Source organism: Heteronotia binoei, chromosome 14 (assembly GCF_032191835.1).
Source record: "Heteronotia binoei isolate CCM8104 ecotype False Entrance Well chromosome 14, APGP_CSIRO_Hbin_v1, whole genome shotgun sequence".
NCBI lineage: Eukaryota > Metazoa > Chordata > Lepidosauria > Squamata > Gekkonidae > Heteronotia > Heteronotia binoei.
Genome location: NC_083236.1, coordinates 63,654,389 through 63,725,745, shown reverse-complemented (window position 1 = coordinate 63,725,745; position 71,357 = coordinate 63,654,389). Strand labels below are relative to the sequence as shown.

General features: G+C 47.3%; 1 protein-coding gene across 1 annotated transcript; it reads left to right on the top strand.

Moving 5' to 3' along the window:
* Window positions 1-20,843: 20,843 nt before the first annotated feature.
* On the top strand, window positions 20,844-54,178 carry MLYCD (malonyl-CoA decarboxylase). The gene is made up of 5 exons (XM_060254326.1): window positions 20,844-21,441; window positions 34,918-35,030; window positions 35,221-35,377; window positions 37,999-38,148; window positions 53,579-54,178. Exons 1-5 carry the CDS (start codon window positions 20,860-20,862, stop codon window positions 54,110-54,112), a joined length of 1,536 nt encoding a protein of 511 aa, XP_060110309.1. The 5' UTR covers window positions 20,844-20,859; the 3' UTR covers window positions 54,113-54,178.
* Window positions 54,179-71,357: the final 17,179 nt, after the last annotated feature.

Here is a 71,357-nt window from a genome sequence, read left to right as displayed (position 1 = left end):
TAAGACAAGTCTCCCCCATTCTATAACCATGCATTGGATTTTTCCTACCTAAATGCAGAACTTTACATTTATCCCTGTTAAAATTCATTTTATTGGTTTCAGCCCAGTTTTCCAGCCTGTCAAGGTCATCCTGTATCCTGTTTCTGTCTTCTTCTGTGTTTGCAACCCCTCCCAATTTAGTATCATCTGCAAATTTAATAAGCATACTCTCTATTCCTTCATCCAAATCATTGATAAAGATGTTGAACAAAACAGGTCCCAGGACAGATCCCTGAGGCACTCCACTTGTCACTCCTCTCCAAGAGGATGAGGAACCATTCACAAGCATTCTTTGGGTGCCATCTGTCAACCAGTTACAGATCCACCTAACGGTAACAGGATCCAAACCACATTTTACCAACTTGTTAACAAAGAAAATATGTGGAACCTTATCAAAAGCCTTACTGAAATCAAGATAAACGATGTCTACAGTATTCCCCCAATCCGGTAAAGTAGTCACTTTCTCAAAAAAAGAGATCAGGTTAGTCTGACATGACTTGTTCTTGAGAAATTCATGCTGGCTCTTAGTAATCACATCCATTCTTTATAAATGTTCCAGGACTGACTGTTTGATGATTTGTTCTAAAACTTTTCCAGGTATAGACGTCAAGCTGACTGGTCAGTAGTTATCCGGATTCTCTTTTTTCCCCTTCTTGAAAATGGGGACAACATTTGGCTGCCTCCAATCTTCTGGCACCTCTCCTGTTCTCCAAGAATTTTCAAAAATAATAGCCAGAGGCTCAGAAATTACATCCTCAAGCTCTTTTAGAACCCCTGGATGCAATTCATCTGGCCCTGAGGACTTAGTTTCATTTAAAGAAACTAGGTGTTTATGTACTACCCCTACGCTGATCCTAGGTTGGAACTTCATACCCTCCTTATATGTTCTGTTTTTGCCATGTTGAGCACCGTTCCCCTCAGAAGATAAGACTGAGGAAAAGTAGGAATTGAGCAGTTCCGCCCTCTCTTCATTACCTGTTACAATTTCACTTTCTTGACCTCGCAATGGGCCTACCATGTCCTTGCTCTTTTTCTTACTCTGAACATAAGAACCCTTTTTTGTTGTTTTTAGCATCTTTGGCCAGCCTAAGCTCATACTGAGCTTTAGGTTTCCTAACTTTTTCTCTACAAGCATTGGTGATTTGTTTATATTCATCCTTGGTTATAAGGCCCTCCTTCCAATTCCTAAAGGAGTCTTTTTTATTTCTCAAGTCTTTAGAGAGTTGTTTATGGAGCCACTTTAACTTCTTTAGGCTTTTTCCATTTTTTCTTCTCATAGGAATCGTCTGTGATTGCACTTTCAGAATTTCACTTTTAAGAAACTCCCACCCCTCCTGAACCCCCTTCCTCCTAAGTATTTCTCAACATGGGATTTTACCCAGCATAGTTCTAAGTTTATCAAAGTTTGCCTTTCTGAAGTCCAACCTATAAGTCTTATGTATAGCTTTCCCCTTTCCTGTGAATTCCAAAATCACATGGTCACTACTGCCCAGGGTGCCCACTATTTCCACTTCTTCAATCAATTCTTTCTTGTTGGTGAGAATCAAATCCAAGATAGCAGATCCCCTTGTTTCCTTCTTCACTTTCTGGAAAACGAAGTTGTCAGCAAGACAAGTCAGGAATCTATTTGACTTTTCATTTTTAGCAGAGTTGGACTTCCAACAGATGTCCGGGTAATTGAAATCTCCCATGATCACTGTATCCCTTCTCTTGGAGAACTTTGCAATCTGCTGTAGAAGTATCTCATCCAAGTCCTCTGCCTGACTTGGTGGTCTATAGCAGACCCCCACAATAATATCACTGTTGTTTCTTACTCCTTTTATTTTTACCCAGAGATTCTCAACTGAGCTGCCATGCTCCAATTCACATATTTCCTCACAAGTTTATAACTCCTTCACATATACTGCTACGACTCCGCCCTTTCTCATTTGCCTGTCCCTTTTAAATAAGTTGTACCCCTGAATCCTAATATTTCATCCCACCATGTTTCAGTAAGGCCTATTATGTCTCCTTAGGACTTCCAGTTCCTCCTGTTTGTTTCCCATACTCTGTGCTTTAGTGTAGAGACATTGGAATCCATGTTTTATGCATCCCGAGGGTTTGGTTTCCATACAAGCCTGCAAGTTAACATAACCTAGCGTATGCGCCACTCTCTGCAAATCTTTAATATTCTTATCCCCAGTTTCTGGCATCATACGAGGCTTTGAATTATTGTCTCGCTCCCCCATACAATTTAGTTTAAAGCCCTCCTTATTAGGTTAGCAAGGCGGTTACCAAACACCCTTTTCCCTACCGCCCTAAGGTGCAAACCATCTCCTGATAGAAGACCACCATCTCGAAAGCGTAAACCATGGTCCAGAAATCCGAATCTTTCCTGACAACACCATCAACGTAACCAGTCGTTTATTTGAAGTATTCTTCTTTCTCGTCCTAAGCCACGGCCTTCAACAGGAAGCACTGACAAGAACACAACCTGTACGCCCAGCTCCTTCACCTTCTGACCCAGAGCCACATAGTCTTTTCTAATGCGTTCAGGGCTATGATGGGCAGTATCATTTGTTCCCACGTAGATCAGCAAGAAAGGATAGTAATCTGTGGGCTTGATAAGTCTTCCAATCCTTTCTGTCACATGCTGGATGTGTGCACCTGGCAGACAGCAGACCTCTCAGGATGACAAGTCCGGTCGGCACACTTTGGGCTCCACCCCTCTGAGCAAGGAGTCTCCAATCACCACCACCTTCCTCTTCCTATATTGGGGAGCAGAGGCTCCAGGCTTCTTATCCACAGGATCCTGAGAAACTTTGTTCAAGCTTCATGGAGGCTGGGGAAGTAGGCCTTGTTCCAATGGTTCAAAATCAGTTACTGTGGGGAGATCCTGGAACCTATTGCTCAGCAGCAGGGCCTCAGAACATCTCCTGATTTTCTTTCTCCTTTGGGTTACATTTTTCCAGGAACCCTCCTCCTGTGTTGGGTTCTCTTCTAATTGCTGAGATACCATTTCCTCTCCCTCCTCTTGTCCTTTTAAGAGCTCCTCATGCGTTTTGTCAAGAAAATCCTCACCTTCCTTTATACACTGCAGTGTGGACAATTGTGCCTCCAGTCCCTGTATCTTCTCCTCCAGCAGGACCACGAACTTAGACTGTTTCACACACAGCTCACCTCGCAGTCACAATCCTGTTCCCTCCGCAGCGTCTGGTTGGATTTCCCACCATCTGTGCCGAAGTTACAGGAAGTGCCGCAGCTTTTGCATAGCAAACGTAAACCGCTAAAACCCAGTTTACGTTTGCTACACAAAAGCCGTGACACTTCCTGTAACTCTGGCGCAGATGGTGAGAAATCTGACAGACACTGCGGAGGGAACAAGATTGTGACTGCGAGGTAAGCTGTGTGTGAAAACGGACTTACACTTGCTGCAAGTGTAATTTGTGCTACTCTCAGGTAGAAATACAAACACCCCAGTCTTTACACGTCAATGCCTCTGCTCCCTCACCAGCCATAATGCTGAAATCCATTTCAAAATTTTCTTTATCTTCATTTATCTTCAAATTCCACTACCAACTGCCACTTGAAACTACTTGTGGGTGACTTCCCACCAATCTGCAGAACCCCCAAGCTAGACCCCCCAGGCCAAGAGCCCTTTGAAGGCTCGCGGCTCTGGCAAGGATGAGCCTTGTAAATTAAAGGCTCAAGCCCCCACCCACCTCTGACTCAACAGCCAGAGCAACAGCAGAAGGTGGGGCCAACAATTACCCCCAGGAAAACAAGCTCTCCTCACTCAGCAACAGCTACACAAAAGCAATCAGAAACCTCTCTCCAGCAGGCACCAAGCACACACACAGTTACCTCCCACAGCAACCCTAGGTAATGATCCCCAGCAGTTTTAGAAAAGCAAATCAAGTCTCACTCACCTTACCAGCAGCTCTGTTCTAGAACCAAGCACCTTCTCCTACTGCAGCTGAGACACTTCTGCCTCTGGCAAGGATGAGCCTTGCAAATTAAAGGCTCAAGCCCCCACCCACCTCTGACTCAACAGCCAGAGCAACAGCAGAGGGTGGGGCCAGCAATTACCCCCAGGCAAACAAGCTCTCCTCACTCAGCAACAGCTACGCAAAAGACACACAAAAGCAATCAGAAACCCCTCTCCAGCAGGCACCAAGCACATACACAGTTACCTCCCACAGCCACCCTAGGTAATGCTCTCCAGCAGTTTTAGAAAAGCAAATCAAGTCTCACTCACCTTACCAGCAGCTCTGTTCTAGATCCAAGCACCTTCTCCTTCTGCAGCTGAGACACTTCTGCCTCTGGCAAGGATGAGCCTTGCAAATTGTTACCTCCCACAGCAACCCTAGGTAATGCTCCCAGCAGTTTTATATAATGGAGAACTGATTTGTGGGTATCTGGAGCTCTGGGGAGGGGCTGTTTTTTTAGGTAGAGGCACCAAATTTTCAGCATCAGCGCTTCTCCTCAAAATAACCTCCAAGTTTCAAAAAGATTTGGCCAGGGGGTCCAAGTCTATGTTATTATTATTTATTTTATTATTTTTCATTTATAGCCCACCCTTTTCCAAATGGGCTCTGGGCGGGTAATAGTTAATAATACAAGGTTAAAATCAGATACATATAATAAAACAATATAAAATCTAAAAGCAATATAACTGTCTAAAAACAAACTCCAATTCTGCAGTTGGTGGTTTCAGTTGCCTCCAAAGCCCCCAAAGCAGTTGCCCCTATCCATTAGTTCCAATGGAGGGAAGATATTTAAATGTCCCTTTAAATGTGATGGCCAGAACTCCCTTTGGAGTTCAGTTATGCTTGTCACAACCCTGCTTCTGGCTCCACCCCCAGTGTCTTCTGGCTCCACCCCCAAAGTCTCCTGGCTCCACCCCCAAAGTCCCCAGACATTTTTTTGAATTGGACCTGGCAACCCTTCAGATGACTCTGGTAACCTACATTAACAAAATGGATGCAAGGTAGGTTCCCAAATGTGGCAATAGCAGGGGTGGAATTCTAGCAGGAGCTCCTTTGCATATTAGACCGCACCCCACAGATGTAGCCAATCCTCCAAGGCCTTACAAGGGTCTTTTTCGTTAGCTCTTGGAGGACTGCCTACATGAGGGGTGTGTGGCGAAATATGCAAAGGAGGTCCTGCTAGAATTCCACCCCTGGGCAGTAGGAACAGTGATTTTAACAGGGCAAAGTTCCAGAAGGTATTGACTGGTCTGATGAATGTGGACTTTTGGAGAGTGTGACTGTGAAACATGCTCTGCTTGCATCCTTTCCCCAGACGCCCAGCTAGCTACTGAAGACGGGATGCTGAATCAGAAGGCCTCCTGGCTCAGCACGACACTCCTTCTGTTCTTATCTTCAAGCCAACTCTTCTGTACTTTTTGAAGCAGACGTCATGTATTTCGGTATTTAGGCGTCCCTCCTAGAAGCGAACATATGCCATCTTGTATTTCCAACAAGGCCTTTAATTAAGTTGTCATCTTTCCCTCGAAGATGCCGTAAACAATGATTCTGTCGAAACTCCGTTAGATCTGGATTCCTTTTTCATTAGCCGACTCATGGAGTTGACTTGATTCTCTGACCCCATCGCAGCAGGACGAGGACAGCAATGTGACACCTCTCCGCGAGACGCCTGACACAACAAACGGTTGGCTCGTGACAGATGCCAAAACCGACTTGTCAAAAAAAGTTTGTGGGTTTGCAGGAGTAAAACACTGGGATTCATTTGCTTGGGTGATGAACGCGGTCACCTGGATGTGTATCTTAACAACAAAGGTGGCAGGCCATCAAGAACTTAGGTTGTGAGCCCTGACCTGCATAGCCCAGGCAAACCCAATTGTGTCAGATCTCGGAAGCTAAGAAGAAGAAGAGAAGAAGAAATTGGATTTATACTCCACCCTTCACTATCTGAAGGAGTCTCAGAGTGCCTTACAATCTCCTTTCCCTTCCCCTCCCCACAACAGACACCCTGTGTGAGGTAGGTGAAGCTGAGAGAGCTCTGACAGAAACTTCTCTTGAGAGGAACAGCTCTGCGGGAGCTTGTGACTGACTCAAGGTCACATCAGCAGGTGCATGTGGAGGAGTGGGGAATCAAACTAGTTTATCCCAGAAGAGCAGAGTTGACTCCGGCAAGTACTTGGATGGGAGACCCCCTTGGAATACCAGGAATCAGGAGGCAGGGGCAGCCTTATTCAGTCACCTCCCTGAATATCCTCCAGGCTCCCAGTAGGGGTCAACGCTTTAGCACATGGGGGGGGGCAGACTGCAGCTCTTTTATATTTATTGTGGGGCTCTTAAAGCCCACACAGCCTTGTTGGCTGGCTTGGCTAAGGCATTTCTCTAATTCATTTCTCCAAGCCAATCCAGCCAATGGCTTGGAGAATGCATTTAAAGTTAAAGTTGCTTTCTTTCAACATCTTCCTCCCTCCCCATCTGCCTTCCTTCCTTCCCTTGCAGTTCTCAAACATCTGTCATTCGTGTCTTGTGACTCTCAAACATCTGATGTTTACTCTATGTGGCTCTTACATTAAGCATGTTTGGCCACCCCTGCTCTAACATTTGCCTCCAGAGTCTGCGGTTGCTACAGAGTTTTGGGGTAAGTGTTAGTGTGTCACCCGGGTACAATACTTGTGCTTCAGGGATGCATTGGAAGTGACATCATCTGCCCACTCTTGTCAGGTCTTGGAAGCTAAGAAGGGTTGGCTCTGGTTGGGACTTAGATGGCAGACCATCAAGGAAGCCCAGGGTGACTACATGGAGTAGGGTTGCCAAGTCCAATTTAAGAAATATCTGGGGACTTTTGGGGGTGGAGACAGGAGACATTAGGGGTGGAGCCAAGATCAAGGCTGTGACAAGCATAATTGAACTCCAAAGGGAGTTCTGGCCATCACATTTCAAGGGACGGCACACTTTTTCAATTCCTTCCTTCCATAGGAAATAATGGATAGGGGCACCTTCTTTTGGGGCTCACAGAATTGGACCCCCTGGTCCAATATTTTTGAAACTTGGGGGGTATTTTGGGGAGAGATACTAGATGCTATACTGAAAATTTGGTGCCTCTACCCCAAAAAACAGCCCTCCCAGAGCCCCAGATACCCACAGATCAATTCTCCATGATTTTCTATGGGAATAAACCTCCATAGGGAATAACAGAGTTCCCAGCAGACGTTTTCCTCCCCTCCTCCCGCTTTCTGATGACCCTGAAGTGGGGGGAGGGCCTCCAAACCGGGGGATCCCCTGCCCCCACCTGGGGATTGGCAACCCTAACATGGAGGCAGGCAGTGGCAAAACCACCTCTGATTGACTCTTTGAAAACCCTCTCAGGGCTTCCGTAAGTCAGCTGTGACTTGACAATACATAACTAGATAAATAGTGTGATCTGATTAGAATTACAGAAATTAGAAGCACGCACACACACAAACCAGTCCTGATATTTTCAGAGAACGGAGAAACGATGCAAAAACGTAGCCCTTTGGTTTTCTGAGACCCTCTGCTGAAATCTGTTCACGGATGCCATGGATGAGTAAGTCGTCGTTCAGAGCTGGGTTTGGTAAAGAGTACAGCAGGTCTGCTGAAACAAGCTGAAAAGGTGAGATGAGACACTTTCCTCATCCCTGGAATGCAGAGGGAAATATCAAACCTGCAAATCCTGGCCTGCATCCAACCCAGTTTAGTGAGAGAGGTTCTACCTTCTCCACTCTGCAAGCATTATCAGCTGCCTGACAGTCATCGACCTAGAGCAGTGATTCCCCACCGTGACGCCGCGGCACCTGCCAGTGGGTTTCCTGTCACTTGCGTGCTTCTTTTCCAAAGCATTCTTCCCTCCCCCCGCCCCCCACAAACTCATGAATTGATCCTGGCTTTCCTCCGCTTAATTGGAGCAAAATGGGCACGGAGCAGCTGGTGCAAAATTGCTAGATGCGGAAGCCTGGCACAAAGCAAAGTTAGTGCAGAATCAGCCAAAGTTACAAAGAATAGCCATGCTGGTTGGGGTTGCCAGAGATTGTTTCCCGGGAGGAACGTTTTTAAAGGTTAAAAGCTCCCTTTGATGAAGCTTTGACTTGCAAGAGCTTATAACCTGGGCTTGCCAACCTCCAGGTGGTAAAAGGAAAGAGGGAACTTTTGGTGTGAAAGTAAGTATAAATGCAAAAAAAACCCCCCTACAATAAAAAACCACCAAAAGGATAAATAACCCTTTTGCGCTCTTGCATCAGTTTTCTTTACACGCTATTTTATAGGTGCATATATACACCTATTGCACATTAATGCATAATAATATCCAATATTAGAAATCTTTCCCAATAGACGTCCACGGTAACGAGCCCAAAACGTACGCAGTAGAGGCATACACACGCTCCAGCACTTCTAATTTAAAGAGACTACCGCAAATTTCCACCGTTCGCATTGTCAGACCAAGGATAACAATTGTAACCATTTGCATAGTCAGGCTCAATATAGAAGAATAATTAACAGAAGTGCTTCCTAAACTATAAAGAAAGTGGAGGGAAACTAAAATAAGCCCTCGCCTCAAAAATCACAAACTCTACATAGATATTTTCTGTCAGGAGGCTGGTCAGAAGAAAAGGCCCCTCAGAACACGGAGATAAACAAAATGGCAGTTGATAATAACAATGTTTCTCTAAGAGAGGCTCTGCTGACAAGGAACGAATTCGCAGCATCCCTCAGAACGCTGGAAATGGAAGTACTAGATAAAATCTCCATGATGTTAAAACCACTTTCCACACAGGTTGAGGAGATAAAAAAATTCTCTAAAACAGATCTCGCAGACGGCAGAGACAGCGATGGAACTTGGTCTAACGTTACAAACTCATGAAAACCAACTAAGCAAAAGAGCTATAATATCGGAAAATGCTGCTAAACAGCGCAACCTAAAATTCTGAAGGTATTACGGAATTAATCAGTTTTATGGCAAACCGGCTAGCGATGGGACTGAGATTAGAAAACAGAGGAGCGCCGGTTATTGTGCAGGCCTTTCGCTTAGGGATCTTTAAATAACCCTGAAAGGAAAGGTCCAAGAGATATAGTTGTGACATTTGCCAATATGAGAACACGGGGGAAAAATCCTAAATGAAGCAAAAATGAGAGGATCCGTCCAATACCAGAAGAATCTAGCATTAGTTCCTCCTGATTTATCCTCAGCAGCCTTCAAGAAGGGGGGGGGGGGGGAACCCATTCCAAGTTGTAACATCTAAATTATAAACAGCTACTATCAGACATAAGTGAATAAGGCAAAGGCGCAAGCACTGAGTCATTACCGACCCATGGGGTGATGGCACATCATGGCGTTTTCTTGGCAGACTTTTTATTGGGTGGTTTGCCATTGCCTTCCTCAGTCATCTACACTTCCCCCCCCCCAGCAAGCTGGGTTCTCATTTTACCAACTTCGGAAGGCTGAGTCAACCTTGAGCCAGCTACCTGAACCCAAAACATCAGTAAAAATTCATAGGACATACCGAGGAAAATTGTATATTGCTGCTGATAAAGACTCAGGGTGCTGTCTTTTATGCTCTATACATTTAGATCAAACCCCACCCTCTTCAGGAGGCAACCCCAATATCTCCAAGTATTTCCCAACCCAGAGCTGGCAACTGTTTGGGATCTGAAAAAATTCTTATTCTCTGTGCTATTGAACTTGAATCTAGCTATCTAGATCATCTCTTCACCCAAAGGGTGATTAACACATGGAATTCACTGCCATAAGAGGTGGTGGCAGCTACAGGCATAGACAGCTTCAAGAGAGGATCGGATAAATATATGGAGCAGAGGCCCATCAGTGGCTAAGCCACAAGGTAGAGATGGAACTCTCTGTCTGGGGCAAGTGATGCTCTGTATTTTTGGTGTTTGGGGGGGCACAGTGGGGGGGCTTCTAGTGTCCTGGCCCCAGTGTTGGACCTCCTGATGGCACCTGGTTTTTTGGCCACTGTGTGACACAGAGTATTGGACTGTATGGGCCCTTGGCCTGATCCAACATGGCTTTTCTTATGTTCTTATGTTCCACAAGCTGAAATTTCTGAGTCAGCCACATATTGCCTTCAGTAGCATTGACTCTACCAAGTGGGCCAGAGTCAGGGGAAATTACTGCTCATCGTCTCAAAGTCTTCTAAGTGAAGGAGGTCCCATTTCAGCCTCTCCCTCCCCCGGTATAGCTAGAACAAGCATCAACACTAATCAAATATTTAAAAATCTAAATTGACATCAGCAAGAGGGAACAGCAAAGCAAATGACTTGATTAAAATGTTTTTGCTTCCAACAGGAAAGGCCTGTTGGAAAAGTTTCTTCTAAGACCAGATTTGCATAATTAAATGGGTGCTCTCCAGACTTTCTGCCCATGGTGGTCCCTGAATGATGCTGCCAAGGAGGGAAAAATCTCCAAGATGTTTCCCTCTTTAAAAAAAAAAAGGAAAATTGTCAGTCTTTTTGCTATTTTTCTTATGTGTATGTGTGTGCATGAACATGCACACCTGGAAATCATGGTGACCTCTGGTGACTGACCCCTACTGGGGGCTTGGAGGATATTCAGAGAGGTGGCTGAATAAAGCCCGTCACTGCCTCCTGGCAGTAGTATTCCAAGGAGACCTGTGTAGTGTATTAGGAGCTTCAAACAAAGACCCTTTATTGGAGAGGTTCCTTGCAGTTGCATTCAGATTGGCTGTTCTTGCTGAGCCATCCAGTCAGGCAATACCCATTTGAATGAAGCCCATTGTTTGAGAAGTTCCTTGCAGCTACACTCAGAGTGGCTGCCCTTGCTGAGCCAGCCAATCAGTTAGTATCCATGTGAATAAAGCCCACTGTTGGAGGAGCTCCTTGCAGCTACGCTCAGAGTGGCTGCCCTTGCTGAGCCAGCCAGTCAGGTAATATCCATTTGAATGAAGCCCATCGTTGGAAAGGCTTCTTGCAGCTACACTCAGACTGGCCGCCCTTGCTGAGCCAGCCAATCAGGTAATATCCATTTGAATGAAGTCAATGCAAACGAGGGTTGCGAGCACCTGTTTTTCTATTGGATTGTTTATTGCCGAAGGTGTGTTTTGGGTGGAGTTTCTGTGTATATAGGTGTGGCTCGCTGTGTGTGTTTTCAGTTGGTTTTTGGTAATAAAAGAGCTATGCTGGAATCACTATAGTGTCTGACTCACTACTTTCCAGCCTCCCATCCAAATACTTGCCAGAGTCGACCTTCCAATAGCCGACAAGATTGGGCTTGCCTGGGCTATCCAGGTCAGGGCAAATCGCCTGTCTTTTTGAATCTGCTTTTGTCTAAAACAGAGCCATTTGGACATTCAGGTGACAGAGAGGAATGGGTGCCAGTTCTACTGGCTTTCTGTATTCCCCACTGCGGATCTCAGGAAGCTTAATTACAGGAATAATTGAAAGAGAGAGAGGAGGGAAAGAAGCGGAAACAAAACCCAGCTTAATTTGCGGCATAGAGACAGGCTCATTTAAAACATCGTAATTGGTAGAACAATTAAAAGGCAAACAGGATAAGCTTTATATAAAGAAGACAGGAGGGAAACACGGGCCCACAGGACTCGGGAAGCAGAAAGCTGGCACTGTGGAAACTGGAACAGAATCCTAAATGTTTTCAAGGGCTCTGCTACTCATGGGGGAAGGAACACGTGAAATATATAGGCTGAATGGCACATTGTGTTGGAGATCTGGGGTCAGAAATCCCAATGTAACCATGCTGTAGGGGTTACATATTGGGAAGGGGCTGTGGCTCACAGGCAGAGCATCTGCCTGGCATGCAGAAGGTCCCTGGTTCAATCCCCAGCATCTCCAGTGAAAAGCTCAGGTAGGAGGTGATGGGAAAGACCTCTGCCTGAGACCCTGGAGAGCCAGGAAGGGGGGCTTGGGCAATCTGGGTGACCTTGGGCTCAGTGGAAGAGCATCTGCTTGGCATGCAGGAGGTCCCCAGTCCAATCCCCAACATCTCCAGTTAAAAGACTCAGGTAGGAGGTGATGGGAAAGACCTCCGCCTGAGACCCTGGAGAGCCAGGAAGGGGGGGCTGTATTTCAATGGTAGAGCATCTGCTTGGCGTGCAGGAGGTCCCCGGTTCAATCCCTGGCATCTCCAGTTAAAAGGCTCAGGTTGAAGGTGATGGGAAAGGCCTCTGCCTGAGACCCTGGAGAGCGGCTGCCGGCCTGAGTAGACAAGACGGACTGATGGACCAAGAGTCTGATTCAGTATAAGTCAGCTTCATGAGACTAAGAATAGGGAGAACCAGGTTCAAACTCTGGCTTGGAAGCTGGGTGACCTTGGGGCAGCCACACACTCTCAGCCTAACCTACATCACAAGGTTGTCAGTTAGGATTGCCAACCCCCAGGTGTAGGGTTGCCAATCCCCAGGTGGGGGCAGGGGATCTCCCAGTTTGGAGGCCCTCCCCCCAATTCAGGGTTGTCAGAAAGCGAGGGGAGGGGAGGGAAATGTCTGCTGGGGACCCTGTTATTCCCTATGGAGATTTATTCCCATAGAAAATCATAGAGAATTGATCTGCAGGTATCTGGGGCTCGGGGGGGGGGGGCTGTTTTTTGGGGTAAAAGCACCAGATTTTCAGTATAGCATCTAGTGCCTCTCCCCAAAATACCCCCCAAATTTCAAAATGATTGGACCAGGGGGTCCAATTCTATGAGCCTCAAAAGAAGGTGCCCCTATCCTTCATTAATTCCTATGGAAGGAAGGCATTGAAAAGGTGTGCCGTCCCTTTCAATGTGAGGGCCAGAACTCCCTTTGGAGTTCAATTCTGCTTGTCACAGCCTTGATCTTGGCTCTACCCCCAAAGTCTCCTGGCTCCACCCCCAAAGTCTCCTGGCTCCACCCCCAAAGTCCCCAGATATTTCTTGAATTGGACTTGGCAGCCCTACCCAGGTGGCACCTGGAGACCTTCTGCTATTACAATTGATGTCCAGACAACCAAGACCAGTTCCCCTGGAGAAAACGGCCGCTTTGGAGGGTGGGCTCTATGGCAGAGGTGTCGAACTCATTTGTTATGAGGGTCGGATCTGACATAAATGAGACTTTGTCAGGACGGACTGGCCTACATCGGGCTGGGCCATGTGGGTACCTATTTAAGATTAGGTAGCAGCAAAGATAAAGTTTTTAAAGGACACAGACAAACACAACTTGTTGGTTGCAAAGGTGCTTTCTTTGTATTTCTCCCATGGGATCCAGAGAACTGGGCAAAGGAAGCTCTGGCTCTTTCCCTCCCTTCACAAGTCCCCAGGGGACCAGGAAGGGAAGGAGCCTCAACCAATGGAGAAAATCAAGGTTTTGCTCTGTTGCTCCTGTACGATTGAGCAAGCTTCGCAAACCAAGCTGAAATGCAGAAGGAAGCAAGAGAGAGGGAAAAGGAAGCAGACAAGAGCCAGTTGCTCGGGGGCCTTGATTCAGTCCCTGGGCCGCACGTTTGACACCCCTGCTCTATGGCATTATACTCCACTATGGGCCCTCCACTCCCCAAACCCAACCCTCCCCAGGCTCCCAGCATCTCCAGATATTTCCCAGCCATCTCTCACGCTAAGGTGCAGAAGAAAGCATCTGACCTCAAGCACTCAACATTTGTTATCTAGCCTGCAGGTCCCCAGCAGGTGCTAATGAAACAATACAACCTCCTGTTCCTTGCGATCCACCTGTAAAACAGGCCGTTGTCTGAAAAGGCACATCAAGCAGGCTATGAGTATTAATTACGTTGTTTACCTAGTTCACAAGCAATTTGGCATATTAAATCATCTTTATAGAATGCTCTGCAATCCACTATGAAAGGGAGGAACTCGAACATTGTGTCTCAGGAACAGTTTCATTTGTCTAAGTCATGGAGAGGAGGCTTCATTAACACACACATACACACACACACACACACACTCCCCAAAGAAGGAAGAGTGTCAGGGAATAAAAGCCCTTGATTTTGAAAATCAAGCAGCGAAGCTATTAGGTGTTGAAAAGATTCTTTCGTTGCATCAGCTTCTAATGGAGCAGCCGTTTACCTCTTTTTGTAATAATAAACTATTAGGACCAAAAAAAAAAAGACACTTGTTGAAGAGCATCTATGGTGTTTTATGCCATTCTTTAAAAGTATACGGTCCGGAGGAAGTGCGGGCCCTGCGGAACCTCGACCGGTTCCGCAGGGCCTGCAAGACCGCCCTTTTAGACAAGCTTATAACGATATCGACTGCTGAGTTGCTAGGAACAAAGAACCGCCATCTTTAATATTACCTTAACTGGCAGAACCAGCGCCAGAACAGTTTTATTGCTGCCAGATATATATATATATAATATAACTAAATTATGTATTTTAATTTAACTAACTGGTTTTTATATGTTTAATTTTAATTGTTAAATTTAATGTTTTATTATTTATGTTAATGTATGAATTGTTGTGAGCCGCCCTGAGCCGCCTAGGCGGTGAGGGCGGGGTAGAAATAAAATCTATTATTATTATTATTATTATTATTATTATTATTATTATTATTATTATTATTATCATCATCATCATCATCTGTGGGAGGAGTGATTTCCATTGCAAAAACTGTGAAATGTAATGTGAAGATTTTGTTTTGAAGGTTTATTATAAAAGACTTTATTAACGTAAGTGACTGTAGAGGTGTTTGTTGCAAGTCGCAGCTTGTGTTTTTACAGCCTCCAGGTGGGGCCTGGAGAGATCTCCCACTTTGACAACTGAGCTCCAGCCGGCAGAGTCAGCTCCCCCGGAGAAAATGGCCGCTTGGAAATGGCTGCTCTCAGAATCCACTCTTTCCCTAGGCACCAGTTATCTTTTTGTTGGGATTACAAATGGAAAAATTTCCGAAACAAGACAGAACGATGATTTGGTACATGCTTTCAGCTGCAAGGACATTATATGCGCAGATGTGGAAGCAGGATAAAATACCAGAAAAGTGGGACTGGACTTTGAAAGTTATGCATTGAAGTGAAATGGACAAGCTTACAAGAATCTTAAAAGAAAATGATTTAGAGACGTTTAAAAACGAATGGGGAAAATTTCAAATATATGTTGAAAAACAATGGAAAGTTAAAGGATACTTGGCGATTTTTGACAAGAGTTGAACTTTGGAAGAAGTATATATGGACTATAGTCAAAAGCAGGAATATACTTTCTTTTTAATTTTCTTTTGATAAGGACTAAGGGATTATAATGAAGATGAATTGTAATTATTATATATGGTTTTTTCCTTTCCTTTTTATCTTCTTGTTGTAAGTTTTTTTAAAAAATGAAGATTCTTTATTTGAAAAAAATACCTTTTAGTTTTAGCCATTTGCTTAAAAAACACCGTTGGAGGTCACGAAAAGGGGGGGGGGGGAGGAGAAAAATGTAATGTTTCTGTATGAAGTTTTAATAATTGATGATGAGTATTATTGCAAAATATTACAGGATAATAAAAAAGTTGTTATAAACGAGAGAATCCACTCTTTCCCATCGCTCCCTCTCTCGTGTGCCACTCTAAAGTCATCAGAGTGGCCTGATTGAAATCTGGTGGTTCAATTCCAAGAAGTCAAGAGGAATGACAGGTTGGTCCCCAAAGGTCAAAGGGCGGGTCTTCGGCAGACAATGTAATGGCCTTAGTCCCGAATCCGATTATTTTATGTCAGGCTTCTGGTAATAAAAGACTTTGATTTCCAGGGGCGACGGGGTCATCCATCCTTTGGAGAAGGCAAACAGTCCAACAGTGTTTTCGAGGCATTGTGTTGAGCTGTTCATTTAACCATTCGGCTGCTCCGAAGAGGGGCAGAGGAATTGCAGATGACCGCACCCAATTACCGAAGTATTCTGAAAACCGACTTCCGTGACCCGTGTTCGAGTGGAAATTAATTTGGTCTGGAATCTACAAACGGAACTTTAACCTTTGGAAAGTTGGAGGATCTTGGGAGGGGGAAGGAAGGGAGAAGGGAAAATTCATGGGGCAAGTGAAATGTCACCCGGCAATCATCGCCGGCTGAACGCCGTGGAGGACTACAACTCATCATGTGAAAATTTTCCCGGGCTGCAGCTCAATAGCAGGTCAATGTAGAGTTGCCATCCTCCAGGTGAGGCCTGGAGGTCTCCTGGAATTGCCACTGATCTCCAGATGACAGAGATCAGTTCCGCAGGAGCTAATGGCTCCTTTGGAGGGTGAGCTCTATGGTATTATACCCCACTGAGGTCTCACTCCAGGTGCCACTGGCAAATCTCCAGGAATTTCCTGGCCTCCAGTACAAACCTTGGGTCTAAACCACACCCCATCGTGCCAAAGAGTGTAGGTTTGTGTGTACACGGGGGGCGGTAGTTTTCTTAAGTGCAAAAGCTCCTTAATTCAAAAGTTTTGCTGCCTCTCTGTGGTGGCCAGCTATTCTGGACTGGCCTGCGTTTGTGATTTGGACACATCCTAGGGTTAGAATCATAGGACAGAATAACAGAATCATAGAGTTGGAAGGGGCCATACAGACTATCTAGTTCAACCCCCTGCTCCATGCAGGATTAGCCTAAAGCATCTCCGACAAATAATCATTTATTTGCCCAGTCCAACTCAGAAAATATCAAGGGATGTTGGGGCTGGAGCCAGGAGACTTTGGGAGAGGAGCCAGGAGACTTTGCAATTCTCTAAAATAAATAAAAACACAGCAGTGCAGTTCCCCTGAATACAGTCCTCATTTCCTCGTCCCCCAGCAGCTGGCTGCACTGCCACTAAAGGAAAGTGAACACACACGCTCTCACAAAGCAGCCAAAATAAATACAGTTATCATATCATATATCATATCAATTTTATTTATATCCCGCCCTCCCCGCCGAAGCAGGCTCAGGGCGGCTAACAACACAATCAATACATTAGTTTACAAGGGATTTAAACAAGACTAATTAACACATTAATTACAATTCTACTAAACTCTAAAATCAATAAAATTAATAAAATTAATATACTGGTGCTATTATACAGATTTCATTAGCAGTTTCCCCCTTAGTCGGTGAAGGCCAATCGAAAAAGGGTGGTCTTGCAGGCCCTGCGGAACTGTTCAAATTCCCGCAGGGCCCGCATATCCTCTGGAAGCTGGTTCCATAGGCGTGGAGCCATAACAGAGGAAGCCCGATCACGGGTGCTCTGAAGCTTTACCTCTCTCGGCCCGGGGATAGTTAGCAGGTTCTTCCCAGCTGACCTCAGCGCTCTCTGGGGTTCGCATGGGAAAAGACGGTCCCTAAGGTAGGCAGGTCCTCGGCCATATAGGGCTTTAAAGGTAATAACCAGCACTTTGTAACGAATCCGGTATATAACTGGCAGCCAGTGCAGTTCACGCAGCCCCGGCTGTATGTGCTCCCACTTAGCAAATACACACTTTTGTGATCTCACTGGGGCAATTTACTTGCGTTGCCGAATATAACCATCTGCTGCATTTCAGCCAATTTCTTCAGATGAAATGAAAGAACAGCCTACGGGACGGAGTTTTCCTCCAAACAAACAGAGGGACTGCGAGCCAAGGGGCTCTGTCTGCCAGGCTCGTCCCCTTGCAGCTTTCCTCTTGAGATTTAAAGGCACATACAGATTCGGAAACAACAAACAGCCTCTGCTAAATCTGCTGAAGGCACATGGTGGCTGTTGGGACGGGCTTTCCCCCCGCTGGCCAGCTGGCTGGTGGCGGGGAGAAACCTGAAAAACCAGGGGATCCCCCATCCAGACCTGGGGACTGGCAAGCTTGACCCATCCCCACACAAAGCTGCCTTACACTGAATCAAACCCTGGGCCCGTCAACATCAGTATAGTCTGTCTGGCTGAGGGCTGCCAAGCCCCCGGTCCGAGCAGGGGTCGCCCCACCCAGGAGGTTCCCAACATTGGGCCGGGGGTGGGGAACCTCCCCGACATTGCCGGAAGTGATGTCATCATGTCGGCGACGTCGCGTGGCGGCCACTCTAGGCGTTTCCGGGAAAACTCTATGGTTTTCCCGGACGCTCTAGCCATTTGGGAGGGGAAAACTCTATGTTACCTAGAGTGGTCGCTGTGCGTTGTTGCCGGTGAGATGACATCACTTCTGGGTGATGTCATCCCGCCACATACTTAGCGCGTGAGAGGACAGTTCCCCGCCAGAGGCTGTGAGGGACTTGGCAACCCTAGTCTGGCTGGCAGTGGTTCTCCGGGATCACAGGCAGGGGTCTTTCACATCACCCACAGCCTGGTCTTTTTAACTGGAGTCGTTGGGGACTGAATCTGGAACTTTCTGCATGAGGCTCTTCGGCTGAGCCATGGCCCCTCCCATCTTCTATAACCTATAGCAGGGGTGGCCAAACTGAGACTTGGGAGCCGCATGTGGCTCTCAAACCACCCTGCCAACATTAACTTTAGAAGGCATCTCTGCCTTTAAATCACTTCTCCAAGCCAAGCTGGCCAGCAGCTTGGAGAGTGCATTTAAAGTTAAAGTTGCCTTCTTTCCACCTCTCCCTCCCTCCTCCCCATCTATTTTCCTTCCTCCCTTACAGCTCTCAACCACCTCCATCTGATGTCTGCGTCTTGTGTCTCTCAAACATCTGACATTTCTTCTACGTGGCTCTTATGTTGAGCAAGTTTGGCCACCCCTGACCTATAGAAATCAGCTGCTGAAGTTTTCCCCCTCCCTGCGAACAAGCACTGTTACCCACAAATAGCTGTAGATGAAGCAGGCTGCCTACCTTATTTATTAGAGAGATTAGAGGAATGAGTGTGCTAACTGCAGAAGAGTGTTCCTGTTATCTGATATCCTAAGGTCAAGACAAAAACACACGCACTTCCTTCAAATGAATGTCTTTTAAAGATGCGCATTAGAGTCAGACCGATGACAGAGCCTTGGCATTTGGAACATAACAAGCAAAAGTTTGGTCCGGCTGGGCAGCCGTTTTGGTCTGAAGAAGCTGAGCAAATTTTGAGTTCAGTGACACCTTTGAGACCAACAAAAGTTCTGAGGAAGTGCGCCTGCACACGAAAGCTCATACCGTGAATAAACTTGCGTTGGGCTTAAAGATGCCACTGGAAGCAAAAACTTGGAAGGCTTGCAGCTAGGGTTACCAACTCAAATTTGGGAGATTTTGGGGTGGAGACTGGAGAGGGCGGAGTCAGGGAGGAGAGGTATCTCAGCGGGGGTGTGATGTCATAGAGCAGGGGTGGCCAAACTGTGGCTTGGGAGCCACGTGTGGCTCTTTCACACATATTGTGTGGCTCTTGAAGCCCCTACCACCCCATTGGGAGCCAGTTTGGTGTAGTGGTGAAGTGTGCGGACTCTTATCTGGGAGAACCGGGTTTGATTCCCCACTCCTCCACTTGCACCTGCTAGCATGGCCTTAGATCAGCCATAGCTTTCATAGGAATTGTCCTTGAAAGGGCAGCTGCTGTGAGAGCCCTCTCAGCCCCACCCACCTCACAGGGTGTCTTGTTGTGGGGGAAGAAGATAAAGGAGATTGTGAGCTGCTCGAGTCTCTGATTCAGAGAGAAAGCCGGGGTATAAATCTGCAATCTTCTTCTTTATTGACCAGCTTACATTTCTCTCTTTAAATCACTTCTCCAAGCCAAGCCAGCCGGCAGCTTGGAGAATGCATTTAAAGTTGCTTTATTTCCACCTCTCCCTTCCTTGCCCATCTATTGGCCTCCCTCCCAGCTCTCAAACATCTGACATTTGTTCCAAGTGGCTCTTGCATTAAGCAAGTTTGGCCACCCCGCTCAATAGCATTGCATCCCTTAGGGTTGCCAATCCCCAGGTGAGGGCAGGGGATCCCCTGGTTTGGAGGCCCTCTCCCTGCTTCAGGGTCATCAGAAAGCAGGGGGGGGGGGAGGGAAGTGTCTGCTGGACATTCCGTCATTCCCTATGGAGACTGATTCCCATAGGGTATAATGAAGAATTGATCCACGGGTATCTGGGGCTCTGGGGAGACTGTTTTTTGACGCAGAGGCATCGAATTTTCAGCATAGCATCCAGTGCATCTCTTCAAAATACCCTCCAAGTTTCAAAAAGATTGGACCAGAGAGTCCAATTCTATGAGCCCGAAAAGAAGGTACCCGTAGTCTTCATTATTTCCAATAGCGGGGAGGCATTGAAAAGGTGTGCAGTCCCTTTAAATGTGATGGCCAGAACTCCCTTTGGAGTTCAATGATGCTTGTCACAACCTTGCTCCTGGTTCCACCCGCAAAGTCCCCAGATATTTCTTGAATTGGACTTGGCAAGCCTATCTGGGTTGGGAAATGCTTGGAGACTCTGGGGGTGGATCCAGGAGACCAAAGGATTTGGGGTGAGGAGGGGCCTCAGCATGATGCAATGCCAGAGCGTCCACCTTCCAAAGTAGCCATTTTCTCCAGGGAAGCTGAGCTCTGCCAAATGGAGATCAGTTGTAAAAGTAGGAGCTCCCCAGGCCCAACCTGGAGGCTGGCAACCCTAACACTCTTGCTGAGCACCTGCCCTTCCTCCTTCAAACTCCACCCTCGATGCATAAATCTCCAGGAATTTTCCAGTTCAGAGTTGGCAACCTGACACTGCCTCCTCCTCCTCTGGAAGCGATGCCCTTCTTCCAGGGGGCGTGTCCAAATCCTTGCATCATCCCCTGCGCAGGCGTGTCCCGAGAACCATCCTTTCGCCTGCTGCCCTTCTAGACATGGCGGACCCCCGCAGCACGGAGGCGCTCTTCTGCCACACCCAGCACGGCGCGACGCTTTCCCCGCCCACCCTTCCTTCCTTCGGATTGGTCTTTAGAAGTGATGTGCAACGCGGGCACCCAATCGCCTTTTTTGTTTTCTTCCGCGCCTCAGCAGAAGCCTCGGTGGAGCGCGAGGCGATAAATAAGGCGAGCGAGAAGCCGCCGAGGGATGCGTCGCTGGGGGCCTCGCTTGGCGGCGCGGCGGCTCTTCCTCCTCGCCCCTCCGGCCCACCCCCGCGCTTCCGGCTTTCTGCGGCCTAGCGTCGTCGCCATGGCGACCGAGGCCTGCCGTTCGGGCCTAGCCGGCCTGGAGGAAGCCCTTCGCCGCGCCGTCCCGCCGCTGCCCCCCTACGAGACGAGGGAGAAAGCGGCGGCGCCGGCCGGGGCCGCCCTGGAGGAAGGCGGCGCCGAGTTCATGCGCTTCTACCGCGGCCTGGAGCCCGGCCGTCCTCGGGCGCAGCTCCTCAGCCGCTTGGCCCGCGACTTCGGCGTGGAGCACGCGCGGGTGGCCGAGCTGAGCGCCAGGGTGGCCCGCCTGCAGCAGGAGCGAGGAGGAGGAGGCGGAGGAGAAGGGGAGAGCGACGGGCTGCTGCAGGCCGAGGGCCGCCTCCGCCACTCCCTCACGCCGCGCTACCGGGGCCTCTTCCAGCACCTGGGCCGGCAGCAGGGCGGCCTCCGCTTCCTCGTGCAGCTCCGCAACGACCTGCTCCAAGCCCTCGCCGCCCGCCAGGCCGAAGGGCCCCACGTCAGGGTGAGCCCCGGGGAAGGGGAAGGGGGAGGAGGCGGCTCTCGCTCCCAGGGCTGGCCCGGCTGCGGCTGGGGAGCCACACGTGGTGGGTGTCCCGCTGACATTTGGCCCTTTCGGTCGCTTCTCCGAGACAAGGCGGCTGGCAGCTTGGAGAATGCGGTGCAAGTTAAAGTTGCTCTCTTACCACCACTCTCTCCCTTCCCTCCCTCCCTTCCTCTGACGTTTATTGTCTGTGGCTTTTGCATTAAGCAAGTTTGGCCACCCCTGCTCTAACTTCTCTAGCAATGGGGGGTTTTTTTGTTGGAGAACCTTCCTTCTTCCCTTCCTCTGACGTTTATTCTGTGTGGCCCTTACATCAAGCGAGTTTGGCCACCCCTGATCGATCGATCGATCGATCTATCTATCTATCTATCTATCTATCTATCTATCTATCTATCTATCTATCTATCTATCTATCTATCTATCTATCTATCTATCTATCTATCTATCTATCTATCATCTATCTATCTATCATCTATCTATCTATCATCTATCTATCTATCATCTATCTATCTATCATCTATCTATCTATCATCTATCTATCTATCATCTATCTATCTATCATCTATCTATCTATCATCTATCTATCTACCATCTATCTATCATCTACCTACCATCTACCTACCATCTACCTACCATCTATCTACCATCTATCTACCATCTATCTACCATCTATCTACCATTTATCTACCATTTATCTACCATTTATCTATCATTTATCTATTTTCTTTCTTTCTTTCTCTCTTTCTTTCTTTCTCTCTTTCTCTCTCTCTCTCTTTCTTTCTCTCTCTCTTTCTTTCTCTCTCTCTTTCTTTCTCCCTTTCCCTCTCCCTTTCCCTCTCCCTTTCTCTCTCCCTTTCTCTCTCCCTTTCCCTCTCCCTTTCCCTCTCCCTTTCCCTCTCCCTTTCTCTCTCCCTTTCCCTCTCCCTTTCCCTCTCCCTTTCCCTCTCCCTTTCCCTCTCCCTTTCCCTCTCCCTTTCTCTCTCCCTTTCTCTCTCCCTTTCCCTCTCCCTTTCCCTCTCCCTTTCTCTCTCCCTTTCCCTCTCCCTTTCCCTCTCCCTTTCCCTCTCCCTTTCTCCGACGTTTATTCTATGTGGCTCTTACATTAAGCAAGTTTGGCCACCCCAATCTAGCTCATTTAGCATTGTTTTTGTTGAACCTCCTTCCTTCCTGCCTTCCTTCCTCTGACATTCATGTCTTGCAGCTCTCAAACATCTGACCTGTATTCTATGTGGCTCTTCTGTTAAGCGAGTTTGGCCACCCCCGGGGGGTTGGCCCTGTTCGTCCTTTCTTAAATGGTGTGGCTTTATTGGCTTAGCCTTAAGCCTGACCACACTATTCTCTCACATATCTTCCCTTTCAGACTTTTGTTTGCCTCTTTATTTTAGCTCCTTATGGCTGCTCCTTTATCTCTTGAACAAAGTAGGAGTTCAGTAGCACCTTGAAGACCAACAGAGTTTTATTCACAGTGTAAGCTTTTGTGTGAAAGCATCGTCACCCCAGAGTCGGAAATGACTGGTGCTTGCACAGGGGACCTTTCCTTTCCTATATCAGGAGTGGCCAAACTTGCTTAATGTAAGCGCCACATAGAATAATCGTCAGATGCTTCAGAGCTGCAAGATATGAATATCAGATGCTTGGAAGGAAGGCAAATAGATGGGGGAGAGGTGGAGAGAAAGCAACTTTTAACCTTAAATGCATTCTCCAAACTGCCATCTGACTTGGCTTGCAGAAGTGAGTTAAAGAGAGAAATGCCTTCCCCAAGCTGACAGACAGGGTGGTGGAGGCTTTGAGAGCCACACAATATGTGTGCAGGAGAGCCACAGTTTGGCCACCCTTGGTCTATATATACATGTATGACTTGGCTTCATTTTTGCTCATTGCTTTTGTTTGGTTTTGGGCTGCTTTTTATTGCTTACCACTTTTATCGGTTTTCCTATTTACCGCTTCATTAAAAAAAATCTTAATTGCTTCGTGTTTGGCTTACACCTTTATGTACTTTAGCTTTTCACGATTAATTTTTGTTTACCACTTTTTCTTGTCAAGGGTTTCACTGGTTGCTCCCCCTCCTTGAGAGGTAAGCTAAACAAGAGCAGCCAATCTCAGTCCGGTGCAGATCACTGAACACGCACAAAGGTACTTTCTTCTGTGCCACCGCAGGTCAGTCTGTTTTATCACTGACTCACTAGGGTTCCAGACAAGAGGTCTTCATATCACTTATTACCTGATCTGTTTGACTAGAGAAGCCAATGGACTTCTGCTGCATCATGCAGTCTTCCATATGATGAAGAAAGAGGAATGCTTTGGCACCTGAAACGCACAAATTTTATTCCTACAGGTTCTACAGAACAGCAGCCCATTTCATAAGATGGCCCTGAGTGCATTCTCACTGTGCAGACATTCCACGTAGGGGGCTTTATTCCTTTTTAAAAAGTCACATTCAATAGGCCAGGAAGTACAAGGTGAAATGTTAATTTTGTGAAATTTAAATCTTTGAAACTGAGGAAGGACTCACTAGTTTTGCTAGGCTGTTTAGCGCTTGTAATGAGCTTGTTCTGTAATAGCGTTTTGTTTGTGGAGTGTCACAAAGTTTCTGTTTTCCTTTGTAGAGTTATGCCGTCTATATTACAATCCCTGCACGGGTGTAAGGGCAGAGTGAAGCAAGAAAAAAGCGTTTCAGGGAAGTTACATAGCACAGGGCTTGAAAAAGTATCTTGTGTTTCCTTGCAGCATTTGAAACATCTGAAGGGATCTGGCAGGCACTCTTACCAGGCCAAAGTTCACATGTCAGTGCCAAAATTCTGTTTGCAGTGTATCAAAACAGCTCTTGGTGCCAGTAGAAAAGAATGGCAGTGCTAATAATACACTGGCATTTGCAAGGAACACTAAAGTCGAGCACAAAAGTGGCAGTAGATTCTTTCTGCATTTGCTCTGGGATGGAGCAAGATGTGTCACCACAAACACCTGCATACTTGGGATTTAAGAAGCTATTTGATAAGAAGAAGAAATTGGATTTATATCCCACCCTTCTCTCTGAATCAGAGTCTCGAGAGTGGCTTACAATCTCTTTTATCTTCTCCCCCCCCACCACAACAGACACCCTGTGAGGTGGGCGGGACTGAGAGGGCTCTCACAGCAGCTGCCCTTTCAAGGACAACCTCTGCCAGAGCTGTGGCTGACCCAAGGCCATTCCAGCAGCTGCAAGTGGAGGAGTGAGGAATCAAACCCAGTTCTCCCAGATAAGAGTCCACGCACTTCACCACTACACCAAACTGGCTGTCAGAGTCTTAGAGCTGCTCACAATCTCCTTTACCTTCCTCCCCCACAACAGACACCCTGTGAGGTGAGTGGGGCTGAAAGGACTCTCACAGCAGCTGCCTTTTCAAGGCCAACCTCTGACAGAGCTGTGGCTGACCCAAGGCCATTCCAGCAGGTGCAAGTGGAGGAGTGAGGAATCAAACCCAGTTCTCCCAGATGAGAGTCCACGTACTTAACCACTACACCAAACTGGCTCCCTAAGCCTGATTGAGAGGGGGGAAAAACTGCAGTGATGCTTTTCTGCAAATATGGTTTGTGGATGCTGCTTATAAAGTATATTGGGCCATTGCGTACCTGTACAATTCTCTGTACATAACAGAAACAATATTTTTGAGTTCAGGGTTTTTGCAGCCAAAGTTTTGTGCCTGTTGGTGGAAACAAAGTGTTCAGTTACTTACTCTACCCCGTTCCTTTTGGTACCTTGCTCTTCCTAGTCATGCCCCATATGGAGCGTGATCTAGAAATGTCACTACAAGAGGAATCCCAGGGACCTAAATTTAGGCCCACACATAAGAACTCAAGTTCCCTTCTTGCCTAAGACTGGCAACTTGACACTTGCTCCTGAAAGTTTTATTTTTGAACACCCCAAAGTTAGAAACCTGTCCCTCGACCTTGCAAAAAGTTGTCTGGATCTCTTCCCACCCGGAATGACCGGAAGAGATTTTCGGCTGCCTTTTAAAATCTCAGTACGTTCCGCACAGCAGGTGTAAAAATAGTCATTTGGGAATGGCCTTTTGAAATGGCACTTTGTGGATACCTTATGTAGGACTCAGCAGCAAGTTAATGCAGCATCGCAGATCAGGCCTGTCAGAGACCTGATCCCATAAACCGGCTTCAGCTGCTGCAGCACAAATATGACCCTTTTGGTTTAACTGGGAGAGAACTGCTAATTCATGCTGAAGATTGAGCTCCTGTGTGATCAGATGGCCTTTAAGATATCTCACTGAGCTTGCTTCACTCTTGCTGGTGCAGCACAGTTATTCTTGTGTAAAATGTCTACTCTGCGCTCAAGGCAGAGCAGCAAGCTCTGTTCCAGCAGGGTCAAGAACTGCCTCAGCACGGGACCCAGGTGCCTGTTCTGCCACTCGAACGCCTGGTGTTTTTGGAGCTTGTACGGCAGGCCGTTTTCTGACCATTTCCACTTGCGTGCATAAACAGTTTTTTGTGCCCTTTGGTAATGGGCGATGCTTCCAGGTAGCTCATGGCTGAGCCTGCTGCAGTCATAAATTGGATCAGGTGGTGATCAGGGCCCAGGTGCTGCTTGGGGTGTGATTGAATTATACTTTTTTTTTTGTAGCGGTTTGTCCTCTTTTGCTTGTCGCAGCCAAAGCTGAGGTCAGTTGAACACAAACCAGTTTGGTGTAATGGGTTAAGTGTGCGGACTCTTACCTGGAAGAACCAGGTTTGATTCTCCACTCTTCCACTTGCAGCTGCTGGCATGGCCTTGGGTCAGCCATAGCCCTGGCAGAGGTTGTCCTTGAAAGGGGGGTTGAAAGAGCCAGTTTGGTGTAATGGTTAAGTGCATGAACTCTTATTTAGGAGAACCGGGTTTGATTCCCACTCCTCCACTTGCAGCTGCTGGAATGGCCTTGGGTTAGCCATAGCTCTCTTATCTGGGAGAACCGCATTTGATTCCCCACTCCTCCACTTGCACCTGCAGGAATGGCCTTGGGTCAGCCATAGCTGTGGCAGAGGTTGTCCTTGAAAGGGTGGTTGAAAGAGCCAGTTTGGTGTAGTGGTGAAGTGCGCGGACTCTTGTCTGGGAGAACCGGGTTTGATTCCCCACTCCTCCACTTGCACCTGCAGGAATGGCCTTGGGTCAGCCATAGCTCTGGCAGAGGTTGTCCTTGAATGGGCAGCTTCCATGAGAGTCCTCTCAGCCCCACCCACCTCAGTCCCACCCTATACTCTGAATCTCAGAGCGGTCACAATCTCCTCTATCTCCCCCCCCCCCACCCCGCCACAACAAACACCCTGTGAGAGTAGGTGGGGCTGAGAGTGCTTTTACAGCAGCTGCCCTTTCAAAGACAGCTTCTATGAAAGCTATGGCTGACCCAAGGCCATCTCAGCAGGTGCAAGTGGAGGAGTGGGGAATCAAACGTGGTTCTCCCAGATAAGAGTCCATGCACTTAACCACTACACCAAACTGGCTTTTTCCTTCCTTATGGTTCTTTCCTTCCTTCCCCAGGGGACCAGGAGGGAGAGGAGCCCTAACCAATAGAAGGAAGAGAGGCTTGGCTCAGTAGCTCTGCTGTGCAATTGAGAGAGCCTGGCAAAGCCTGCTGTGCAATTGAGAGAGGGAGAAGGAAGCAGATGAACCAGTTGCTCGGGGGCCTTTTAGGAGCCCTCCGGGGGCCCGATTCATCCCCCGGGCCGCATGTATGATGCCCCTGCTCTTGAGCATCTCAGCAGAAATTCCAAATGCGGCATTATGGGAAGAGTTGGCTTCCATTTGGTGAAGCCGCAGGACACCCTTCAAATGTCGGGAGGGATTTGTCTTCAAGGTTTGCATTCTAAGGTTAAACAGTCACCAGGATCAAGAGCAGTGGCCCAGAGAAAATGACTAGACTCCTCTGTGACTCGTTGCTAAGAAACAGTAAATGTCTTCTTGCCGAATTTGCGGAAGATGATAGATACTTCTGACCTAGGTGCAGTGCTTCTGCTCAGGCATGTCTGCCAGCAAAAGTTCAGCTGCAGACTTCCTGGTGAAAAAAAAAATTCTCGCTGAGAATATAAAAAGGGGGGGGGGGAGAAGTACTTTGATGGCGTGGAGGACAATCTATTTCTGAGAGCCTGGGAGATCTTGCTTTTATTTCAAGCCGTGATGCGCCCTCAGAACTCGCTTTTAAGTCTCGTCACCTGCAAAAGCTGTCAGCATCTCTGTAGCCAGAGCAGTAGTGAGCCGTGTGAACAGCGTAGGCACGTCAGTTCTAAAAAGACGGTCTCGACACCAGTATTTGCTTGGCAGGTGTTGCTTTTCAGGTGAAGCAAGAATTGTGGGGAATGGTCACAGCATGCTCAAATAAGGCAGAAGTAATTTTTTTTTTCTTGTTACCAAATTTCAGTAAGCGGCGGCTCTTTGCAGTTGTTGGTTTGCGCTTGCCTGCATCGGGAAGGTAGCTTGTGTATGGTACTGCGTCTCCATAACGGAGGGACGGTGGCTCAGTGGTAGAGCATCTGCTTGGTAAGCAGAAGGTCCCAGGTTCAATCCCCGGCATCTCCAAAAAAGGGTCCAGGCAAATAGGTGTGAAAAACCTCAGCTTGAGACCCTGGAGAGCCGCTGCCAGTCTGAGAAGACAATACTGACTTTGATGGACCAAGGGTCTGATTCAGTATAAGGCAGCTTCATATGTTCATATATATAAGAGGTGGTGGTGGATGTGCCCTGGCATATGGGAAATCCCAAGTGTAGTCTCTGGCAAGTCTAGCTCAAAAGATCTGGTGGTGGGTGATACGAAAGAAACCTTGGAGAGAAGCTGCCAGGGCCACAGCCAGCCGGGTGGGGGGGGGGCAGCACTGGGGGTGATGCCCCTGTAGATTCTGCAGCACCCCTACCCAATCTTCCCTTTCAGTAAAAGGGAAGATTGACTGGGGAGAAGCAGTTTGCTGCATATTCCATAGGGCAGGGGTAGCCAAACTTGCTTACTGAAAGAGCCGTATAGAATAAACGTCAGATGTTTGAGAGCCACAAGACATGAACGTCAGATGTTTAAGAGAAGGAAAGAAGGCAGGCAAATAGATGGGGGAGGAAGGAGGGGCTGAAAGAAACCAACTTTAATTGCATTTTTGAAGCTGCCAGCTTCCTTGGCTTGGAGAAGTGATTTAAAGAGACAAATGCCTTCTCCAAGCTGTCTAGCAGGGTCATGGGGGCTTCAAGAAGAAGAAGAATTGAAGAACTGCAGATTTATACCCCGGCCTTCTCTCTGAATCAGAGACTCAGAGCGGCTTACAATCTCCTATGTCTTCTCCCCCCACAACAGACACCCTGTGAGGTGGGTGGGGCTGAGAGGGCTCTCACAGCAGCTGCCCTTTCAAGGACAACCTCTGCCAGAGCTATGGCTGACCCAAGGCCATCCCAGCAGCTGTAAGTGGAGGAGTGGGGAATCAAACCCAGATCTCCCAGATAAGAGTCCGCACAATTAACCATTACACCAAACTGGCTCTTTCAACCACCCTTTCAAGGACAACCTCTGCCAGAGCTATGGCTGACCCAAGGCCATTCCAGCAGCTGCAAGTGGAGGAGTGGGGAATCAAACCCGGTTCTCCCAGATAAGAGTTCGCATACTTAACCACTACACTAAACTAGCTCTCCCACAATATTGTTGGTACAGTTTGGCCACCCCTGCTATAGGGGGTACCGCCCCGAGTGCCCCCTCATTGTCAGCAAGGGCCCTGGCAACTGTCCATCCGAGTAGACAGTATTGACCTAAATGGGCCATTGGTTTGATTCAGTTGAAGGCAACTTTGTGTGTTCACGCGTGTGTTCAAGTCTGCTGCGACACAGAGGCAGTTTACAGGTGTGCAAAATATCATGCTTGTCTCCTTCCTTCAAAAGCATCACAAGCTACTTTTAAAAATTGCCTTGATTTTTTTTTTTTTTAAAAAAAGCTACTGCAATAGAGGAGGAGGAGTTTTGGCATCTGAAACTAGTTTGGGAAGAAAGAAGCTGATATTTGCTTGTGAATGGCTTTAGAAGGAAATCAGAGTGCCCCCTTCCTTCCTGCCAGCAGCAAGCGTCTCTTCTTTTTTGCAGAATTCTATGCTTTTTTGTGGAGGTCTCTTTCTCTTGGTACTGCAGTGCTAAGCTCTGCTCACAGCCTGAGTTCGATCCCCGGCGGAAGCTGGGTTTTCAGGTAGCCGGCTCGAGGTTGACTCAGCCTTCCATCCTTCCGAGGTCGGTCAAATGAGTACCCAGCTTGCTGCGGGGGAAGTGTAGATGACTGGGGAAGGCAATGGCAAAGCACCCCATTAAAAAGTTTGCCGTGAAAACGTGAAGCAACGTCACCCCAGAGTTGGAAACGACTGGTGCTTGCACAGGGGACCTTTCGTTTCCCTTTCTCTTGGTATTTCCATTGCAGTAACAGTTCTCTTGGAACACGGGGTGGGGTGGGGTGGGTTGTTTGAAACGTTCATTGTACGTAGAAAGGAAAACAACATAATTGAGCTTTCAAACTTTAGCAAATGGAAAAAGGAACACATTAAAGGAGAACCATCACTAATAAGAAATGGAATGGCCCGTTTAAGATTGTCTAAGAAGAACTTCCGTGGCTGTTTGCAGCTTTTAGAACCAGGTTCTCAGTTGCAAGAATGATTCGTGTACACATAACCATTTCTGTTTGATGGAATTTTTTTTTATGGGAGAGGGCTAATTTAATTAAATCTGTGGATGGGCTATTACAGACTGAAATATCCCTGCGTTACGTACTGCCTGTAGCCAATATTACTAGTCTAGCAGCATAGTGTATTAAAAGGATTAAAATACTTTTAAAGCTGTAACTTTTTTATTATTTGAAGGTTTTGGAAGTGATTAAATTGGACAGGAGAAGTTTTTTTTTAAAGAAAAATCTATGCCTTCTAAATACTTCAGCTTTTATTTTTGTTAGGGAGTTATGGCAGACTTCGAGGTAGTTCTGCTCTGAGCTTGTTCCGAGATCCCGATTCAGTGAAGTCGTAGATACGCCTTTCCCAATAAATCTGCTGGTGGCTGAGGAAGCCTTTGTTTATAGCAACGTAAAGCCAGGTTGGAAAAGCCCCGTGGCGCAGAGTGGTAAAGCTGCAGTACTGCAGTCCAAGCTCCGCTCACGACCTGAGTTCAATTCCCGCCGAAGCTGGGTTCAGGTAGCCGGCTCGAGGTTGACTCAGCCTTCCATCCTTCCGAGGTCGGTAAAAGGAGTGCCCAGCTTGCTGCGGGGGGGGGGGGGGGGGGAGGAAGCGTAGATGACTGGGGGAGGCAATGGCAAACCACCCCCGTAAAAAAGTCTGCCGTGAAAACGTCATGATGCGACGTCACCCCGGAGTCGGAAACGACTGGTGCTTGCACAGGGGACTGCCTTGACCTTTAAAGCCAGGTCATCAACTTGGGGCCATCGTTTTCTGTAACGAAGCTCTGGTTTCAAGTGGTAGTGCTATTTACTTAGTAGCCCTAGAGGTCAGAAGCTAAGCAGGGTTGGTCAGTGTTAGCACCTAGATGGGGGGCCACCAAGGAAGACCAAGGGACCGTCTCTCCCCACATGAGCCCCAGAGAGCGCTGAGGTCAGCTGGAAGGAACCAGCTGAATATCCCTGGGCCGAGGGAGGCCAGATTGAAGGCCACCCGGGATCGGGCCTTCTCCATTGCAGCTCCACTGCTGTGGAATCAACTCCCAGAAGAGGTGCGGGCCCTGCGATGCTTAGACAATTCCGCAGGGCCTGTAAGACCCACCTCTTCAAAATAGCATTCAACTAATGCCGAGCCAAGAAAGTGCTGCCGGGTATGTTTTTTTAGCTACTGAATTCTACTGAAGACCTAATGTTATAGCACCACTATGTTAATGATAATTTAATATAAATTGTAAATTGTTTTAATGATGATTTTATAATTGTAACTGTTGATGTATATTATATTTTTATGCTGTAAGCTGCCCTGAGCCTGCCCCGGCGGGGAGGGCGGGATACAAATAAAAAGTATTATTATTATTATACGGTTGCCGTACAGAGGAAGGCAAAAGCAAGCCCCTGCTCATCTCCCGTCTTGAGCACTCCATAAAGGGCAACCACAAGATGGGCGCAGTTGGACAGCTCTTCATATTTATTGTTGTTAATATAGTTGCTGAGGCTGAGGAGGACGAGTATCAAAAGGAGAAAAACTTAAATGCATACCCAGCTTACAAACACAGTATTTGTATTCTCGTAATATGACAAGAATGGCAATATTAAGTGTTAGGCAAATGTTCGCTCTTGTCTGTGCTGGGCTCTGGCCATTCATGGCTCCAGTACTTAGTCGCGCCTACAATTACCACTCCCTTCCCGTCTCTTGTCGTCTCCTCTCCCCCAAGATAATTGCCCGGCGTGGCACTGCGGCTTTTGGGAATGGCACACGGGGGCATCCTTTGGAAATCCAGTAACTGAATGTAGTGGAAAATGTTCACAAGGTCTGCTGTGACCTGAATAGCCCAGGAAAACCCGATCTCATCAGATCTCAGAAGCTAGGAAGGGCCAACCCTGGCAAATATTTGGATGGGAGACCTCCCAGGGACACCAGAGCTGGAACGGAAGGGCAGAAAGTAGCAAGCCACCTCTCAATGTCCAAGCCCCATTGGGCATTGCCAGAAGTCAACCATTACTTCCAGGCACATGCACACACATATGTACATACACACATAACACACACATCATATCTGCTTTACAACTACACACATAACACACACATCATATCTGCTTTACAACTACACACATAACACACACATCATATCTGCTTTACAACTACACACATAACACACACATCATATCTGCTTTACAACTACACACATAACACACACATCATATCTGCTTTACAACTACACACATAACACACACATCATATCTGCTTTACAACTACCACACTATAGTTCCAATTTATCTTGTATTTGCTTTTATGCTTCTGGAGAGATCTTTCTGTCCCCTCTGTGGAGATATTGCTGTCTCCTGTTGTTTAGTTTGGTTTTGTGTGTTGAAAAAATTGTAATAATAATATTTATAGCTTCGTTAAAATATTAATTAAAAAATAGGGGGGGAGGAGAACGCTAAAATAAAAAATAACGCAACATTTTTAGAAGAAGAATTGTAGATTTATACCCCACCCTTCTCTCTGAATCAGAGACTGCAAGCGGCTTACAATCTCCTTTGTCTTCTCCCCCCACAACAGACACCCTTTGAGGAAGGTGGGGCTGAGAAAGTTCTCCCAGAAGCTGCCCTTTCAAGGACAACTCCTACGAGAGCTATGGCTGACCCAAGGCCATTCCAGCAGGTGCAAATGGAGGAGTGGAGAATCAAACCTGGTTCTCCCAGATAAGAGTCCGCACACTTAACCACTACACCAGACTGGCTCTTTCAGCCACCCTTTCAAGGACAACCTCTGCCAGAGCTATGGCTGACCCAAGGCCATGCCAGCAGCTGCAAGTGGAGGAGTGGGGAATCAAACCTGGCTCTCCCAGATAAGAGTCCGCACACTTAACCACTACACCAAACTGGCTCTCTTTAAAAAGATTTAAAAGAAAGTATTTGCAAGGTCAGTCAGAGCCTAGCCATAAATGGTAGCAAATTCAACCAGTAGGACTGGCAGCTTCCCAAGAGGCTGAAATATATCGATACTGAGCCTCTCATCAGCTGCCGTCCCTGTAGAGCAAGTGGTTCTCGATCTGGCCTCGGGAGGAGCATTGACTTGTGGCCGCCGTCACTTAAGGTACTGCGCATTGGCAGGTGCTTTTAGTTCTACAATCAGCCATAGAGGTTTGAAAATTTCCTTCAGTTTGCTTCCTGTGGAACAGTAAAATAAACAGCTCCTCGTTGCCTGAGAACACTTGCAAGAGACTCGTGCAAGTTCCTGTGTTGTGTTCTGCGATGTCATCGGTGTTCAAAGAATGACAGCTGTGTGCCTCTAACCAATTAGATCTCTGGTGTAGGGGTTTAGTGTGCGAACTCTTATCTGGGAGAACTGGGTTTGATTCCCTGCTCCTCCACTTGCAGCTGCTGGAATGGCCTTGGGTCAGCCATAGCTCTGGCAAAGGTTGTCCTTGAAAGGGTGGCTGAAAGAGCCAGTTTGGTGTAGTGGTGAAGTGTGCGGACTCTTATCTGGGAGAACCAGGTTTGATTCCCCCCTCCTCCACTTGCACCTGCTGGAATGGCCTTGGGTCAGCCATAGCTCTGACAGAAGTTGTCCTTGAAAGGGCAGCTGCTGTGAGAGCCCTCTCAGTCCCACCCACCTCACAGGGTGTCCGTTGTGGGGGAAGAAGATAAAGGAGATTGTAAGCTGCTCTGAAGACCCTGATTCAGAGAGAAGGGTGGGGTATAAATCTGTGGTCATCTTCATCCTCCCCCCAGTTTGTGTGTATGTCATGAAAGGCAGCTTGCTTGATAGCTGGTCCTACACACATCAGCCTTAAATCACACAACAGAGTACATATCAAATGCTGGCTGGGCAGGACCAGCAAGCTTCTTGAGCAGTGCTAAAGAAACACCCGTCTGGTCCTCTGCCTCTTTTTTCACTGGAGAGAACATCTGAGGGACTACCTTATGCAAGGTTGTGTTGAGTTACAGTGGTGGGAGGAAAAGTTGCCATCAAATCACAGCCAATTTATGGCAACCCCCATAGGGTTTTCAGAACAAGAGAGGAACAGAGTTGGTTTGCCATTGCCTGCTTCCGTGTAGTGACTTCCTTGGTGGGCGTCCATCCAATGCTCCCTCCAAGATGCAGAGTCTTGTGAGCAAAATTCTACTTCGTGAGCTACTGGCATTAAAGTTGAGAGCTGCCGCATACATTAGTTTCCTCTGGGGCCATCATTCCTGAGCTAAGACAAAAATGTGTGAGCTGGAGGCTAAAAAACTGTGAGCTAGCTTGCACTTGAAGAAGATGATGATGATGATATTGGATTTATATCTTACCCTCCACTCTGAATCTCAGAGTCTCAGAGCAGTCACAATCTCCTTTACCTCCCCCCCCCCACAACAAACACGTTGTGAAGTGGGTGGAGCTGAGAGAGCTCTTACAGCAGCTGCACTTTTAAGGACAACTCTTAGGAGAGCTCTGACTGACCCAAGGCCATTCCAGCAGCTGCAAGTGGAGGAGTGGGGAATCAAACCCCGTTCTCCCAGATAAGAGTCCGCGCACTTAACCACTACACCAAACTGGCTCTCAACTCAGCTCAGAGAGAACAGTGCTCCCATCTAAGTACTAGCCATGGCAGACCCTGATCAGTGTCTGTGATCTGATAAGACAGAGCTAGCCTCGGCCCTCCAGAGCCAGAAACAGTAAGGATTGGTTGTAACCAGGAAATGCCATTCATCTCAGGCTTATCCTGCCACTCTTAGGTTCTCACAAAATGAAATCGTTACCTTTTTTTGGATGCACCGATGAACGATTTCTTTCTCTCTCTCTCTCTCATTCCAGGAAATGAATGGAGTGCTAAAAAACATGCTGTCAGAATGGTTTTCTGCTGCTTTCCTGAACTTGGAGAGAGTTACGTGGCAGTCACCTTGCGAGATTCTTCAGAAGATTAGCGAGTAAGTGCCAAGGAAGGCTGGGTCCGTGTACACATACAGATGCAGGCTAGCAGTGCTGTTCTTAGGAGGAAATATATGGGGTAGATAAAACTTGGTTCCTTAGCATGACGTAACAGTTGTTAAATGTTTTTTTTTTTTTACTTTGGGGTTAACGCAAATTATTCACCTGGCTGCCGTTGCCTCTTCGCAGCAGTGAAGCCGTGCATCCTGTTAGAAATTGGATGGATATGAAGCGCCGAGTTGGGCCTTACAGAAGGTGCTACTACTTTGCTCACTGCGCGATCCCCAGCGAACCTTTGATAGTTCTGCACGTGGCGCTTACGGATGAGATCTCCAGCAGCATCCAGGTACGGCCCGATTACTTGGCAGGTGGCAAATGGTGGGTTATAAGGCTAAGATGGCAACATTTTTGGCCCACGGGTCACAAAACCCTGCAGCTTCCACCTTTGACGATGTTGTTTCCAGCACCCAAAAGGGGAGGCTGAGATGTGAAGTACTTGACCAAGCACACAAGGGACCAAGCTGAGCCTCTGAGGCTTTGCCAGTGCCTTGGGGAATTGCCTTGGCTGAGAATCAGCCCTGTGTGTTGACGGTTGAGCTTAATCATAGATCAGGAGTTCATAGCTGCACAGAATTTGCAAGCAAATTTCCATTCCCATGACCCAAGAGTACTATACATAGCGGTAATAGAGAATATTGCTATGAACATATGAAGCTGCCTTATACTGAATCAGACCCTTGGTCCATCAAAGTCAGTATTGTCTTCTCAGACTGGCAGTGGCTCTCCAGGGTCTCAAGCTGAGGTTTTTCACACCTATTTACCTGGACCCTTTTTTGGAGATGCCAGGGATTGAACCTGGGACCTTCTGCTTCCCAAGCAGATGCTCTACCACTGAGCCACCGTCCCTCCCCGTCCCTATGAATTACTATTATTAATAGTAATTCATAGAATATTAACGGAGAATATTATAGAGAAGGTAGAGAATGAAGTACTTTTCTCCCTTCCTCACAATACAAGAACACATGGGCACTCAATGAAATTGCTGAGCAATTGGGTTAGAACGCATAAAAGGAAGTACTTCTTCACCCAAAGTGTGATTAACATGCGGAATTCACTGCTGCAGGAGGTGGTGGTGGCTGCAAGCAAAGACAGCTTCAAGAGGGGAATGGATAAGCATATGGAGCAGAGGTCCATCACTGGCTATTAGCCACAGCATATTGTTGGAATGCTGTGTCGGGGGCAGTGATGCTTTGTATTCTTGGTGCTTGGGAGGGGCAACGGTGGGAGGGCTTCTAGTGTCCTGACCCTACTGATGGATCTCCTGATGGCACCTGGCTTTTTTTTTGGCCTCTGTTGGATGGGCCATTGCCCTGCTCCAACATGGCTTCTCTTATGTTCTTAATAGCTTCTTAGTGAAAAACAATGGAATGCTTTCTGACAGTTCGATAAAAACTGCTTATATTAGTATAATAATATTGATACCACATTTTTAAACTTTAATTCCTAGTTATCTTAAAGTAGTTGTTATTCCTCACACATGCCGATTTACTGGGTAGTCAAATTGCTTCTTTCCAGCTTTAGAGAAAGGTAGGCATGTGGCGCTATCTTCTTTTCTTTACCCATATTTCTGAAACCCATCTTGTGTGATAGAAGTCAACGTAATTGTGTATCTGATCATTAGGTTGACTCTTCCTCGTAACATATCTAATGGTATCCTCCAGATATTGCACCAAAGCATAGCTAAGCATGGTTCTGCATGAAGTCTCCCTTGACAAGCCATTACTGTGATTGGTTGGAAAGCCAGAAACAGTGTTTTGAAGTGGGCTTGCTAACACGATCTGTGGTGATTATGGCTTGGTGTGACATCAGAGCTGAGAAAATACAGTTGCAGGCCTTACTTCTCCCCTAGAAGTACTGTCCTTAAGCACTGGAAGTATTATTAACCATGGTTAAGGTCCTAAGCCACGTTTAGTGGCAGTGTTTAGAATAAAAGACTGGGGAAGGCAGTGGCAAACCACCCCGTAAAAAGTCTTCCGTGAAAACGTTGTGAAAGCAACGTCACCCCAGAGTCGGAAACGACTGGTGCTTGCACAGGAGACCTCTCTTCTCCTCTCCTCTCCCCTCCTCTCCCCTCCCCTCCCCTCTCCTCTCCCCTCCCCTCCCCCTCCCCCTCGAATATCCTATATACTTTAGAGTAGTGTTACTTTTTCTTTGGTGAAATCACACAGCCCAGAGTCCCTTGCATATGTAAGGCCTTGCACGTGTGCCCAATGGGAACATAAGAACATATGAAGCTGCCTTCTGCTGAATCAGACCCTCAGTCCATCAATGTCAGTATTGTCTACTCAGACTGGCAGCGGCTCTCCAGGGTCTCCAGCTGAGGTTTTTCACACCTATTTGCCTGGACCCTTTTTTGGAGATGTCGGGGATTGAACCTGGGACCTTCTGCATACCAAGCAGATGCTCTACCGCTGAGCCACCATCCCACCCCTTAGACATTTGAACGTATGAAGCTGCCCTCTACTGAATCAGACCCTCCTGGGTTCATCAATGTCAGTCTTCTCTACTCAGACTGGCAGCGTCTCTCCAGGGTCTCAAGCTGAGGTTTTTCATGCCTATTTGCCTGGACCCTTTCTAGTTGGAGATGCTGGGGATTGAACCTGGGACCTTCTGCTTACCAAGCAGATGCTCGACCACTGAGCCACCCTCCCTCCCCTAAACAGTTGCATCCCCCCCAGTGCCCAGTGTAACATCGCAAGCTGTTCCTCAAACTCTGTTGTGTTTTATAAGCGGCTTGATACATGATGTGCAAAGGGGTGCCGTTCAATTAAAATAAATTCAAAGTCCGGCTAAGCTTGCTCAGCAAGTCATTCAGCTTGCTGGCTTTATGGGCCCAGATTTATGGAACGTGAAGCTACCGGCTTTGGCCGGTGATCACCATTACTAATTCTCTCGATCATCTTCCAGGGCATAGTGAAAGAGATTCCTTCCCAAGAAGCGGAGAATCTGAACAAAATCAATACGGCCATTTTCTACTCCATCAGCTTGACTCAGCAGGGCCTGCAGGGTGTAGAACTGGGGACATACCTCATCAAGCGAGTTGTTAAGGAACTTCAGGTAGGTGGGAAAGCGTTACTTGCATTGCCTCAGTTCTTTCCATGATTGGGGGGCGGTGCGGAGCCGGTATCACAGGGCATCCTTGAATTATCTGAGCATGCAAGTTGTATGCATGGGCATGCCTGCATGCTTGGAAACACTAATGGATGGTCTGAGTATGTGGGTTGTATGCAGAAGCTGCGCACACAGAGCTTGCCCAGTATTTGTTAAGGACAGATGAAGATGCTAACATAAGAGAAGCCATGTTGGATCAGACCAATGATCCATCCAGTCCAACACTCCGTGTCACACAGTGGCCAAAAACCCAGCCACCATCAGGAGGTCTACCAGTGGGGCCAGGACACTAGAAGCCCTCTCACTGTTGCCACCCCTCCAAGTACCAAGAATACAGAGCATCACTGCCCCAGAAAGAGAGTTCCATCAAAATGCTGTGGCTAATAGCCACTGATGGACCATGATGGACGCTTATGCATGTTTGTGGCCCTGTTAATCGAAAATATTATTTGCTACAGTTGATTTTTCCCCGATCGCCTTCTCACTGTCCATTATCTTATAGCTTAAGACATTTTGTGTCTTTTTGCTTTAAGAAAAAAACAGCCAAAAAAATTTGCCTGGCATGGATTCATTCATTCATTCATTTTCATTCATTCATTCGGATTTATATCCTGCCGTCCCTGCAAGCAGACTCAGGGTGGCTAACAACCATTATGGCCATAAAACACAGAATCGTAAAACAATAATAATACTAACAATATTTAATTTATATCCCGCCCTCCCCACCAAAGCAGGCTCAGGGCAGCTCACAACATAATATAAAATACAAAGATTACATAATAAAACAACAATTACAACATTATACAATTTCCTTAAAATTCCCTTAAAACCATATAATTAAAACCAACAATTTCATGCGATCGTACTCGGTGCTACATTTTCAAAAATAATGGTTAAGTTCTTGTGTAAATTTACACTTGTTTAAAGAAAGTTGGGTTCACTGGAGAGAAATATTCTTTCATTTGTTTATTTTGGTATTTGTGCGTGCATGTGAGTGTGTATGTCCACCTGAAGTCATGGCGACCTGGTGACTGACCCCCACTGGGGGCCTGGAGGATATTCAAAGAGGTGGCTGAGTAAAACCTTCCGCAGCCTTCTGACTTCTGGTATTGCAAGGAGGTCTCCCATCCAAGTACTTGCCAAAGTTGACTCTACTTAGCTTGCAAAAAATATTCTTGTTTGTTTTGGAGGAAAGGCTGTGATTTGCAGTAGTGCTTTTGTGGTCTAGTTTTTGGGTAGTGGAACAGCCCCGTGGCGCAGAGTGGTAAAGCTGCAGTACTGCAGTCCAAGCTCTCTGCTTACAACCTGAGTTCGATCTCGATAGAAGCTGGGTTCAGGTAGCCGGCTCCAGGTTGATTCAGCCTTCCATCCTTCCGAGATCGGTAAAATGAGTACCCAGCTTGCTGGGGGAAAGTGTAGATGACTGGGGAAGGCAATGGCAAACCACCCTGTAAAAAGTCTCCTGTGAAAACGTTGTGATGTGACATCTGTCACCTCAGAGTCACAAACAACAGGTGCTTGCACAGGGGTCTACCTTTACCTTTCTTTTCGGTAGTAAGCTCATTTCCATACCATGTTCCTTCAGATTATAAGTGACGAGTTGGCTGAATGATTGCATGAAAATACTTTCTGCACATAGGAAAACTGGAGAATGCAGGGCTAGACGTCTTCATCCAGACACCCACTTCTCCTATATACAGGGTGTTTTTTGTTTTGTTTTGTTGTAAATAGGAAGGATAATATAATCTTATGACCACTTCCCTTCCACCCACTTGCATTACGAAGTGATACAGTCTCCATGAGGAGGTTCACTTCTTTATCTGTTTGTGTGAATTGAGCCCCTCGCAACAATTTCTAAGGTGATTTATACCTAAGGTTACTCCAGATGTTGCCTCTACGGGATTGGTAATTTGCTTGTCAATCAATACAACCAACCAAGCAGAATTACTTAGGATCATATGTTCTTTACTGGGCTTCATGGTTTACGCTAAGAAACTCTGTTGCGGTGATATTATGGCATTATGGGGCACAGTCTAACAAGAGGCCCCTTGAAAAGGCACTAAGAAGATATAGTTGACAGTAGAAAGACCTGGAAATGAAACACTTAATTTTTGGGGGGTGGGGGGGGGGTAACTTGACACATACAAGTAACTTGTTGCTTTAAAATTACACTGTATGAATTGAGTGGGGAGCTAAGAAACTCGTGAGCAGGGTGGATTTGATTTAAATCAAATTATGATTTAAATCACTAGTCAGTAAGACTTGATTTAAATCATAGTTTTTTGCATAAAGACTCTCTTTTACAGCCTGCTGCCATTATAGGTTTTCTCCTCCAGGGAAAGAATAATGTGATAAACCTCGGGTTATACACACAAAAGATCCAAAGTTTGGTGGAGTATTCTGCTCAAAAAGCTTCACTTTAATTTTTACTGCTTGCCCATCCCTCCTCACATTTAAGTTTCTTCTTGTGCAGATATATTCCACTCCAAGCAATCTTTTTCTATTCATTGAACTTTTTGAAACTTAGCACTTAAGCTAAACACTTAGGACTATGATTCTGTGTACATAGGTTTGTAGAACGATGAGATTAAGGTCCTTTTCTCAACTCTGTTCATTTTATAACATTTTTGCCGTGTAGAAGAGGAGCGTGGTCTCTGCAAACACAAATTACAGTTTTCAGAACTGCAGAACCAAGCATCTGTGTTCTGTGTGAATACCTTGTAGACAGAGAAATTGCCCAGTAATCTTACAGAAACTTCTGGAAGAGCGTGACGTTGCGAATGGTTTAATAGAATTTATACCAAAAAATTTAAACATTGCATGACTACATAGCCTTATGCTTCAAAATTAAAAACTCATCCTTATTTCACGATGGAATAACCTTTGGATGATAATATATTTTCCTCAAAAAGCGTTTTATTTAAAAAATCCGATTTAAATTTAAAAAAAATCCGATTTTTTTGATTATTTTTTTTAAATTATTGATTTTTATCCACCCTGCTTGTGAGGGAGGGGAAATCCTACCCACACGGCGGTCTCTGCCCGTCTTGCCCACCTGATAGAAGCATCCGCTGTCCTCCTGGCTGCCTCATCTCCCCCTGCTCGCTTGCTGTGCCGCTCGCATAGTTTGTCTTCCTGCCCAGTGGCAACGCCTCTCTTGGCTTCCCCACCACCTCTGCCCACAGCTGGCTTGCGCGTTTGTGGTGCCACCCCCATCTTCTCGCCCTCTCATTTGTCTGGCGGTGGTGACTCTCTGCCACCCTGCTGCTGCCCCATTCGCTTCCACCACTCGCTCACCCACCTCCCTTGCTCGCTCGCTTCCCTACTTGAGCGGTGATGCCTCTCTCAGCTTCCCCACTGTCCCCTTCCTCATAATGGCTGCCAAGTTCTTGCAGTGTAGTATTGTGAGATCTCAGATGTCCCTTCCCCCCTTTAAGCTAAGGTTAAGAGTTTGTGTTTTTTTAAGTCCATTTTTTTCAATCTCAGATTTTTCTGTAAACTCAGGTTTCCCCCCTCCAAGTTTGTAGAACTATCTCTTTTGTGGCCCTTTTGTGTAGGTTTTTTGATCTGCGCCTGCGGCCATGTTGAAAATTGAGTGTATGTAGTTCTGCTCACGACCTGCAAGCTGGTTCTGGTAGCCGGCTCCAGGTTGACTCAGCCTTCCATCCTTCCAAGGTGGGTAAAATGAGTACCCAGCTTGCTGTGGGGGAAGTGTAGATAACTGGGGAAGGCAATGGCATACCACCCCGTAAAAAGTGTGCCGTGAAAACGTGAAAGCAACGTCACCCCAGAGTCGGAAACGACTGGTGCTCGCACAGGGGACTGCCTTTACCTTTTAGTTCTGTGGTTCAGTTACCTTTGTTGGCATTAAAGGAGAGAGAAAATAGAGAGAGAGAAATAGATGTGCACACATACGCATACAAACATGCCAACATGAGTCAAGAGAAAAGAACGCTCTAAAAGGGTCTAAAAACTGTACAGAAATAAGTCAGAAGTCAATTTGTCTAATACAGATTTAAATTACAATACATTACTGCATATGAGAAGAGCAGCCTGCAAAAACTTTGCCACAGCATCAGTTGCGTTCCCATCTTTGTTGTTTAATAGGTACATCCAGGCCTTGAATTCAGCAGTTCACAGGAGCACAGCTCCTGAACCTTTCTGAGGGTTCCTCCTTTTCCTCTCCACCTACCTTGTTCATTGAATAGTAGGTGCAGCTGCATAACAATCCCTGGATTAGAAGAGTGGGCAGCCAGCCACCAGGATCTTTGCCACGCCTCCAGCAGCCCTCATTATCCCCTGGAGAAGCCCCACATCACCCTTTCTCCACTTCTTATGTGGTTTTGGGCAGCTGGTGGCTTGCTGGCCTTTTGACTGTGGAGCCCTAGCCGAGGAGAGCCCCAGGTGAGAGAGGCCTGCTTGGGCTGGCTGGATCTCTAGCCAGCCCAAGCAGGCCTCATAGGAACATAAGAGAAGCCATGTTGGATCAGGCCAATGGCCCATCCAGTCCAACACTCTGTGTCACAGAAGAGAAGCCCTGTTGGATCAGGCCAATGGCCCATCCAGTCCAACACTCTGTGTCACACAGTGGCCAAAATACACACACACACACACACACTGTGGCTAATAGCCACTGATGGACCTCTGCTCCATATTTTTATCTAACCCCCTCTTGAAGCTGGCTATGCTTGTAGCCGCCGCCACCTCCTGTGGCAGTGAATTCCACATGTTAATCACCCTTTGGGTGAAGAAGTGCTTCCTTTTATCCGTTTAGGCCTCGGTTGGTCAGGACTCTCCATTCTTGCATTGGGTCGCTTTTGGCTGGTGGGGGCGCAGCTAATGAGCTCCACCACCTATTTTTCTACAAAATGACCCCTGGATACAGCAGTTTATATGAATCGGGAAGCTCTAAGATACTGTGAAGAATTAACGATAAAATGCTGCGTCAACTATTAACATAATAACAGCATTCTAGTAACACACGAGACACCGTTTCGGTGGCCCCACTTGCACAAGGGCATAGCCTGCTAGCAAAAGGTGTACCGTTAAATCTCCCGGTTAAAATCGCTGAAGGGAGGGCATCGAACCTAGCAAGAGAAAAGATTCTGCGTAACGCTGGAGTCTGAAGTGGGTAAAAGCAGCTAGCAGGAAGGCCCACCGTGGACAAGATCCCATGACTAAGAGGGGATCACGTTTTGTTGGCTGCATCGTGCAGTTCAGATAGCTCTACCTCAAATCTGTCCTTTATTGTTCGCATTGCCTCTAATTCTGAAAGGAAGATAAGAGATTCCAAGGAAATGTTCCGCGTTCTTAGTTTGTTTTCAATATTGACCAGCCACGGGGAAATACGTGTGCCAAAGATGACCCACCTTTTATTCGGTTGTGTGAATCTCTGTGACACTGCATTGAAGGTCACCGGCTTGTACAAATAGTTTGTGTGCTGTACTTTCGGTGCAGGTGAAAGAAGAAACGTGGGAGGTTTTTAGCCACTAAACACTGTGACCCTATTTAAGGCAGATAACTTAAGAGCTCATCTTATTAAAAGTGCCGCTTGCTCATTTAAATATCAAACTGAATTGCTTGGTACTGCTCCATTTCCTGGGGTTCATTCTCATAGATATTAATGCGTTGTAATACATTTCTCATGGTTGGATCTGAAATATCCTTTGGGGAATAAACAATGCATGAGAAAATAAGATATATCATTATTTGCTTTGTTTTCTCTCATCTATTTGATTAATTCCAAATCACTTAATTTCAAGCTTCTGTAACTTTTAATTTCCCAAGAAAAAGAACATGTTAAATTATTGCCATTGTGGCTGTATCTGAATGTGGAGGGGAGAGATGTTTCGAGCTGTCTGGATTGCAGCGGTGGCAAATTTTAACTGTTTAAGGAGCTCAGAGCTGCGTTTCAACTTCCAGTATTTATAATGGATCTTCAGTAACATTAAGAAGGGGGGGGGGGAAAGAATGACTTGGGGGGAGGAGTTATGTGATGAATTGGACATTCAGCTTTTTTGCTGTTTTGTTTCTTGTAACTTATCTAAATTCTCTCTGTGCGTGGGCAGGGATTTTTATGAACCCACCTTCAGCCTGGGAGGGAAAAGCGAGGTATGAATATTTAAGTGAATAAATGCAGTGGCTCAGAATCCTAGAGAACCCAGTCCTCGTTGTTATTAGGCTTCATTTATAGTCCGCCAGAGGGACCGTTGTTTAGATTCAGTACAAAATGATGGATTATCGCCTTGCTAAGGTTTGGGGCCAGCTTTTCGCTTTGTGGCACACTTTCTGCTTTGATACCAAAAATAGCTCCACTTTCTGCCATAGTCATTGGAAACGAAGCGGCGGGGAGCTTTGGTTTGTACTTGGATGAGAGACCACCAATGAAGTCTAAGGTTACTGTGCAGGGGCAGGCAACGGCAAATCACCTTTGTTTTGAAAACCATAGGGCAGGGGCCTCCAACCCCCGGGCCGTGGACCGGTTCCGGTCCATGGTCTGTTAGCAATTGGGCTGTGAGTTGTATAATTATATCATTATACAGTCCTGCCTTCTACTCCAGATCTCAGAGTGGCTCACAATCTCCTTTATCTTCCTCCCCCACAATGGACACCCTGTGAAGTAGGTGGGGCTGAGAGAGCTCTTAAAGCAGCTACCCTTTCAAGGGCAGCTCTGCCAGAGCGATGGCTAATCCATGGCCGTTCCAGCAGCTGCAAGTGGAGGAATGGGGAATCATACCCAGTTGTCCCAGATAAGAGTCTGCACGCTTAACCACCACACCAAAATAAAGTGCACAATCGTATCATCCCAACCCCAACCCCGGTCTGTGGAGAAATTGTCTTCCACAAAACCGGTCCCTGGTGCTAAAAAGGTTGGGGACTGCCACCCTAGGGGGTTACTGTAAGTCAGCTACATCTTGGCAGAAAAAGAAAGGGGGGAAAAATCCCTACCCTTGGAACAAGCAATGTTACTATATTCGCCTCCCAGAAATTTGAGAAGTTGCATAAGAGCTGAGAGAGTCACAGATGTCTTACCAAGGAATGGCACCTTTGGCCTACTTAAGTTTTGGCCTCTTTCTTCCAATTCTCTTCCCTTTAACTACTTGCAAGTTCTTGTATGGGCCCATGCCCTTGCTGTGTTGTACCCTAGATGGCAGAAAACAAAGAGCATTTAAAAATACGTCCACCTGCAGCAGTTTCCAGTGTTGCATTCTCGGGACTATTGTGCTGTTGTTTGTGTCCGTTTGCAGTCACGTACTGTAGAGGAAATGTCAAAAGCTAGACGAGATCTGTGGAAATGTGGAAGTATATCCTTAGAATCATAGAGCTGGAAGGGATCTCCAGGGTCATCTAGTCCAACTCCCTGCACAATGCAGGAAATTCGCAAGTATCTCTCCCAGAAGGTGGCAAAAAGTAGGCAGTTTGAATACTTTGTCTTGATTCAGTTCCTAGACGGTTTCTTTTGTACCAAGTTGGTCTCAGGCTGTAAAAGGAACTGCTACCTGTCCCCTGCCCCCCCACCACACACTTTAAGTGAAGATGGCCAGCTGTCTTTGTTCCTTCATCGGTGTTTACCTTCATTTATCAGGCAGCCGGCTCAAGGTTGACTCAACCTTCTATCCTTCCAAGGTCAGTCAAATGAGTACCCAGCTTGCTAGGGGGGAAAGCGTAGATGACTGGGGAAGGCAGCGGCAAACCACCCCATTAAAAAGCCTGCCAAGAAAACACAGTGATGTGACGTCACCCCATGGGTCAGTAACGACTCGGTGCTTGCGCTGGGGACTACCTTTATCTTTTTATCCCAGCATGGCACTGGAGCATGTGAATGCCATTGCAGTTGCAGAAACAGCATATCTGCTGTTGGGCTTCATAAGGGTATGCGTGAAATGCCTAAACCACGGACGGTGCCCAGGGCTGGGGAGCATGCAGTCATCTTTGAAATTAGATTTTTGTGCAGCAGCCAACCTCAGCTTGGCTCCGCTTCTCTTCCCAGACAAGACAAGAATGACCAAAAAAACCCCTTAGTTAACCTTTCACTACGTCCTGCAAAGGGCACTCTGGTCCACGGGCGCTTCTGCTACAATACTTTTTGGCCTTTTATGACACCTTTAGCACCCTGGCTTCATAATCTGCACCTCATTGCCGTGCAAGGTTAAAAAAAAAAAGTAACAAGGGACCTTGAACGAGAGCTTTCCTTTCTCAGTTTGGTGTAGTGTAGTGGTGTAGAGCCAGTTTGGTGTAGTGGTGAAGTGTGCGGACTCTTATCTGGGAGAACCGGGTTTGATTCCCCACTCCTCCACTTGCACCTGCTGAAATGGCCTTGGGTCAGCCATAGCTCTGGCAGAGGTTGTCCTTGAAAGGGCAGCTGCTGTGAGAGCCCTCTCAGCCCCACCCACCTCACAGGGTGTCTGTTGTGGGGGAGGAAGGTAAAAGAGATTGTGAGCCGTTCTGAAACTCTTCGGAGTGGAGGGCGGGATATAAATCCAATATCTTCATCTACCTCACAGGGGGTCTGTTGTGGGGGGGGGGAGGGAAAGGAGATTGTGAGCCGCTCTGAGACTCTTCGGAGTGGAGAGCGGGATATAAATCCAATATCTTCATCTACCTCACAGGGTGTCTGTTGTGGGGGAGGAAGGGAAAGGAGATTGTGAGCCGCTCTGAGACTCTTCGGAGTGGAGGGCGGGATATAAATCCAATATCTTCATCTACCTCACAGGGTGTCTGTTGTGGGGGAGGAAGGGAAAGGAGATTGTGAGCCGCTCTGAGACTCTTCGGAGTGGAGGGCAGGATATAGATCCAATATCTTCATCTACCTCACAGGGTGCCTGTTGTGGGGGAGGAAGGTAAAGGAGATTGTGAGCCGCTCTGAGACTCTTCGGAGTGGAGGGCGGGATATAAATCCAATATCTTCATCTACCTCACAGGGTGTCTGTTGTGGGGGAGGAAGGTAAAGGAGGTTGTGAGCCGCTCTGAGACTCTTTGGAGTGGAGGGCGGGATATAAATCCAATATCTTCATGTACCTCACAGGATGTCTGCTGTGCGGGCCCTCTCCAGCCCCACCCACCTCACAGGGTGTCTGTTGTGGGGGAGGAAGGTAAAGAAGATTGTGAGCCGCTCTGAGACTCTTCGGAGTGGAGGGCAGGATATAAATCCAATATCTTCATCTACCTCACAGGGTGTCTGTTGTGGGGGAGGAAGGGAAAGGAGATTGTGAGCCGCTCTGAGACTCTTCGGAGTGGAGGGCGGGATATAAATCCAATATCTTCATCTACCTCACAGGGTGTCTGTTGTGGGGGAGGAAGGGAAAGGAGATTGTGAGCCGCTCTGAGACTCTTCGGAGTGGAGGGCAGGATATAGATCCAATATCTTCATCTACCTCACAGGGTGCCTGTTGTGGGGGAGGAAGGTAAAGGAGGTTGTGAGCCGCTCTGAGACTCTTCGGAGTGGAGGGCGGGATATAAATCCAATATCTTCATCTACCTCACAGGGTGCCTGTTGTGGGGGAGGAAGGTAAAGGAGGTTGTGAGCCGCTCTGAGACTCTTCGGAGTGGAGGGCGGGATATAAATCCAATATCTTCATGTACCTCACAGGATGTCTGCTGTGCGAGCCCTCTCCAGCCCCACCCACCTCACAGGGTGTCTGTTGTGGGGGAGGAAGGTAAAGAAGATTGTGAGCCGCTCTGAGACTCTTCGGAGTGGAGGGCAGGATATAAATCCAATATCTTCTTCTTCTTCTTCATGAGGCTGCTGACGCTGTCTTGATCCTTGACGCCCAGGATAACTTCCCGACTCCAGCTTTGTTTTTTTTCTGGGTGAAATATGGGGGGCAGAGCTTCCATTCCCCTCCCGGCTTGGCTTAATGTGGTGCACCAAGAGTTTTAGATGAGTCACCGATAACAGAAGAGACTCTGCAGTCTTCTGCAGCAGCAAAAATGAGCCCAGCATCTGCTTCTTAATGGCGTGTGGGTTTCTGACAAGGAAATAAACATTAACGGATCTCTACCAGGAGCAGCCCGGGAAAGTAGCACATCAATTTAGCCGCAGCATAAATGGCCATGCTTTACTGCATCTATTTATTATTTTCTTCAGGAACTGGCCGCATAAGATAAGCTTCTAAACTCAGCCATTCATCAGATATGAGAAACTACAAAAACTGGGCCGTTTTGTGAAATTTGTCTTGTCATTCCTTAAAATAAAAGCAGCACATGATTAATTTTTTTTTTTTTTTGCGTTCTGTTTCCTTACCCTACCTCAGCCCCTCAGTAGACTTTGCCGCCATATATTATGCCAAGGTCTACTTCTTTGTGTGTGCGGCAAACGACTGAAACACTGTTAGAGGAGGCGGCTGAGAGTTGATGTGATCACCATCTTCAAGTGCTTGAAGGGCCGTCCTATAGAGGATGGGGTGGAATTGTTTTCTATGGCCCCAGAAGGTAGGACCAGAACCAGTGGGCTGAAATTAAATCAGAAGAGTTTCCGGCTCAACATTAGGAAGAACTTCCCGACCATTAGAGCGCGGTTCCTCAGTGGAACAGGCTTCCTCAGGAGGTGGTGGGCTCTCCTTCCTTGGAGGTTTCTGAACAGAGGCTAAGATGGCCATCTGACAGCAACACGGATCCTGTGAATTTAAAGTAAGTAAAGTAAAGTAAAATTTTATTTGTATCCCGCCCTCCCCCGCCGGAGCAGGCTCAGGGCGGCTAACAACAAAAAAAGATAACAATACATTGATAAAACATTATACTAATGAACATTAATAATAAAACCACTTAATACATTAGTTAAAACAATTAATCTAATACATTAAATTAAACCTAACAATTGATGTAGACGGCGAGTGTTTCTTGTTATGCACTTATTGCTCAGCTGTTCGTGAATGCCAATTTAAAGAGGGCAGTCTTGCAGGCCCTGCGGAACTGGTCAAGGTTCCGCAGGGCCCGCACCTCCTCTGGGAGCTGATTCCAGAGATGTGGGGCCGCGGAAGAAAAGGCCCGTGTGCGGGTGTTCTGGAGTTTAATTTCTTTTGGCCCAGGGGTAGTCAATCTGTTTTTTCCTATCGACCTCAGTGCTCTCTGGGGGAGAGAGGGGGAGATTTGTGAGTTTAGGGGGAGATTTGTGGGGGAATTTAGGGGGAGATTTGTGAGTTTCCTGCATTGTGCAAGGGGGTTGGACTAGATGACCCTGGAGTTACCTTCCAACTCTATGATTCTATTAAAAGTCAAATCGGGACCCAGCAATCCAGGTGTACACCAGACAGAAACTCCTAACGAGCTGAATTTCACAGAACTCAGGAATACTTTGCCTGTAGGCCAAGGAGTGTATTTTTTTTTCCTGTGCTAAGAGCTTTATGTTGTGAATGACTTTGAATTTTGGCTAATGGCAAGCACTGACAAACCTCCAACTTAAGTACAAAGAGAAGGGAATGGTGACAGCTCTTTAATCATCAGTTTGTCTTTTTAGCATCCTTTCCCTTTGTTAGCGATGACAGCCTTTTGGCTTTCTCCCCCACTCCTGTCTTTATGCCTTGTCTGCTCTGGCTCCAGTTTAACTGACAATGCATGTTTCAGAGGAGGAGGGGAAAGTCTGCTCTTTGCAAACCTGTAGTTAGAGATCTGCTTCCAAGGTTTAGTTGCAACTGTGCTGGCGCTTACATCTGAAGCCCTATGTAGACTGGAACCAGGATGCCTTAAGAACTGTGTTCTCCCATTGGAACCGGATCAGTAAGATGGGCATTGTTGTGGATGCTCTGAGGACAGTTTGCGTGGCCTCGAAGAACAGTGCCTTCTCTGTGGTGGCACCTGGTATCTGAAGGAGTGAGCAGTGACTCACAAAAGCTTACACCCTGCCACAGATTTCATTGGTTTTTTAAGGTGCTCCTGGGCTCTTGCTCATTTCTTACTGCTACAGACAGACTAACACGATTACCCATCTTAACTTTGACTCTGGGAATCTTCTCGCAGTTGTACATCTGTCGCCTTTCTTAGTAAGTTTTAGGTACCAGGTAGAAACAGCTTTATTCTTCTAGGCTTTTGAGGAGTGGGTCTTTGACTGTGTGCATGCATGGTTAGTTTTCTTGTTGAAACTGTTGGGAATGTTTATTTTTTTGGAAAGGAAAGGTCCCCTGTGCAAGCGCCAGTCGTTTCCGACTCTGGGGTGACGTCGCTTTCACAACGTTTTCACGGCAGACTTTTTTACGGGGTGGCTTGCCATTGCCTTCCCCAGTCTTTTACACTTTCCCCCCAGCAAGCTGGGGAGTCATTTGACCAACCTCGGAAGGATGGAAGGCTGAGTCAACCTCGAGCCGGCTACCTTGAAAACTCAGCTTCCGCCGGGGATTGAACTCAGGTCGTGAGCAGAGAGTTCAGGCCCGCAGTACTGCCGCTTTACCACTCTGTGCCATGGGGCCACTTTTTTTTTTTTTTTTTTAAGAAAACCTGTAGGTAAACTGAAGCTTTTAAAATTTAATCGCTGGCATTTTTGCTGTGTTAGTGTTTACTACTGATGGGTTTTATGTGTTTTGAGTATGCATGCTTTTTATCCTTGTAAGCCTTGAGAGGGTTACAAGTTGAGAAATGGTGCAGGGTGGAAAACAGGCTTAAATAAATGAGCATAGGAATGGGGTGGAGGAGTATACATGAGCTTGTCCCCGCACTCTGGCTTTGACAATTGGAGTGAATGGAGAGGAAGCAAGGGCCTGCTAGCTAATTTCATGGCCTTGTTAGGTTCTGCCCAGAATGCAGCAGTGATTCATCCCCAGCTCTCTGGTCTCTGCTGCATTCATTTTTAGATTGTGCCGCTCCAGTATTCAGGTCATGAGCACCTTTCCAGTAGCTTGTCATTTTTCAGCCACAAACTTCATGAAAATATGGATGGTGCTTGCCGTATGCTTCTTTGTTCAGCTGAGAAAGGTGTGGATTCTTTAGTTTTGCAGTGCTCCCAGAAATACTGCATTAAGAACCCCGCTACACTTAACTTCGCACACTGGCTCTGATCTGACACTGACTTCGATTAATTCTGGACCTTTTTAGTGAGGTAACCTTTTGAGTTTAATCTGTACCCTTACTCAGGATAATTTTTCAGCATAGTTTTAATTTTAATATTTGTGTAATATTTTGTTTTTAGGTATACAACAAGACACATGATGCAACACGTATGCCCTTGACCAGGACATAAGGCTACAGTATAAGAGGCCTCAATTACATCTCTTACCCTTTGTCCCTTTATTAAACGACTTTCTTTTTGGTCCAGTATTGATTTATTGGAGCCCCGTGGTGCAGAATGGTAAAACTGCAGTACTGCAGTCCGAGCTCTCTGCTCACGACCTGAGTTCAATCCTGGTGGAAGCTGGGTTCAGGTAGCCAGCTCAAGGTTTTCCCCCATCCCCACCTTCCATCCTTCCAAGGTCGATAGAATGAGGACCCAGCTTGCTGGGGGGGGAAAGCGTAGATGACTGGGGAAGGCAATGGCAAACCACCCCATTAAAAAGTCTGCCGTGAAAACGTGATGCGACGTCACCCCAGAGTCGGAAACGACTGGTGCTCGCACAGGGGGCTACCTTTACCTTATTGATTTATTGTGTTTTGTAATATGAGCCAGTATGTGTGCATGGGAAGAAGACCATTTTAGGTCGGAACGCGTCAGGTCAAGTGGTTTCCCATGGCTGTTGTATGATTTTACTAAGTAAGGAGGCTAACGATGAATGGGCCTCTTAATGCTTCTAACTTTCTGTAATAAATACATGTATTTTTGGTTATGATTTTATTTTGGATTCTGCTTTTAATTTTTGGCCCTTAAGTAACCTTTAGGTCCTTAATTCCAGTTTTTAGGTCAGGTTCCCCCCCCCCCCTTCTTTGTTTTTCTTTTCCCAGAAATACTGCATCCTGTAGTTTGCCAGACGCTTGGGGTACACATTTTCAATTGAGAACCACTCGTTTACAGAGTAAACCTGTAGCTTTTCTGTGGCTCTCTGCTGTCACACTTTTCCTCAAGTTCTATTCTTGTTTGCACCAAGGATGCTATTTTTCTGAAATGTTTTCTTTCTCTAACTCTCACAGCCAAAGAGCAGGGAGAATCTCTCTCTGCAAAGGGTGGCACATTTTGTTTCCTGAGGCCGAGCGGCACAGTTGTCACGTTGCCGGGTTTGTGTTGCCAGGAGGAGAAATATTTCTGTTTGCTGCATAAATTTCGTATCACCTGCCTGAAACTTTCAGGGGACTGAGAAAGAATTTGATATCCCTGTATCCTTCGAGTTCCATCTAATATCTGTGGAGGGACGACCGATCACAGCTTTATGCTGTTAAAAAATTACCCTGCTGGGAATTTAATTTACTACCTCCATGTTTGGATCGTGTGAGAGATGAGAGACCGTCAGTGTAAGTGTTTCTCTGCTTGAGCAGACAAGCTTTCAGCGACGTTTTGAAATGCAGTTATGAAAAAAGATGTGGAAGGTGTGCCTTAGCATCATCTCTTGACTAGAGGCATCCTTTTTATTTACTTATTTATTTAAAACATTCTCCCTTACGGAACTCGAGATGGCTTACGGTCTGAATGAAACGATTATCGCAAACACAATATGAATAAAACAGCCGTTATCAAAGCACATAGAGGAGAGGTCTATCCGTGGCTACTAGCCGTGATCACTGAGGAGAACCTCCACGTCTAGAGGCACGAAACCTCTGAATCAAAGAGCCAGGAGCAGGGCTTTTTTGGTATCAGGAACTCCTTTGCATATTAGGCCACACGCCCCTGATGTAGCCAGTCCTCCAAGAGCTAACAGGGCTCTTAGTACAGGGCCTACTGGAAGCTCCAGGAGGATTGGCTACATCAGGGGTGTGTAGCCTAATATGCAAAAGAGTTCCTGCTACAAAAAAAAAAAACCCAGCCAAGGGGCAACGTCAGGGGATGGTCTTGGCCTCTGTGTCCTGTTGTTGGACCTCCAGAGGAACTGGTTGGCTACTTAGGAGACAAGACTAGATAGATCACTGGTCTGATCCAGCAGGGCTCTTATTATGTTTTTTACATTGCAACTTAAAACCTCCAATTAGGGCTGGCAGTAAATTCAAACTAAGTCAAATACAATCCTAAATAAAATTCTCTCCAACTTCCTCCTGAAGGTGAGGGAGCTGAGTGAACCTCCCTGGGGAGGTGGTTTCATAATCATGGGGCTGCTACCAAAAAGACCCTCTCTCATATGCTAATGAAGCCACTTGTCTCAGACTCACTTGTTCTTGCTGATTTAAATGCTGTTTTGATTGCTGTTTTGCAAAAATGTGACATTTGTTCTTACAGTGGGGGGGGGGGAGCTCTTTATTCAGCAGAACCCATAATCAAATATTTGGCTTGCTTTCCCCCACCCCCACCCCTCTAATTTCAAATCTGCAGATGGAATTTCCTCAGCTGAAAGTTTTCTCGACGCTTTCTCCTATTCCGGGCTTCACCAAGTGGCTTATCGGACTCCTTTCCTCGCAATTGAAGGAAGCGGGCCGAAGTGATCCTTTCACAGAGTCAGAGTTCAGGGAAATCTCCAAGATCACGGGGGACCCTGCTGTCGAAGTTCTGAAACGCCTTCTAACAAACAATGAGTGGGTGTGGTCGGAGAGACTGGTGGGGCTGCTGCGACAGCCGCTTCTGCGGTTATGCGCCTGGTACCTTTACGGCGAGAAGCACCGTGGCTACGCGCTCAACCCCGTGGCAAACTTCCATCTCCAAAACGGTGCCGTGTTGTGGCGCCTTAACTGGATGGCGGATACGAGCCCCCGTGGCATCACGGCTTCCTGTGGCATGATGGTCAACTATCGCTATTTTCTGGAAGAGACTGCCCACAACAGCGCCACGTACCTCGGAGCTAAGCAGATCAAGGCCTCCGAACAGATCCTCAGCCTGGTGTCTCAGTTTCAGCAGAACAGCAAGCTTTGAATAAACAAGGCAGCTCTAAGGAGCGAATATCTATTTAATTAAATGGGGGATTCTTTTAAAAAGAAAGCGGGCGCTGCTTATAAAGGAGTAGGATCCCCCCCCCTTCCTCCCTTAATCGCAACAGGGTTCGGTATTGAATTTTCAGGCTGTGTTCTTTGCCTGGTGCGCCTTTTTCCAGCGAGGGAGGGGAAAGAACACAATTCGTCGAAGGGGGTTCTTTCAACAAACAGGTTGGGTAAACTCTTTTTGGTGAAGTGGTGAGCCAGGAGTGACTCCTATGAACTGCGTGTCGTCCCTCGTCTTGCTCACCGGATCAATACCCTTGTTTAATCCTTGTCTTCAAAAGAACTGTGGAACACCTGAGCGCTCTGGCACATTAAACGGGAACGGTAAATCAATAGCGAAGTTGCCTAGATAAAAGGGGACGAGGAAGGGAAGGCTGTTTGTCCAAACGGGCAAACAAAACAGCCTCCCCTCGTACTTCCCCAATAAGATATTTGTTTTACAGACTCTCTCGCGCTGTTCTGCGTTAAAACCTTTTGATCAGGTCATTCATTTGGGCATAGTATGGGAGTCGCTCCCACTGACTTAGTGCTTTGTTCTGCCGGAACGTGGAGAACAAACACCCTGGCGTTCTGCGCAGGCGTATCTGTTTTAGGCTCCGTCGCAAGGGCTCTCAGTGGCCCCGTGGCGCAGAGTGGTAAAGCAGCCTTACTGCAGTACTGTGATCTGAACTCTCTGCTCACGACCTGAGTTCTATCCCAGCGGAAGCTGGTTCAGGTAGCTGGCCCAAGGTTGACTCAGCCTTCCATCCTTCCGAGGTCGGTCAAATGAGTCCCCAGCTTGCTGGAGGGAAAGTGTGAAAGACTGGGGAAGGCAATGGCAAGCCACTCCGTAAAAAGTCTGCTGTGAAAACGTTGTGAAAGCAACGTCACCCCAGAGTCGGAAACGACTGGTGCTTGCACAGGGGACCTTTCCTTTCCAAGGGCTCTCAAGACAGCACCTGTGTGGAATGGAGTGCCTTCAGCTTTTCAGCAGCTCTGCCGTACTACTTAATGGACAAAACAAACAGCTCAAAAACCGAAGGTGGGGAGGGCACTGGGGGTTTGAAATGGAAGGCTTCGTAGTGTTTCCATAGGCTGCTTTAAAATCAGAATGGCAGCTTTGAAACTTTGCTGTTCTATTTTTTGAACAAATGGAAAAGTAATATATTAAAAAGTGCCATGTTAAATCCATGCTATTTTTCTTTCATGTAACAGTCATCCGCCAATGAGGACCCCTGCATTGGAGCAGTTTGGGACCAATGCATCTAAAGGACTGTCTTCAATCCTATGTGCCTGGTAACATGAGAATGTAAGAGAAACCATGTTGGATCAGGCAAATGGCCCATCCAGTCCAACACTCTATGTCACAGAAGAACATAAGGGAAGTCATGTTGGATCAGGCCAATGGCCCATCCAGTCCAACACTCTGTGTCACAGAAGAACATAAGGGAAGCCATGTTGGATCAGGCTAGTGGCCCATCCAGTCCAACACTGTGTGTCACATAAGAGAAGCCATGTTGGATCAGGCCAATGGCCCATCCAGTCCAACACTCTGTGTCACAGAGGAACATAAGGGAAGCCATGTTGGATCAGGCCAGTGGCCCATCCAGTCCAACACTCTGTGTCACAGAAGAACATAAGGGAAGCCATGTTGGATCAGGCCAGTGGCCCATCCAGTCCAACACTCTGTGTCACAGAGGAACATAAGGGAAGCCATGTTGGATCAGGCCAGTGGCCCATCCAGTCCAACACTCTGTGTCACAGAGGAACATAAGGGAAGCAATGTTGGATCAGGCCAGTGGTCCATCCAGTCCAACACTCTGTGTCACATAAGAACATAAGGGAAGCCATCTTGGATCAGGCCAGTGGCCCATCCAGTCCAACACTCTGTCACATAAGAACATAAGAGAAGCCATGTTGGATCAGGCCAGTGGCATATCCAGTCCAACACTGTGTCACAGAAGAACATAAGAGAAGCCATGTTGGATCAGGCCAATGTAAGAGAAGCCATGTTGGATCAGGCCAGTGGCCCATCCAGTCCAACACTCTGTGTCACAGAAGAACATAAGAGAAGCCATGTTGGATCAGGCCAATGTAAGAGAAGCCATGTTGGATCAGGCCAGTGGCCCATCCAGTCCAACACTCTGTGTCACAGAAGAACATAAGAGAAGCCATGTTGGATCAGGCCAGTGGCCCATCCAGTCCAACACTCTGTGTCACAGAAGAACATAAGAGAAGCCATGTTGGATCAGGCCAGTGGCCCATCCAGTCCAACACTCTGTGTCACAGAAGAACATAAGAGAAGCCATATTGTATCAGGCCAGTGGCCCATCCAGTCCAACATTCTGTGTCATAGAAGAATCCAGGCCCCTCACCATCTTCGTCGCCCTCCTCTGGACCCGTTCCAACTTGTCTGTGTTTAGAATGGGGCAATTAATTAAATAGAATTAATAATAATTTCCAGCAGAGGGAGGTTATTCTGTTACACAGATCTCTGCCAGTTGACAGGTCAGAGTTGTGGACTTAACCGGACTTCTTAGAATCATAGGTCTGGAAGGGGGGACCGCCAGGGTCATCTAGTCCAACCCCCTGCACAATGCAGGAAAATCACAAGTATCTCCCCCTGCCCTCCTCATGATCTGCCTATTCTTGGTGAGAAACAGGAAGCAGGGTCAGCCACGGTTAGCACTTCGGATGCAAAGTATCTGTATCACAAGGGGTCCAATTCTATGAGCCCCAAAAGAATATGCCCCTGCATTATTTACTATGGAAGGAACGCATTTAAAAAGATGTGCAGTCCCTTTAAATGTGATGACCAGAATTCTTGGAGTTCAGTTATGCTTGTCACACCGTTGCTCCTGGCTCCTCCCCCAAAGTCTCCTGACTCCACCCCCAAAGTCCCCAGATTTTTCTTGAATTGGACTTGGCAACCCTAGTTGTGAGTGACTACGTAAATTAGCTTGGTCTGGGACCCTTTTTCCTGAGCTTAGACAAAAATGTGTGAGCCGGAGGCTAAAAAGCTGAGCTAGCTCACACTAACTCAGAAGGAGCACTGGCCGTGACTTGGTGGCAAGGGGGGGTGGTGAAATCAAATGGCGTTCTGCGTTGGCTGCTTTTTAATGCCACCCTGAATGACTCCTTACCTTAGAGCTCTGGGGTACGTGTGAATGGGACTGACGGCAAGCCCTTGCCTTCGCTCTCCCAGCAGTCTTTTTTTCTTTCCCCTCAGCAACTTGCCAAGAAGGACCTGTGCAATAGCTGTTCCTTTTTCCTTTTAAGAGCCCCCCGACGAGCCAGAGCTGTTCAGCGAAACCAGGCACCCAGCATTCGTGAGACATCAGGAGATCAAGAGGTCCTCAGCAGGTCGGTCAGGTAGCTGCTAAAATTGCCAGCAGCCCCCCCCCCCCCCCCCGGTGGGCCTGCGAAAACATATCTGGACACAACTGTTAAATGGAAATTAAGAGACTCCCTTTGCTTGACTTGAGAGTAACCTTAGAGGGTCTGCCAGAAGGCAGCACAAAGTGTGCCAGAATAGCAGTTGGAAAGCATCTGAATTTCTTGTCCCTTGGCTGCCGGCAACAAAAAACAGCGTATAAAGCTGCAGAGCGGATCTGTTAACTCTCCCTTCTTCCCTCTGGCCCGCTCTGTCCTTGTTTTTAATAGGACAACTTGCAACTCCATAATGAGACTGTTAGAAACAAGGGAAGATCAGGGGCCTTTGGTTGAAAACAAATAAGGGTTGTTAACCCATTAAACAGCTTGGGGTTTTTTCCTATCATTGGAAGAAGGTATTGGATTTAGACCCCACCCTATACTCTGATTCTCAGAGTCTCAGAGCAGTCACAATCTCCTTTACCTCCCCCCCCACCAACACACATAGAACAGATACTCTGTGAGGTAGGTGGGGCTGAGAGAGCTCTTAAAGCAGCTGCCCTTTCAAGGACAACTATTAGAGCTATGGCTGACCCAAGGCCATTCCAGCAGCTTCTGACAACTTCCGGTGTCCTGGCTGCACTGATGGACCTCCTGATGGCACCTGGTTTTTTTGGCCACTGAAATGGAGTGTTGGACTGGCTGGGCCATTGGCCTGATCCAATATGGCTTCTCTTATGTTCTTCTGTGACACGGAGTGTTGGACTGGATGGGCCATTGGCCTGATCCAACATGGCTTCTCTTATGTTCTTCTGTGACGCAGAGTGTTGGACTGGGTGGGCCATTGGCCTGATCCAACATGGCTTCTCTTATGTTCTTCTGTGATGCAGAGTGTTGGACTGGCTGGGCCATTGGCCTGATCCAACATGGCTTCTCTTATTTTCTTATGTGACAGAGTGTTGGACTGGATGGGCCATTGGCGTGATCCAACATGGCTTCTCTTATGTTCTTCTGTGATGCAGAGTGTTGGACTGGATGGGCCATTGGCCTGATCCAACATGGCTTCTCTTATGTTCTTCTGTGACAGAGTGTTGGACTGGATGGGCCATTGGCCTGATCCAACATGGCTTCTCTTATGTTCTTCTGTGATGCAGAGTGTTGGACTGGATGGGCCATTGGCCTGATCCAACATGGCTTCTCTTATGTTCTTCTGTGACACAGAGTGTTGGACTGGATGGGCCATTGGCCTCATCCAACATGGCTTCTCTTATGTTCTTATGGAAGAGGACCTGGTAGTTTCTCCCTCTCTCCAAGATGCTATAAGATGCTCTGATTCCCTATAAGATGCTCTGATCGCTTCGTCTCGAGTGCGCCACCATTGCCTCTCTAGCCGTCTGAGGCCTTGTTTCAGCTGGCGTAATTCCGGGGTATACCACGGCGCCAGCCTAGTCCGGGGTCGCAGAGGGCGTCAAGGTGCGATCTCTTCGATAGCCCTGGAGAGTCAGTTATGCCAGACTTCAACCAGGGCTTCCAAGGAATCGCCATAGAGCCAGGGATCCCGAAGAGCCATTTGGAACTGTTCTGGGTCCATTTGGCTCCGCGGGCGAGCCAAAATAGGCTCGACGCCTAAGCAGGTTTGGGGTGGAGCGTTCATACGAGCCTTAAGGGTGCGGTGGTTCGACCATGGCACCACTTCTATGGTTATATCGTCCACCACAACCCCAGCCGCAAAGATCAAGTCTAACATGTGCCCAGCCTGATGCGTGGGGGTTGTTACAAATTGAGAGAGTCCTAGTGTCGCCATGGATGACACTAGGTCCGTCGCCTGACTAGAGGCCGGGTCATCCGCATGGACATTGAAGTCACCCAGGATCACCAGCCTTGGGTGCTCCAACGCCCAGCCTGCCGCTGCCTTAAGCAGGGACGGTAAGGCGTTGGCCGGTGCGCTAGGCAAACGGTACACCAGCCAAATCGCCAACCCTTCTCCAGCCTCCCACGCCAGACCGACACACTCAATACCCTCGATCTTTGGAGCTGGGAGCACCCTAAAGGAGTAAGCCTCTCGTACGAACAGCGCCACTCCTCCCCCCCGCCCGCTAGTCCGTGATTGGTGAAAGACCGAATAGCCCGGGGGAGCTGTTTGTGAGAGGGCTACAGTATCGCCCTCTCGTACTCAGGTTTTGGTCACGCAAGCCAGGTCCATGTCCTGTTCGAGTAAAAACTCTAGAAGGACAGAGGTCTTGTTATTAATGGACCTGGCGTTGCATAATAGCAATGACGGAGGCGAGTCTGGCCTGACCCTACTACCTGTCATCGGGATGGGACGCAGACTGGAAGGAGGTCGAGCACTAACAGGTCTCCGCCCCCTTCCCTTATATTGCTGTCTGTTCCCACCGCCAGGTTTCTTTGATGGAGCAATCTGGAGGACTTCTTCTTGTCTTAATTCCTAGGCAGGAGCAATGGGAGAAGATGGTCCATCAGATACTCCAGTTTCAACCCATGTATGGCTTTAAAGATTTTTAGTATCCAACCTACTCAAGTCAGCTGAGGCTGTGGATTGGGGTGTCAAATGTCCATCTGGTGCACCAGAACCGGCCCTCTCAGGGTTTTAATTACGCCCCCTGGACTCTTTTCTCTGCTCCCCCCCCCCCAATCCTCACTGCTTGAAGCTCCAAGGCTGATGAAGTTCCCTGCTCTTTCCAGTTCCCTGTCTTTTCTGCCTCGTCCTTGCAGACTGCAGCAGTGACAAAACTAAAGAAAATGCGGAACGGACTCTTTCATCAAAGCTGTAGGGAGAATGTGGAGTGGATTTTCCGTTAAGGTCTCTGTACCGAGATGGATGGGGCCCAGGGACTTTGATGAAAGATCCATGTTTTCTTGGCAGTTTTGCCTGCGCTGCAGTGTGTTTCAGCTGTTTAGGCAGCTGAAGCTCAGTCTTCCTGGAGTTGTGTCCTTGCAAAGAAAGGGTTAATGCTTTGAGCCAGCTTGTCTCTGCTGAATGGACCTGACCTAGTGAGTACTGTAACCTGGGGACCTATGGCCAGAGGATATTATATTGGAGAGCAAAATTGCCAATCTTAGTAGACCTTGAGGTGGGGTGAGGGGGGGGGGGTTGCAATGCCATTGCATTGTTTTCCCAGACTCGGAGCATTTTATTTATTTTGTTAAGTTTCTGCTGTGATCCTTGTGCTTTTTTCTTGATGTTTTATTTTAAAAATTGCATTACCAAATCCCAGCATTCCCCCACCTTTCCATTTTAAGCAATATCTTGCAAGAATTTTAAAAGCATGTTTGTATTTTAAGTTAAAAAAAATAACCGCGTTTGCCTGTGTCCTTTGTAAAGTTTATATCTCCGCTACCTCACGTTGCATTTTATGATACACGTGGCCCGGCCCCACATAACCCCATTTGTGTCCGATCCGGCCCTCCTAATAAATGAGTTCGACACCTCTGCTCAGGGCTTTTTTTTGTAGCAGGAACTCCTTTGCATATTAGGCCACTCCCCCCCTGATAGAGCCAATCCTCCAAGAGCTTACAGGGCTCTTAGTACAGAAGAAGACGACTGCAGATTTATACCCTGCCCTTCTCTCTCAATCAGAGTCTCAGAGCAGTTTACAATCTCTTTCAGCTTCCTCCCCCACAGCAGACACCCTGTGAGGTGGGTGGGGTGAGAGAGCTCGCACAGCAGCTGCCCTTTCAAGGACAACTCCTACGAGGCCATTCCAGCAGCCGCAAGTGGAGGAGTGGGGCATCAAACCTGGTTCTCCCTGATAAGAGTCCGCACACTTATCCACTACACCAAACCGGCTCTACACCCCAAAGGGGCTACTGTAAGCTCCAGGAGGATTATCTTCATCAGGGGTTTGTGGCCTAATATGCAAAGGAGTTCCTGCTACAGAAAAAGTCCTGCTTAAATCTTGCTTCGTTGCTAGCCATGTAATCACCAGCGGTACCCACGCATTGCACTTTGCTGGAGTAGGATAACCCCTTGATGAAATCAACGCTACTCTCTTTGGACCCCATTATATTTGTCTTTGCAACTGGGTGGCTGGCGGAATTAAAAACAAAAAACCCATCCCATGCGCACCTTATAAAATGCAGGTCATTTCATTACTGCCGGATTGTCTAAACGGGCTGTGAGTGGCTGGTAGGGAAACAAATCGGTTTGCTGTGTGACTCTCTCAGACTCTTCCTCATTTTGCTAGTCTGGGAGCAGAGCTGCTGTAAATGAGTTTGTCCTTTCCCCGTGTTTCGAATGACCTTTTTAATGTCATTGCTGCACTTAAGGTCAGCGGTGACCCCCTTGTTTCGATGTTTAGTATAACAGAGGTCTTCACGAAACCTTTTCCCCCCTTTCAGTCGTCTGTCTGACGTGTTACGAAGCGCTTCCTTTCCAAACTGATTGAAAAAAACAGCACTTGGATTTCGAATACTAGCCTGTTCGGAGTGTCGACAAATCAGCATGGATTTGAGGAAGCTGAACTCCTGGGCCCTCTTTCCTTCTAGAATGAATACCAATTAGATCCGCGCTCACTCGTTCAGGACCAAACCCTGAATGTTGGCATTCCGTGCTTTCAGCCCATTCTTGGAAGCTGAATGCATGTATACAGTTGTATCCCAAAGCAACGCTCTTTACCTACCCAGTGTCGTTATGATTACATACCTCAAGGCACTGAAGATAGGTGTTGAATGGAATTCCATCTCAAACTTCATTTCCCCGTATATGTAGCTTTAGAAGTGCGCAAGTCCTGCGTTTGCTGATCAGGAGTTTAAAAACTATTTATAGAATTTACATACTGCATTTCGACAAAGAATGCTCAAATTGTACCTCAGGCCTCAGTGGGGAGGTGGCGTCTGTGACTCCTGAAACTCTTGAACAAAGTAGGAGTCAAGAGGCACCTTTAAGACCAACCAAGTTTTATTCAGAACGTAAGCTTTCGTGCGCTCTAAGCACATTTCATCAGACGAGGGATCGGGTACAGTGGGCAGAGCTACACAGAGCTGGTAGGCAGTGGCTTAGAATGTAAAATGGTACAAATTTAAGATCCGATGACGGAATAGTAAAATTAACAAACGTAGCAAACCTTTGGGTAGCGTGAGCTTTTGAGAATTTGTTAATTGTACTATTCTGTCGTTGGACTTTAAATTTGTACCATTTTGCATTCTGAGACACTGCCTACCAGCGATATATAGCTGTGCCCGCCGTACCTGATCCCTCGTCTGATGAAGTGTGCTTAGAGCATATGAAAGCTTCCATTCTGAATAAAATTTTGTAGATCTTAAAGGTGCAACTTGATTCCTACTTTGTTCTACTGCTTCAGACCAACCCGGCTGCCCACTTTCAGGATCTGTCCTGAAACTCTTGCAGTTGGAGGAGTGAAGGCTGGGGGACAGCCGAGATGTCAAAACTTCTCTGCTAAGCCTTTTTATTCCCAGGAGGAATTATTTATGTCATGAAATGGTGTAAATAAATAGCTGATGGACATGGCTACTCATCTGTACATTTCTAGTATACACTAGTAACCAGGGGCACACCAAGAAATCATATTTTGCACTTACAGGCACACGAATGCAGGAGACCCTTTGACTAAGCATATAGAATCTCCATTAGAATTTATTTAATTCCAGCAGCTTCCTAACACAAGATGCTAAGGTAAGCCATCAATGCTCTTAGAGAAAGGTAGCTAACGTCTCAAAGGAGCCATTGTTCCAACTGCAAGCTGATGTGTCTGCAGTAAATTGGAGGCTTCCTGGCAACAGGCTATTTTGAGAGACAAGAAACAGGCAAAGGAGTGTGCCCTCTGGAACCTGCAAACCAAGGGAATTCTAGCCAAAACCAGCGTTCCCTCTAAAGAAGATGACTACAGATTTATACTCTGCCCTTCTCTCTGAATCAGAGACTCAGAGAGTGGCTTACAATCTCCTATGTCTTCTCCCTCCACAACAGACACCCTGTGAGTGGGACTGAGAGGGCTCTCCCAGCAACTGCCCTTTCAAGCACAACTCCTGCGAGAGCTACGGCTGACCCAAGGCCATTCCAGCAACTGCAAGTGGAGGAGTGGGGAATCAAACCCGTTAGTATGAGCTAGCTCAAAGATTTTGAGCCTCCAGTTCACACATTTTTGTTTTAGCTCAGGAAGGATGACCGTAGAGCACAATAATTTATGCTGTAGCTCAGTTTTAACTTCACAAAATCCTGCTGCCTGACATCTTTTAACTGGAGATTTGTTTTGTATATGAGATTTATAACCTGCCCATCCTGCCAAGGCAGACTCAGGGCGGGTGTCAGCTGTGAAACTGGGAGCCATCGACATGCAAAGTATGTGCCATGCTGTGGCGCTCTTGGACATCACCAATGTTCCTCCTAAGCTGTGGAGTCTTGCGAGCAAAAATTTTGCTTTGTGAGCTGCTGGTATTAACATAAGAACATAAGAGAAGCCATATTGGATCAGGCCAGTGGCCCATCCAGTTCAACACTCTGTCACAGAAGAACATAAGAGAAGCCATGTTGGATCAGGCCAATGGCCCATCCAGTCCAACACTCTGTGTCACAGAAGAACATAAGAAGCCATGTTGGATCAGGCCAGTGGCCCATCCAGTTCAACACACTGTGTCACATAAGAACATAAGAGAAGCCATGTTGGATCAGGTCAATGGCCCATCCAGTCCAACACTCTGTGTTACAGAAGAACATAAGAAAATTCCTGTTGGGTCAGACCAATGGCCCAACCAGTCCAACACTGTGTCACATAAGAGAAGCCATGCTGGATCAGGCCAGTGGCCCCTCCCGTCCAACACACTATGTCACACAGTGGCCACAAAAATCAAGTGCCATCAGGAGGTCCATCAGTGGGAACAGAACACTAAAAGCCCTCCCACTGTGCCCCTCCAGGCACCAAGAACACAGAGCATCACTGCCCCAGACAGAGTTCCAACAATACTCTGTGGCTAATAGCCACTGATGGACCTCTGCTCCATAGGCTTATCCAATCCCCTCTTGAAGCTGGCTATGCTTGTAACCGCCACCACCACCTTTGGCAGTTAATTCCATGTGTTAATCACCCTTTGGGTGAAGAAGGACTTCCTTTTTTCCCTTTATTAAAGTTGTGAGCAAGCAGTTTCACTACTACACAAATCAGTTTGCTCCGGGGCCATCCAAAAGTGTGTGAGCCGGAGACTAAAAAACTGAGCTGGCTCACATCGAATCAGGGAACGCTGGACTTTGCCTACTTAAAAAGAACTTCATAAGATTGCAGGAGACCTTCGAAAGTGCCGATCAAGAGGATTCAAAAAGGAACGAAACACGACCTCTGCGTTCAGAATTGCGCCGCGTTGCTGCCAATGTGTCTGTGTTAGGCGATACTTTCTGTACCTCCCCCAGGGCTGTCAAGAAGGTAACGCTGTACTTTCTCTCTTTGTAACTGCCAATGTCAAAAGAATGTTTTTTACCCCCCAACGGGCGTCCCTAGGACACCGTTACTCATCCAGGTGTGAAATGTCATTGGACATGACCGTAGGACACGACACATCTGTTAGGAATGCACACCTTCATCTGTCTGCCTTCTCTTTGCCCCCAACAGCCTTTCCTGGCAAGGAGAACATGCTTTGGATTTTTCAAGGTGAAGTGTGGTGTCGTGTACAAATGAAACACTTCGGGAGGAGAGAGCTTTTAGTCAGGGTAGGAGGGGGGGGGGGAAAGTCCCTTCAGGTTTAAGGTAATTTTGTTTGAAGTAAAACACCTTTTTTCCCCTCTGTTGCTTCCAGACGTCCATAGAGAATTTTTTCTCCCCTAGCAGCATTACTGATAAGGTGTCTCTTCTTAGGCCCTGGACGCAGCTTGAACGCATGAAAGGTGAGCTTTCAGCATAAGGAAAGGAAAGGTCCCCCTGTGCAAGCACCAGTCATTTCCGACTCTGGGGTGACGTCGCATCACGACGTTTTCACGGCAGACTTTTTACGGGGTGGTTTGTCATTGCCTTCCCCAGTCATCTACGCTTTCCCCCTGGCTAGCTGGGGACTCATTTGACCGACCTCAGAAGGATGGAAGGCTGAGTCAACCTCAAGCCAGCTACCTGAAAACCCAGCTTCCACCGGGGATCAAACTCAGGTCGTGAGCAGAGCTTAAGACTGCAGTACTGCAGCTTTAACACTCTGCGCCACGGGGCTCTAAGATTGTAAAGCATCTTGCATATTGAATGGCAACCGCAACCTCAAATGGGCCGAAAAGGGGAGGGTTCAACTCGGCTGCGTAGAAATTAACATGCTAGGGATCACCAGGAGGTTTTGTTCCCCAAGGTGGAATGCCCTCGGGGGGGTGTGTGTACCGGGAAAGGTGGTCCCATAGGTACATTGGCCCCAAACCATTTAGGGCAGAGGTGTCAAACTCATTTGTTACGAGGGCCGGATCTGACATAAATGGGACTTTGTGCGGCTAGGCCATGTGATTCATAAAATGTAATGTCAGGTAGTGGAGATATAAACGTTACAAAGGACATAGAGAAACACAAAGTTTTAAATTAAACGAAGAATAAGAAGAATTGTAGATTTATACCCTGCCCTTCTCTCTGAATCAGAGATTCAGAGCAGCTTACAATCTCCTTTGTCTTCTTCCTCCACACCTTGTGAGGTGGGTGGGGCTGAGAGAGCTCTCCCAGAAGCTTCACTTTCAAGGACAATTCCTATGAAAGCTATGGCTGACCCAAGGCCATTCCAGCAGCTGCAAGTGGAGGAGTCGGGAATCAAACCCGGTTCTCCCAGATAAGAGTTCACGCACTTAACCACTACACCAAACTGGCTCTCTTAAAGTGTGCTTAAAACACTAGCATTCTTGCAATATTTCCCACTCCTCCACTTGCAGCTGCTGGAATGGCCTTGGGTCAGCCGTAGCTCTGGCAGAGGTTGTCCTTGAAAGGGCAGCTGCTGTGAGAGCTTTCTCCGCCACACCCACCTCACAGGGTGTCTGTTGTGGGGGAGGAAGTTAAAGGAGATTGTGAGCCACTCTGAGATTCGGAGTGGAGAGCAGGATATAAATCCAATATCATTACTGACAACTCTTGCTCTGATGTGCTTCGGCCAACAGAAGGAAGAGAGGCTTGGCTCAGTAGCTCTTCTGTGTGATTGAGAGAGCCTGACAAAGCAAGCTCTCCCTTTCCCCCAGAGGAGGAGCCTCAGCCAATGGAGAAAATGGAGGCTTTGCCCTGTAGTTCCTATGTGATTGAGTAAGCCTGGCAAAGCAAGTTTTGATGCAGAAGGAAGCAAGAGAGAGGAAGGAGTCAGATGACAGCCATTTGCTCACAGGTCTGGTAAGACCCCTCTGAGGGCATGATCCAGCCCTTGGGCCGCATGTTTGACACTCCTAGTTTAGAGCATTGAAGGACAATACCAGAATCTTGAACCTGATCAAGTATTCAACCGGGAGCCAGTGCTGCTGGTGAAGGTCCAGTTGGATATGTGCTGTCAAAGGGGTCCCTGTAAGAAGAAGAAGAATTGCAGATTTATACCCCGCCCTTCTTTCTGAAAGAGAGCAGCTTACAATCTCCCATATCTTCTCCCCCCACAACAGACACCCTGTGAAGTGGGTGGGGCTGGAGAGGGCTCTCCCAGAAGCTGCCCTTTCAAGGACAACCTCTGCCAGAGCTATGGCTGAACCAAGGCCATGCTAGCAGGTGCAAGTGGAGGAGTGGGGAATCAAACCCGGTTCTCCCAGATAAGAGCCCATGCACTTAACCATTACACCAAACTGGCTCTTCAGACTGAATATTGAACCGGACTGGTGCATTCTGGGCCAGTTGCAATTTCCGGTTCTGTCTCAAGGGGAGTCCTACGTAGAGCGAGTTACAGTAGTCTAACCTAGGGTTGCCAAGTCCAATTTAAGAAATATCTGGGGACTTTGGGGGTGGAGCCACGATTAAGGCTGTGACAAGCATAATTGAACTCCAAAGGGAGTTCTGGCCATCACATTTAAAGGGACCGCACACCTTTTCAATGCCTTCCTTCCATAGGAAATAATGAAGGATAGGGGCACCTTCTTTTGGGGCTCATAGAATTGGACCCCCTGGTTCAATCATTTTGAAACTCGGGGGATATTTTGGAGAGAGGCACTAAATGCTGTACTGAAAATTTGGTGCCTCTACCTCAAAAAACAGCCCCCCCCCCAGAGCCCCAGATACCCACGAATCAATTCTCCATTATTTTCTATGGGAATAAATCTCCATAGGGAATAATAGTTCCCAGCAGACATTTCCCTCCCCTCCCCCTGCTTTCTGGCGACCCTGAAGCAGGGGGAGGGCCTCCAAACCAGGGGATCCCCTGCCCCCACCTGGGGATTGGCAACCCTAGTCTAACCTGGTGGTGGCAGTTGCATGGGTGACTGTAGCTAAGCGTGCTGCTTTCTAACATAACTTGTGACTGTCAGAGTATCGTGGGCAGCTTGTGAGCAGGGACCCCCCAGAATAGAAAACCTGCCTTGTGTTTGAGGCCTCCCCTCCATCCTGGGCAGAGTAAACTTGACCGGGACCTCTCGTATGCGTTTGGCGCGTCACCAGTGAAACAGGCCTTGGTTCCAACAAGTCATGGTCCGTACAGCATCTGAAGTAGGCCAGAAGCAAAAATCTAACAAGATACTGGGTGGGGTGTGTGTGTAATAAGCTTTTGAAAGTCAAAGCTTCCTTCATCAGTGCTTCGACTCTTGAAAGCTCAGATCCCCAAAATCTTGTTGGTCTGTAAAGTGGGACTGGAGTAAAATCTAGCTGTTCTACTGCAGAAGAGCCAGTTTGATGCAGTGGTTAAGTGTGCGGATTGTTATCTGGGAGGGCTCGGTTTGATTCCGGACTCCTCCACTTGCAGCTGCTGGAATGGCCTTGGGTGAGCCATAGCTGTGGGAGGAGTTGTCGTGGAAAGGGCAGCTTCTGTGAGTCCTCTCTCAGCCCCACCTACCTCACAGGGTGTCTGTTGTGGGGAAGGAAGGGAAAGGAGATTGTGACCGCTCTGAGATTTGGAGTGGAGAGTGGGAGATAAATCTGATATCCTCCTCTTCTTCCTTCTCCTCTTCCTCAGATTCGACCTATTCAAGGAGGAGAGCTCCATCAGTGGCTTATTAGCCACAATAACAGAATAAAACCTCTGTATAAATCCAATTTCTTCTTCTCAGCTCCCTCCCTCTTGTTTGATTCAGATTTGTATCTTGGCTCCTGTTACCTGGTTACCTTGGAGGTAGGGTTACCAACTCTGGGTTGGGGGAAATTTCTGGAGATTTTGGGGGATGGATCCTGTGGAAGAGAGGATTTGGGGAAGGGAGGAACCTCAGCTGGATACAATACTGGGGAATTCACCCTCCAGCACAGCCACTGTCTCAAGGGGAACTGATTTCTGTCGTTAGGAGCGCAGTTATAATTTTGAAAGATCTCCAGGCCCCGTCTGGAGGTTGGCAACCCTGCTTGGTGCACCTGCACACTCCTCCTCCCTTGAATGATGAACAGTCAGGGGGGAGGTGTTTCTCCACCCCCCGCTCACATCTGTTTTTCTGTTAACGAGGAATCCACACCAGTTGTTTTCAAGCGCAAATTATTAATAGGGTGAAATGATGCTTGCCTTAATATTTTTGCAGTGCACCTCGATGTGCCAGCTGCTCTGCTGTTTTCTCTTTTGTCATCCCAGCAATCCTGGGTGAGCGCTGAGGACCTCCGGTACCTGCCTGTTAACACTGTGCGTAATTGCGCATTATGGTTGGGTAGACAGGCTGATGGGTAGACATTGCAGAACTACAGCTAAAGGGTTGGGTAGATAAATAAAGGCAATTCAGACCACGCCAGTTTGGTGTAGTGGATAAGTGTGCGGACTCTTATCTGGGAGAACCGGGTTTGATTCCCCACTCCTCCACTTGCAGGTGCTGGAATGGCCTTGGGTCAGCCATAGCTCTGGCAGAGGTTGTCCTTGAAAGGGTGGTTGAAAGAGCCAGTTTGGTGTAGTGGTGAAGTGTGCGGACTCTTATCTGGGAGAACCAGGTTTGATTCCCCACTCCTCCACTTGCTCCTGCTGGAATGGCCTTGGGTCAGCCATAGCTCTGGCAGAGGTTGTCCTTGAAAGGGTGGTTGAAAGAGCCAGTTTGGTGTAGTGGTGAAGTGTTTGGACTCTTATCTGGGAGAACTGGGTTTGATCCCCCACTCCTCCACTTGCACCTGCTGGAATGGCCTTGGGTTAGCCATAGCCCTGGCAGAGTTTGTCCTTGAAAGGGTGGTTGAAAGAGCCAGTTTGGTGTAGTGGTGAAGTGTTTGGACTCTTATCTGGGAGAACCGGGTTTGATTCCCCACTCCTCCACTTGCACCTGCTGGAATGGCCTTGGTTCAGCCATAGCTCTGGCAGAGGTTGTCCTTGAAAGGGTGGTTGAAAGAGCCAGTTTGGTGTAGGGGTTAAGTGTTTGGACTCTTATCTGGGAGAACCGGGTTTGATCCCCCACTCCTCCACTTGCACCTGCTGGAATGGCCTTGGTTCAGCCATAGCTCTGGCAGAGGTTGTCCTTGAAAGGGTGGTTGAAAGAGCCAGTTTGGTGTAGGGGTTAAGTGTTTGGACTCTTATCTGGGAGAACTGGGTTTGATCCCCCACTCCTCCACTTGTACCTGCTGAGATGGCCTTGGGTCAGCCATAGCTCTGGCAGAGATTGTCCTTGAAAGGGCAGTTGCTATAAAAGCTCTCTCAGCTCCACCTACCTCACAGGGTGTTTGTTGTGGGGGAAGAGGATAAAGGAGATTGTGACTGCTCTGAGACTCTGAGATTCAGAGTATAGGGCGGGATATAAATCCAAAACCATCATCATCTTCATATGCTGAAAATATCCCAGTTCTATAATATAGTGCTCCTCATCTCTAAATGCATGTTTATGCTGGGCTTAATGTTATAGAACTGGGACATTTTCGGTGTATGAGCTTGGTTTGAATTGCCTTTACTTATCTACGCAACACTCTGGCTGCAGTTCAGCAAGATCCTTTGTTCTTTCACAGCCATCATTTGGACTAAGCAAATAAATATAGAGCACTCTGTGAGGGTTTTTACTAATGCATGTAATGCCAAAACAATTTTTATACTAATCAATATTCAATAGTATTCCAAGAATTCTCTTCTACAAAAAAATTTGTACAATGTTCTCGCTTTGTTTGCAGAGCTACACAAAGTTCAAGAAATTCCAAAATGGAGATGACTGTTTCCCAAAACAGGTGTGGCTGCAAACGGACTGTGCTTCTGTCCTCTTTTTGGAATTCCCTTCTTCTGGCAGCTCACCAAAAGCGGTGGCGTGTCATAAAAAAAATTAAACAGTATTTTAAACAATATTTAATTCCATCTTTTCTTGAGTCTTACTCAAGATACTCTCATGTATACTCACTAAATTATTTCAATTGGCTATAATAATAATAATTTTTTATTTCTATCCCGCCCTCCCCGCCGAGGCAGGCTCAGGGCGGCTCACAACATAAAATAACATTATACATCAGTTATACTTATAAAATCATGGTTAAAACAATTACAGATTACTAAAATTAACATTAACAATATGGTGCTACAAACATTAGGTCTTCAGTAGAATTCAGTAACTAAAAGCATTTTCAGTGGCACTTCCTAGCTTGTCCTTAGTTGAAGGCTATCTTGAAAAGGTGGGTCTTACAGGCCCTACGGAATTGATCTAAGCATTGTAGGACCCGCACCTCCTCTGGGAGTTGATTCCACAGCAGTGGAGCTGTGACAGAGAAGGCCCGATCCCGGGTGGCCTTCAATCTGGCCTCCCTTGGCCCAGGGACATTCAGCTGGTTTTTTCCAGCTGACCTCAGCGCTCTCTGGGG

Coding starts and splice junctions, on each gene's coding strand:
- MLYCD (XM_060254326.1), top strand. CDS start 20,860: ATGCGTCGCTGGGGGCCTCGCTTGGCGGCGCGGCGGCTCTTCCTCCTC. Junction 35,031..35,220: donor ATTCTTCAGAAGATTAGCGA/GTAAGTGCCAAG, acceptor GCCTCTTCGCAG/CAGTGAAGCCGTGCATCCTG. Junction 35,378..37,998: donor AGATCTCCAGCAGCATCCAG/GTACGGCCCGAT, acceptor ATCATCTTCCAG/GGCATAGTGAAAGAGATTCC.